Below are 71,761 nucleotides of genomic sequence, written 5' to 3'. Positions count from 1 at the left end.
GTTCGCGAGACGAAAATGATTGCAGATTGGCCGACTTCGACAGTGATCTCCGTTCTGTTCTTCACAGTTATGATAAAGACATCGTTCTAAGGTCAAAACAAGTCGAAATTTTGGGACTGCTACCGGAAGGAGACCGTAATAATTATATGGTTTCATCACTGTCAACTGGTTACAGAATGCGCCGAAACCAAACGGTTGATTATCACGTGACACTTTTGCCATATTTAGAGTTGTTTGCACAGTAAACACAGCCGCGAAAAATAGCTCGCTTGAAACTGTCTTACATATCAATTCCTTTGTAATCTAAAAATTACAAAACACCATGATAAAATCATTATCGACGATCGCGAATCTGCTTATATCAATAATGCATTACAACAAGTCGCGTAAGGCGAAATTACTATATTTAGTCAAGCTGTGGAACTCACAGAATGAAACTGAACGCACTGCATTTTTTCACAATGACCGTAGTCCGCAAGGAATAAGATGAAATTGTTTTGAAATCGATTTCGGAAATTTAATTTTGATCATAATTTTTATATTTTTAATTTTCAGAGCTCGTTTTTAATCCGAATAAAACATATTTATATGTTTTTGGAATCAGAAAATGATGAAAAATAAGATGAACGTAAATTTGGATCGTTTTATAAAAAAGAAAATTTTAATTACAAATTTCAGATTTTTAATGACCAAAGTCATTCATTAATTTTTAAGCCTCCAAGCTGAAATGCAATACCAAAGTCCGGCCTTCGTCGAAGATTGCTTTACAAAAATTTCAATCAATTTGATTCAAAAATGAGGGTGTGGGTGCCGCCTCAACTTTTACAAAAAGCCGGATATGACGTCATCAAAGACATTTATCTAAAAAATGAAAAAAACGTCTGGGGATATCATACCCAGGAACTCTCATGTAAAATTTCATAAATATCGGTCCAGTAGTTTACTCTGAATCGCTCTACACACACACACACACACACACACACACACACACACACACACACACACACACACACACACACACACACACACACACACACACACTCACACATACACCACGACCCTCGTCTCGATTCCCCCTCTATGTTAAAACATTTAGTCAAAACTTGACTAAATGTAAAAAGCTCTAAATATGTATAAAAAAAAAAATTTAAAAAAAAATCGGTTTCCTTGCCAGACTAGGAAACTCAAGGCATCTTGTCAGGGAGCCGGAGAATGAGCCGAACTCATTTTGACCTGAGTTCAGGATGGCCTGTAAGATGATCGTGCCGATTTCAACTTGTAATACAGAATACAGAATACAGAATCTTTAATTGCCCAAGGTCGGGAATTTGTGATGATGGGCTTGTGACGCCTGCCCGCATGTAGCCACCAGCACAACCTTATACTAAGGCTCTGGCCCTAGAATACGTTAAAGGATCATATATCAAAGTCGGGCCAAGGTAATGCATATACTAAGCTTCGAAAGAAACTTTATTCGCACAGGTACGCTTCAAAGAAGTTTGATTTGACATTTGACACACTTGACAATTTTGAAAATTGATATCATTAGACAAAATCTCTCTTCAGCCCCGGCTGCAAGAAACCGTTTCTAGTTCGGCTGAGGATCATGAATTGTATTAATTCTCTCCCAAATTAGAAAAGCAAGATTGGAGAACATTTTATGGTTGTATCACAGAAAACTCGGTCTTTCAGTGAATGTTCACAACGAGCATTGCTCTCTAACTCTGTGTTTAAATCATACACCAAACATACTAATTTAATAAGGAAGATTAAAGGGAGATCTATTTCTGATAATGGCAATAACTATGTTATCTTCAACACACGCATACAGGCAAACAAATAAAATCTGTCCCCGAGTTTGGTTTTCTGTAACATAAACTATAGTCAGCGATATTATTGTTTTTTGCGTACGTTCATAGTGCTAGCTAAATGTAGCAAGTCAATATAATCAGTCATGCACATTCTTTTTCTTTTTTTTATCAACGATGTCCTCCTTAACTTATTAAAGTCATTAGAATCCAAAAATCACAGTTATGTTGACCTGATGCACAGTACAGTCGATCATTATTAACTCCTTATTCCATATTATTATTTAATAGTAGTAAGGGTAAGCATGCAGCAGTAAATAATAAGCATGCAGGAGTAAATAATTATCGACCGGTGGTTGGATACAAGCTCCTGTGACCTGATGTGTATGTCTTTAATTCACTAAGATAAAAAAATTAAAAAAAAACACGCCTTTTTCTTTTTTTTCTGATTTCAGGTCCGAGGTTTATTGTCGGCTGACATCGAATTTCCTCTTTCTAAAGAAGAGGCAGACTCCACAAATCTTCAACGGTTTCAAGAACTGGCTATATCAGCGTACAGGCAAGCTGGTGACAGAAGTTTGGTAAAAAAGCAAAGACACCGGGCATTGTTAGAGGCCTATCACACGGTGCCTCGACCTCTGCTGGCAAAGCTTGAGCGGTATGTGTCGGATGACTGTCAACTGTTTGGTTACAACTGTTCCATTGCGTCACGTTTCCACCCGTCTGAAAAACCAAGACCTGTGTTTCATTTAGACAGTTTTTGGAAGTGATGTGTGTGTGTGGGTGTGTGCGTGCATGGGATATTTCTATAATGGACATGTATATGGTGATATGCTAGAGGAAATTTACAAGAAAGCAAAATAGACTGTTAAACCAGTCTAAGAACACGTTATGTTGAAGAAAGGTACTTGCACAAATTGTTTGCGCTGTTGGAACATTATCAGCACTTTATAAGAAACAATTTATATTAACCCCACAAGATCCTCGTTGTCAGATTTAATTACGAACATGTTACCTTTACAACTGATGCTCTTTGAGGGACGGAAAAGCACATCTTTTGCGCTAGAAATGTGAATTGTTATTGACGGTACAGGTCTAACTACAACTAACACAATTATTCCATATTCACGCAGATTATGTAATGAATGAATAAAAACTGAAAAAGGTGTCACCTCAATGTGTGTGTGTGTGTGTGTGTGTGTGTGTGTGTGTGTGTGGGTGTGTGCGTGCATGGGATATTTCTATAATGGACATGTATTATGGTGATATGCCAGGGGAAATTTGCAAGAAAGCAAAATAGACTGTTAAACCAGTCTAAGAACACGTTATGTTGAAGAAAGGTACTTGCACAAATTGTTTGCGCTGTTGCAACATTATCAGCACTTTATAAGAAACAATTTATATTAACCCCACAAGATCCTCGTTGTCAGATTTAATTACGAACATGTTACCTTTACAACTGATGCTCTTTGAGGGACGGAAAAACACATCTTTTGCGCTAGAAATGTGAATTGTTATTGACGGTACAGGTCTAACTACAACTAACGCAATTATTCCATATTCACGCAGATTATGTAATGAATGAATAACAAGAGGCGAAGCCTTCAAGGCTCACGCACGGTAAGAAATCGACAAACAGTAACACAAACTCAATCACTCCGTCACACATACACACACACACACACACACACACACACACACAGTAAGCATAGGTGAAACTGTGTAAGAAAGCGAGACCCTGGATCTGCCAACTAGTCTCGGCTCGCTCACAATAACAATGACCGAGACTTTCAGTAATTCCTTTGCGTGACGTCTAACCCTCTTACGTCATAATGTGACGTCTTCAAATGTTAAAGTTTCTATCACACACGTCAAACACTTTTGACCGAGACGTAATCTTCTTATGCGAGCTTTATCCATAGACTCGGAAATGTTAAAGTTTCTATCACACACACACACACACACACACACACACACACGCACAGACAGACAAAGTTTATCATCGCATAGGCTACACTTACGTGAGCCAAAAACTGAAAAAGGTGTCACCTCAATGTGTGTGTGTGTGTGTGTGTGTGTGTGTGTGTGCGTCAGTGTGTGTGTGAGAGTGCGTGCGCGCGTGCCTGCGTACATGTGTGTGTGTGGGTGTTTGTGTGTGTGTTGGTGTGTGTGTGTGTGTTTGTGTGTGTGTTGGTGTGTTTATGTGTGTGTGCGTGTATGTGTGTGTGTGTGTGTGTGTGTGTGTGTGAAAGATTATTTTTCACACTGCGCACCCGAACAAACCAATCAATATAGTCGTGATGTGAGGTATATATATAATAAAAGTCAAAGGCTGTGGCCAAGTAATCGCACGATCGACGCGTGTCACTCAAGCCGAACGTTCCCTGGGGATTAGGGATCAGCGTTTCATTCACTGAAACTATTCACGTGTGTCACGTCACACTTTCAGAGCACTCAGTTTCGCTCGTACAGTCGAACCTGTCTATAACGTCCAACTGAAGACCGACCAAAACAGGTCTTTATAGACAGACGATCGCTATTGAAAGGTGAAACGGTTTTAAAGAAGAAACACTCGCCTGGGATACTTTGCAGTGGTCGTTGTGGGCAGGTGGCCGCTTTCGAGGGGCGGTCGCGATGGCAGGATGGACTTCCATCAAAAACTGGCTATCTTACTGTCCGAGTAAACGACCATGTGCAGCACTACATATTTGTCAAGGTTTTAACATGAGCCTCCTTCCCTCCTCGGGCATTTATTTAAGATCAACGACACAAAGAAACACACACACACACACACACACACACACAAACACACATGCTCGCGCACACACGCGTACACGCACATACAGACACACACACACACACACACACACACACAAACACAAACACACACACAAGCACACACACACACTCACACTCACACTCAGACAGATAGACAAACAGAGATAGACACACGCTCTCTCTCTCTCTCTCTCTCTCTCTCTCTCTCTCTCTCTCTCTCTCTCTCTCTCTCTCTCTCTCTCTCTCTCTCTTAGTCAGTCGGCTAAGGACCGTTTTGGTTACTTTTTGGCGTCACGTTAGCAAACACATTTTTACACCCCCGGTATAGGGGTGTGTATAGGAGTCGGTCGATGTGTTTGTTTGTTTGTTTGTTTGTGTTCGCATATAGATCTCAAGAATGAACGGACCGATCGTCACCAAACTTGGTGAACAGGTTCTATACATTCCTGAGACGGTCCTTACAAAAATTGGGACCAGTCAAACACACGGTTAGGGAGTTATTGGTGGATTAAGATTCTACCAGGACTTATAGAGGGACATATTAATGGTCAAAGGGAAATAACCTTCTCAGTTGGTGGCAGTGAGAATGGTTATTTCCCTTTGACCAACGGGGGTGTTTTTCCTACCTCGGAGGAATTTCTTGTTCTGATAGATTTTAACACCACAACACTAAATCTAAAGTTTTGGGGCAATATTCCAAACCACCGGTGAGAAAAACGTTGGTTTGTGTGTATGTTTTCCTTCTTTGGCGTTACTATTCTTGTTTTGAGGGTTGGGTTCATAAAACGGACATAATACTTAAACCGCTTGACAGAAATTCTATAACTGTAAATCATTCAAAAGGGAAGGCCTTCATGTACACGTTTGTGCCACTTAAAATGACGTCATTATCTGTTTGTGTTTGTAATTATGACGTAATTCAGTATGCTAACAAAAATCATAATGAGGCAAGTAATCGGCTTTGGTTTTCAGTGTAAAACATTTGAACAGTCCCAAGAAATGAAATTCAGGGGCGGATCTGGGGGGGTGCAATGGGTGCAATTGCACCCCCCCCAGCGGGACAAAAAAAAGAAGAAAAAAAGAAAGAAGAAAAATATATCACCTGAAAATAGCACTTTACACGCTCAGATTGCACCAGATTGCACAATTTTGCTTCCTTTTTAAAAAAAAATTCCGGGGGGGCATGCCCCCGGACCCCCCTAGCATGCTCGGCGCTTCGCGCCATCGGTTCGGCGCTTAGTCGCGCCTTCGCGGATGAGATACAAAAACAAACAAAAAAAGAACTTTGCACCCCCCCCTTTCAAAACACAGATCCGCCCCTGTGAAACATACACATGTTAAATTTAAAACAATAAGGAAGGCAAATCAAAAAGAGCATCTTAATATCATTTGCCGGTTTAAACCAACTTCACACCCCAATTCAATACAACATGTGTCTCTTTGAAACCACGTACAGCTTAAATTCATATTTGTGGGAATGAGTAAGAATTATATTGAGTACATGTTTGTTTTTCAACGAGAAATATACACGTTAACGAACATACAAACCGATTTGCTGTAGATCTGTCCTCACTCAAGCATGTTCGCCCACTTTCATCCCATCTTACACGCTTCTTTGTCGATAAATAGACTGACAAGCCAAACTATTATGTTAATTGATGTGTCCTGCGTTGACATGTGAAATATCAACATTCGAAACGGTCTGTATTGTGCAAACATTCAAAAAGAGATGAAGCAGTCAATACTGTGTGGTAGCGCACGAGAGAGAGAGAGAGAGAGAGAGAGAGAGAGAGAGAGAGAGAGAGAGAGAGAGAGAGAGAGAGAGAGAGAGACAGAGAGACAGAGAGAGAGAGGTAGTGACAATCATTGAGATTGTTATGTAAATCTGTTTCAGATTTCGCAATGTGTATAAACCAAGAGAGAGATGTGTATGACCCAACAATATCTAATATTGAAACGCAACAATTACATAACAAAATGTCGTTTATCATGTCTTTGCCTTTTTAACATTGTTATTTTCTTTCAATGGATCAAACAACACTTAGGAACTAGATACAAATGGTACAATATTACAATACATATCAACCAACACTGCTGAAGACAAAAATCATTTATCTTAACGATTAATTTCAAACTTTATATAACAAATTGCATACAATAAAGAATATCATTGTCTTTGTGACAAGACAGTGAGTTTAGCGTCACTTTCAGAAGTCTCGAGCACCTACCTCATGCACCAACACCCCCCTCCCCCCCCTCCCCCCCCTTCTCCCGCCTTTACCCCGCACTTTAAAAAAACACATTTTGAAAAAATGTTTCTCAAATTTAGAGAAGAACAAACTCTGCTTTGGTGACATAAACACAAATGACTTAATTATTCTTGTATGACACATAATTATTAAATGACATGAGTGTTTTCTTCTAAAACCTTTCCATAACAGTATGGCAGCTGTGCCAGAAAAGTTGGACTAAAATGTATTCATAAATACTACAGTTAAAGCATGTACATCAACATCGTTAAACCGCTTATTCCAATGCAAGTATTCAGGCATTTTGTAATCATAACAATCATATATGCATTGAACGACATCGAGGCAATCTAAAAAAAAAGGAGGAATAATTGCAATCACACACACACACACACACACACACACACACACACACACACACACACACACACACACACACACACACACACACACACACAAACACACACACACAAACGTACACACGCAAACACACAAAGACACATACACAAACATACCGACAAAATGACAGACATACACACAGTGAGACAAACCGACACAGAAACACGCACACACTTAAGTACGCGAACAAAGACGTAGAGATGCTTATAGAGAAACACTTACGCAACCAAAAAAACACGCACACAAACAAACAGACAGACAAACTTCATTCTTGGTAGAGATATGCATTTCTTTCTGTATTGCTTTCTCTTTAAGAGCACCTACCTCGCAGAGAGAGAGAGAGAGAGAGAGAGAGAGAGAGAGAGAGAGAGAGAGAGAGAGAGTGAGAGAGACAGACAGACAGACAGACAGACAGAGACACAGAGAGAAAGAGAGAGAGAGACAGACAGATAGACAGACGGATAGACAGACAGAGGGAGAGACAAACAGACGAACACACAGACAGACATAGACAAAAACACAAACAGAGACACACAGACAGACTTCACTATTGTATGTGCAAGTAATTTTGTTAAACCACACGTTACGTTCACCACTGAACGTGTAACCATGTAAAACGTCACTATCTCTTTATATGTGTTTACTTGCATTGTAATCCTGGGGGGGGGGGGGGGGGGGGGAATAAATGTATGTAACGCGCAATACATGCCTTTTAACTTACAAGAATTGGAATTTTCATTTAAAGACTAGCATAAGAGTGTGACACGTGGTTCATTCGTTATTACCTTATTACAAAAAAGAAAAAGAGAACGGCACTGACGCTACCGGAAATAGAATTTATCTGTGAAATTCTACCATCAATTTAGTAATCGATGCGATGTAAATTATCCTAAAACTGTGGTATGATCACGACATCGTTTAGCATTTAGGATCAAATGGTGCCAATGTGTCCACAATGCACTAATCACAGACAACAGTTATACGCTTTACGTACATGTAACTCTCCAACTGACATTTTCTGCCACTTGAAACAAATGACTTTCGAAGGAAAATTAACTCCAATATATAAATATTATGTATGATTTTTAATAATTACTTGCACTTTTTGAAAATAAAGCTTTTTCTACGATAAGGTGTTTACCCCCTAAATGTATAAGTCATCCGGTAGAAAAACCGGAAGTATCGTGTACTAAGCATATGTATATGTTTAAAAAGTTAATTGTGTTAATGTAGAACATCTTGCCTATGTATATGTTTAGGTTTTGAATACTTTAGGGGGGGTGTTGCAGGTAGCTTTGTTTCCTCCTTGGGGATGAAGCTACCAGGGGAAGGGATTGTGTTGGAGGTGCGGGTAGAGGGGTAGCCCTCCCGGTGCTCCCCCTTGGACCTCCCTAGTCTAGGACCCTGGGTCTTCGCGAGGTGGCCATTGTGGCGTAATCCCTCCGGACTAGCATAACGTTTCCCTATCCCAAGACCGACCGTGCGTGGTCTATGACCACATCCTCTACGAGGTGACCCTATCAACTAGGCAGCGAAAGCCCCTAGGCGAAACACGGCGGATCTAGAGGAGAGAACCTCGATAAAAAATTTGAGCTGCCATGAAGACGGAGCATGTTGGCTGAGGACAGCGGGCAGACCTTCTGTGCCGACACCCATCTACAGGAGAAAACCAGGCATGCACGCATCAAACCCAACATGGCCATACAAACGGAATACTTTAGGGGAAAAGCATAGCCATTATTCATTCATCTTCAACTAACACCCCTAATCTCAGGGCCCATTTTGTTAGTGGGGGTAGGGTTTCAATCAGTCAAAAATCACTTTCATTCAATATTTTCTGCCATTTCAAATACATACACGTAATTGCACAATTTCTTGAATTTTAAGCTGCTTTAACTGACTATACCAAGAAAACCTGCACTTTTTGTAGAATTAGTTTTTTGTCCATGATTTATGTTTAAAAATGTCAATTCTTACGACAAAAAATGCTAACGGTTGCCTCACCAGACGACACGTACCTACGACGTGAATCGTGTCTGCCAATTAAAATGCATATATTTCGAAATAAGGGGAATCATAACATATTTCACTGTAAAGTGTCTCACTCTAATACCTTCTGGGTTCATGGTGTATTTGGTTAAGTGAATTGCAGATAAGGTTTTTTGAAAATGACAACTATACATATATTTTATCAAAACTGAAACTGGTGGAGTGAAAAACAGACCTGTTTTGAAGAAGTCGTACTAAAATCATTTATGGGCTTGAACTTCACAGTTTGCGTGTTATCTTTTAAAGAAAAACCGTTTTCATCATTAACAATGACCTAATTTACATATACATATCAGTCGGTCATAGTCGCTTTTTTTTAGAGAGGTAGTGTACAAAATGTCGTTTTGTACGTTTAAATTACATGTCCATTATTTTAGTCATATATCAATCAATAGGTAAATGCGCATACTTTTATTAAACGTTACTTTCACTTTAAGATCGCTTCTAACATTTAGTATAATTTCTGACAAATGCACGCTATGTAATAAATTGATAATATTATGGACGCCATGTGGTAAAACCGGAAGTTGAATTATTTTGCGATAGCAAAATCCTTTTACAATGATCACTTTCCTTTTATATTGAGCTGATCTTTAACGTTATGGGTAAAAATCTAACAGATTGAACCAAATTATCCTTTTTCAAGCCTGTGCATGTGTAAACTTTTTTTTGCTTCGACCCGGTTCGGTTTTCGGAGTTGATTCAGAACCATCCATTATGTATCTTATATGACTGTTGTTTTCCTCGGTAAATTAACAATTGTTGATGTAAAATAATTCTAGCTGTGAGAATAAACAATTTTCAAGATGTTTTTGATTGCGGTTTCAACCAGGCGTTCAGTTAGCTATACATATCGATTGAGAAAATGGCATTTTCTGTTTTGTCGTCCGCATGTTATACAGATGTTGTTAAAAATAAAACTGTGTATACGAATTAGGCATTTTACTTGCTGTCTGATGGCAACAATCTTTAGATTTCGTTTAAGGTATAATTTGCTTATATCCGTATGCACTTAAGCGGTACATGACGTTTTTTTGTAACCTACCCCCTGCGTCATGGCTGCATTTTTGCAGAATATGGGTCATGTTACAAAAACGCTTCTCATTCTTAGGTGGTTGGGTTTAGCCATTTGTCGTTTACCGAACTGTGGCTGCAAATAAAACGAACTTTCCAAAAAAACATAATATCTAATGTGACCACCAAAAGTAACCTTTTCACTATAGCCAGCCAGGTGACTATCTCTCTCTCTCACACACACACACACACACACTGACACGCACAATGACACACACACAAACAAACACACACACACACGCACACACTCACACACACACTCACATAATTATGAATAACCATACAAACAGCCTTTAATCTTTTTTTAAATTTTTGTCCCAAATCTGCATAGTTCCGCAAATAATTAGAGCAAGTGAGCACCGTCGGCAGCAACAAATCGAGTTGCTGATTGTTATTTCCCATGAGGGAAAAACCGCATGCGCGCAGTTAAACTTTCGCATTACCACCTTCACAGTGATGGAGAACACAATGGGTATACATCTAATTTATTTAGATCAGATCAATAGGCCCTTAAAACCATGCCGTTCTGGGAAAATTGAATACAATGAATTCAGTAACCTCTACAAACGTGGGCTTGAAGAGAGAGAGGTATTTTGAAATGGATGATTTTGTCAGAAATGGTCCAAGTCATACACGACGATACACCAAAGGGAAGGCAATTCAATGTTGAGCGTGTTCGTGACTAAGTTTTAAGTTGGTTTGTGTGTGTGTGTGTGTGTGTGTGTGTGTGTGTGTGTGTGTGTGTGTACGTGCGTGTGTGTTTGTGTATGCATGTGTGTTTGTGTGCGAGCGCGCGTGCGTGTGTCCGTGTGTGTGCCGCGTGCGCATGCGCACGCGCGTGTGTTTTGTGCGTGCGTGCGTGTGTGTGTGTGTGTGCGCATGTGTGTGCGTGTGTGAATGTGTGCGTGTGTGTGTGTGTGTGCATGCGTGCGTGTGTGTGTGTGTGTGTGTGTTGGTGCCTGCCTGCCTGTGTGTTTGCGCGTGTATGAATGATGCGTGCGTGTGTGACAGATTTTTGTTGGGATTAATTAAGTTCGTCAGAGTCAACTGTATGACAAGACACATATGCCGCCACTCCATCTGCAACATTAACTTGAGTGATTCACCCAAAAGTCCCGATTTGCCCAAGAAGCAGCTATAGCCTGGGCTGAGGCCAACGAACCAAACGTAAGTGTGTATGTGCGCTTGTGTGAGGTTGGGTGTGTGTCAAACTGTGTTGTGCAATATGGCATGAAAATCTTTTTAAATTTGTTGTTAACAATTACAGCTTTGTATTCCATGTTTATTATTTTTTACGAAGTAATTATAGTAAAATAGTCTTATGTTTCTTATTTGTTCGACCCTCTTAGGATTATGGAGTTTTATGCACTGCCTGTTATAGTTTACTAAACTTTTGTATCTTAAATAGCCCATTGCAGTTGGTGTAGGCCTTAAGCTTATTTTAATCGTTTGTCCAGTATTTAATCTAATTCTCTATTTTTGTATGAACTCAAAAGTTTAGTGTTCTTAGTATGTCTTGCAAGGCTAAGTTCTATTTAATCAGAGTATGTCTGCGTGTGCTTATACCTAGTGATATTGTAAAGCGCATTGTGCTTTTAGTTATGTGCTATAGAAATCTCCTTAATAAATAAATAAGTAGAACAAATCGCGAGGTCTGATTAGTTGAAATCACAACGAATCAGTCTCAATTTCAACCAAACCGCGGCTGACTACGGTAACATAGGCAAAAAAAATAGGGTCGGTAGGTCGGGATTTTTTTTTCTAAAAAAACCCATATTTTTAAGTTATTTTGTCAAAAAACAAAGACTTGTTTGGTGTTTTTTTAATTTAATAAAAAAAAAATTATAAAAAAATTCTCCCCAAATGCAAAAAAAAAGTCTAGGGTCGCGCGAAAAAATAGGGTCGGTCGGGATACCGTAAACAGACTATTTTTTTAGTTTTTTGCCTGACAGAATTCAAGTGGAAGGAAGCTCTTATTCCGAGTGAAACCCTGCACAAATCTGCCGTGTAAACGAAGAAAAAGAAACAGTGAGACCTGTCTATAACGACCACATAAAGGACCGACCAAAAGTGTCCGTTAAAGACAGGTGGTCGCTATGGAAATTTGAATGATGTTGCCACCCTAAAAGTGGGGTATTCATAGTTATCCGCGTTGTCGTTACCGAGAAGTGGTCGCCAGGGCGGGTGCGACCGTATCTGTAAGCCAGTAGACCAAAGGAAAAGGGAAAGTGTCCTTTATTCTGAGGTGTCCTCTTATCAGAGGGGCCTTACATTACTGGTTCTGTGGAAACCCCCTTTTAAGACCTCCAAAAATCTGAGAAAATCGTGTCTTAAAAATTAGGGAGTCTTAAAATGGAGGTAAATTAGTGAGTCTTAAAACAACAAGAAATTCCTACGAGGTAGGAAAAACACCCCCGTCAAAGGGAAATAACCTTCTCAGTTGGTGGCAGTGACTGAGTGAGAATGGTTATTTCCCTTTGACCATTAAGATGTTCCTCTATAAGTCCTTGTATAATTTTAATCCACCAATAACTCCCTAACCGTGTGTTTGACTGGTCCCAATTTTTGTAAGGACCGTCTCAGGAATGTATAGAACCTGTTCACCAAGTTTGGTGACGATCGGTCCGTTCATTCTTGAGATCTATATGCGAACACAAACAAACAAACAAACACATCGACCGAATCCTATACACACCAATAACTCCCTAACCGTGTGTTTGACTGGTCCCAATTTTTGTAAGGACCGTCTCAGGAATGTATAGAACCTGTTCACCAAGTTTGGTGACGATCGGTCCGTTCATTCTTGAGATCTATATGCGAACACAAACAAACAAACAAACAAACAAACACATCGAGCGAAACCTATACACACCCCTATACCGGGGGTGTAAAAATGTAAAAATTGGGGAGGGGGGAGGGGGGAGGGGGGTATTACAAGGGGGGTTCCACTTTACTACACAACTCCTCGTTGATCTAATCAATACATGTTACTCCAAGAAAGCAGTACTATTTGAACTGAAGATCCTTCTGGGACTGGAGCCTTACCCACTCAGCCACCCACGTTCTTCTCTGTGACGTACATATTACGGTCATCCTTCATCTCAAATCGGATGCGATTTAACTCCGCCGCCGCCGTTGCCTCCGTGTCAGCTTTCTTTGACATGATTTGTCTGCACTCGTGAAGTGCATTGACACCCGGCGGAGCCCGAGAGAGAGAGAGAGAGAAAAAAAAGGAGAGAGAGAGAGAGAGAGGAGAGAGATCTTCCAGACAGACAGACAGAAACAGAGACAGAGCCAGAGAGACCGAGAGAGAGAGACAGACTGACAGACAGACAAACAGAAAGAGAGAGACAGACTGACAGACAGACAAACAGAAAGAGAGAGACAGACTGACAGACAGACAAACAGAAAGAGAGAGACAGACTGACAGCCAGACAAACAGAAAGAGAGAGACAGAGAGAGATGGGGGCCACCCAGAGATCGAGTGTGAAACAGCGAGAGGGGGGGGGGGGGGGGGGGGCCGGGGGTCAGAAAGACTGAGAGGGGCCGGTCAGACGGAGAGAGGGAGAAAGAGAGTTCAGAGGCTAAGATCTTCCTTTTGAAAGGATTTATAGCCAGGCTTGGTCAGGATAATCTTCCAACGTGTTTTTGTTTCAAGTTTTAATCAGTGCCGCTGAGTACAATCAACGACTTGAAAACGTAAGCGAAAGACTCAGCGCACACCGGGCACACACGGCGGCCGCACGCACGCACGCCGGCACACACACCGTGGCACACACACACACACACGCACGCACGCTCTCCGAGTCAGGTGAACTGCGGCAAAAAAAAGGGTAAACAAAATAGATGACAGAAAAGAACAGCAACAATCCTGCATTCGAGCATGCGTGTTTGTGAACGTACCTGTAGTGCCAGTTATCCGGCCCGGGGGGCAGTTGTCCGGGGGGCAGATGTCCGGGGGGCAATTGTCCTCCCATGATGGGGGCAGTTGTCGGGGGGGGGGGGGGGGATGCAATTGTCCTAGTGTTGCAATTGTCCGGGGGGCAATTAGCCTGCTACCAAACACACAGCAACAAAATGCACAGTTTTTACATAAAGAAGAACGTTCGAGTGCCAAAGGATCCTGAAATAGAAAAGCAATAACACAAAGAACAGTAAATGGGAGAAAATAAATCAGAAGAGAAATGCTCAAATATGGATCAGTGTGGCCACAGAACAAGTACAACGTGAAACACACCAGATTTGTAAACCAGAAGCTAAATAAAATATAGAAGTTTTGGCTGTGGCTTCAAACGAACTGCGAATGCGATGGTCTGCAGCAAAGTAACATTTCCGGTTTCCAACATGGCGGCAAGCAACACCAGTTGAAACTTTTGTTTGGATAGAAACGTAGTTTTGTTCAATTAAGAACCATATGTGTGTTACAACAGCGCTTCAAGTAAAACTTTGCACTGTATTCTAAAGTTTCGGAACAGTTTGTTACGTGGATTTGTTTATGTGGATGGTCAAATGGGATTCTTGTGTTGATCCGCATCATGTAGCAACTTGTTCTGACTGCTGTGCCTGCTGTTGAACTTTCTTAATCTTGGAGTAATCGGATTTAGGACCTGAATCTAACAGTAATTAAACCATACAGGTTCTGTGTACACGAACAACTGATGGAGTACCTTATATTTGTTGAGAACGCCAGCGTTTTCTGAGAAAAACGTGACGTTTCAGCGAATGTAACAAGATACGGAGATCATCGTCTGCAAGTGCAAGATCTGCACGATTACCAGTTCAGCAGACTTTGTTAATGTTCCGTTAAATGTTATAATGTGTTATCTCGATCTTCCAGTGGTTCTCAAACATAAATCACAATCGCCTCTCTAGATGTAAGAATAAGAAGATGAAATAACATGCTACAGGGAAATACCAGCAAAGAAGACATCTGAATGGTTTGATGATGGAGAGGGAAAATGTACGGGATTCTGCTTTTGAAAGTGTGGATGTAGAGGACAATGGAAATGAAAGTGGTGAGTACATTTGATAGTAATCATTTTGGTATCTCTCGCTCTCTCTATATATATATATATATATATTGTTGATTGATTACGTCTGCTCTGTATGAAAATACATACATTGACTATGAGCTTGGGTTAAACAAGAGGGGCTGGCTATATTAATTATCCACGTAACTGACATCATCACAGTGATGGCGCTAGAATGTTTTCAAACCGGTACGCAAACTTTTATGATGCAAACTGTCCAGAAAAAAACGGTAATCTGGTCATTGGAACCAGTAAGAGTCCAACTCGGAGTACTAGTTTAGTTGTTTAACCAGCGAAAAAAAACGGTAGTTCAAAAATCAACCCATAGGTCATACCGGCAGCCATTTTTGTTCCGGTATTTTCTATTTTTAACCGGTAAAATACCGGTAATTACCGGTTAACGCCAATACTGCATCAGTCTCCATTTGGCACTATACTCAGAATCGCACTGTTTCAGTGACATGGATGTAGCCTGGATGCTATAGTCATGGACCTGTGTCTATTGCTTTAGATACTAAGATTTTACAAATTTGTTTTTCAACATTTTGTTCTAGTTCAACTTTAGTCTTCACAATATTTGTGGATGGAAGATGTGTTATTGTAATGTAAGCGTTAGTGTCAGTGTCACTCAGTGTAAGTGCTACTGTTACTGATGTAGTGTTAAACTGTTACTGTTAGTGTCAACCTTCAGGCAGAATCCTGAATTGAGTAATAATTAACAGCCACTGATGGAGATTGCTTGTGTTACGATTATCTAACTTAAAAGTAAGTAAACAATTTTCATGGAACTTAAGCCACAAAGATAACTGAACGTGATAAGGCCAAGAAAAAATGTCCAATGTTTCCGATTCCCAGACGAAGACTTTTTTCTCCAGACCCTAAAACTTGTTTGACCCTAAACAAAAATTAACATTGGCAAAACTCAGTTTTCCACACTGCACACTCTACCAGGACAGTAAGTCTTCTCTGACATCCCGGAGACACAGCGTGCACGATTTCCAGCCAATAATAATCTACTAAAAATTGTAGTCATAAGACTGGTTCAGTATTTTTGCACATGTACACAAAATTATCACAAATGTCCAGTTCATACCAACGCTGAGTGGACATAATTTTGTGTGTGTGGGCCTTAAAAATTAATGATTAACAAATAATTGCAGCAGACAACACGTCCCTGGATCTGTTGGAGCAGCAGCAAGCCAGGGAGCAGGCGCGTCTGCTGCAGCGCTTCCGAGAGCTGCGTCAGTGGCAGCAACAACAGCAGGAGCAGCTGATGCAGCAGCAGCACACGCAGCTAGAAATGCTGAAGGGAGAACAGCTGCGAGTGCAGACGCTGGTGGCATCACAACGTGGGGCACAGTGGGGGGAAGGAAGGGGTAAGTTGGATCGTAAAGCAGACCTGGGAACCCTTATGATTTTGCCGTAATTTGTACACATAATTGTTCAGATTACAACCAGTACAGTCAGTGGGGAAAAAAGACGACGAAAAAAATTCCAAGACTACTTTTCTTCACACGCGCATCCCGAAGCCGATCCAATATTTTGACACATGATTACAGCTTTTGCCAGAAAACATTGAAAGAAGCATTTGTTTTAAATGTATTGGTAAACTTAATTAACGGTGCGACGGACGTGTGTGAAGCCTGTTTGAATGATGAATGTTCAAATGCTGTGTGGAGTTAGTTTTTCTGAAAATACACCAAATTTGTTTGAGAGTACTCTAAGTGCAAAACAGGGGTTCCCAGGTCTGATAAAGGTCACACAATCTAAATCAAATGAGCAATAGGTCGCCATTTTAAGATCTGAGAAACAAAGGGATGTAAGCGCTCATGTGATGTGTTTACACTTACATCCTTCGTTCTTATCTCTGGAAAAGATCACAGTTGAGGATGGGAGTGGGGGGGGGGGGGGGGTTACTGGTAATTAAGAGTGTTTGTCTGAGGTGTATGATTCGAACTAAATTAGGAAAATGATGACAACAGAGGGGTGGGGTATGGGTAGGTGGCAAGATGGGGGGGGGGGGGGGGGGGGGGAGGGGAGGATTTAACCTGTTAGTGTTACTGGACTTTTGTATCTTAGATGTTGGTTCCTGGGTAAGAATACATGAGAGACAAACTCCTTTAAATGAAAGATCGAGTTTGCTTGAAGTTGAAACAAAAATGGCTGTTGTGCTGCAGTGCCCTATCTTTGCTTGTTTGTGTGTGTGTGTGAAATCTAGGTAGTTGTAGTTAAAAGATCCTGACCGAACATTTTGGTTAGGTTCTGTGTCTGTGTGTATTTCGGAATGTATGTCTGAACTTACTAAAAATTAAAAATGAACTTGAAAAAAAAATGGCTGTGTGCTGCAGTGCACTATTTTTGCTTGTTTGTGTGTGTGTGAAATCTAGGTAGTTGTAGATAAAAGATCCTGATCGTACATTTTGTTCAGGTTCTGTGTCAGTGTGTGCATTCCGGTGTGTAAGTCTGAGTGGGTGACCGAGTGGCAACGCACTTGCGCTCGGAAGCGAGAGGTTGCAAGTTTGACCCTGGGTCAGGGCGTTAGCAATTTTCTGCCCCCTTTCTTAACCTAGGTGGTGGGTTCAAGTGCTAGTCTTTCGGATGAGATGAAAAACCGAGGTCCCTTCGTGTACACTACATTGGGGTGTGCACGTTAAAGATCCCACGATTGACAAAAGGGTCTTTACTGGCAAAATTGTATAGGCATAGATAAAAAATGTCCACCAAAATACCCGTGTGACTTGGAATAATAGGCCGTGAAAAGTAGGATATGCGCCGAAATGGCTGCGATCTGCTGGTCGATGTGAATGCGTGATGTATTGTGTAAAACATTTCATCTCACACGGCATACATAGATCCCTGCGCCTTGAGTCCGAGTCTGGAGATACGGACGCGATATAAGACTTCATATAACATAACAAAGCATGCAAGTGTGTCTGTGCATTTGGACCTCTAAGTATTAATGCAGAACAATGGTGACTGTGCGTGAGAGCGAAAAATAAACAGACCAATAAATACTGTACACGTGTTTAATGAAGACTGCACAAATAACAATTTTATTATGAAGAATTATTTTCCTGCTCCCCCACAGTATCCAGACCCGGAGGTGTTGGCAAGTCGCCTCCCTTGATGACCCCTCCGCGGCGCACAGGGGCGGGAACAGAACTGGCGAAGGCCATGATGGCTCAGGCCTCCACTGACAGCGGCCTGGTCGCCTCCATGGGAGACACGCTGGATCAACAACGCAAGGTATGTGGAAGTGTGGCTACTGCGTGTGTAGGACTGTAGAGGTTGGTATGAATGGTGGGTGGTTAGGTTCGGGGAGGTTGTACATGTGTGTGTATGTGTGCATGATGGTTTGAATGGAAGAAGAACAAATTTCGATTTAGGATTTATAAATGTGCATTTGATACGAGTGGTTATGATTGTTTATGTGTATGTAAAAGTAAATGTTAGCTTGGTACAAGTGAAGATACATGTTGACTTGGCAAGAGCATTGTGTGTTAAGGTTTGGTTATCTTTTGGGGTAATACGTGGGGTGGGGAATGTTAGTAGAAATGTAGTTGGGATTTCATGGGTATTTTGTTTTTTGTTGTTGGTTCTTTTCTTACGATTTGATGTTTGTGGCTTTTCATGGCTGCTCCCACCCCCCCCCCCCCCCCCCCCACCTCCCTGTTCTTGATGCAAAAAAAAACGGTTAAAAGTTAAACTGCATCTATTTCATTGGTCAGACCTGTCCATTATCCATCATTAATCTTTCTGTCTCAGGACTGGTTACCCAAACCAGTGATGTACCCTACATCCCCATCAGCCGACGACGACAAGTACACCAACCCAGATCTCTTCAGCAACCCCGGCTCCTATGACGACGACATGGTAGCTGTGGACGATCGCCTGCAGTATTACGAAAATAGGTCAGAGGTCGGAAGCGACAATTTCTACCTGCCCCCACTGCCACCAGACCCGAAAGAATCGCAGGCTGACGTGGGGTCACAGCTGAAGACGTTGCAAGCGCTGATGGGAAGCACCGCTCCAAACTTTCTGCAGCAGGTGTATTTTAAGTGCTGTTCACATGGCAGATTTGTCATCATATTTCCCCCTTAAGTGATGCCTGTATATTTAGCTTTTTTGGTTTCTGTTCAGTTTGAAGTTGCTTCCAAGTCCCTGAGGCCATGGCGGCAAAAAGCCTGCCGTGTGAACGGTCCAAACGATTTAGTTCTGATTTTCTTCAAATTTAGCATTGACTCGAAAACTCAGTTGATTGCCACTCGACTCCTCAGGGATTTACAAATTACTTGCAGCAGAATGTTTTATCGCGCTTTCCGAGTGGGTTAGATCTAGTCAGGAAACAACGAAGGCGACTGGATGAGCCCGAATGTGCAAGTCAACTGAGAATGGTAAACAATAACACTGTTCACATGGGCAGCAATTTTCAACTAACTTGCTTCTGACAAAATTCACTTGAAAGTTTGGGTGAAAGTTGGTTGTAAGTCTCCCATGTGAACAGCACTTCAAGTTACAGAGTATTTGAGTTTGCTGTTCCGGAACAGAAGGACTGGGAGGGAGGGAGGACTAATTATTGTTGAAAGGCTTCTGAAGTTTGCATTATTTTGTTTTGACAGTAGAAGGGAAGAAAAAGGATATTTTTTTCTCTCTAGTTCTTAGGGTTGTCTTTTGCTTGTGACAATGACATGGTCCTATTTTTTCGGCCATTGTCTGGATTATCCCCACATCTTTTGTCTGGATTATCCCCACATCTTTTGTCTGGATTATCCCCACATCTTTCTTGTTCTGTCTGGGGTTGTACCCTTCTTTTTTATCCCTCAAAAGTATGAACTTTTTTATTTCCTTTGCTCTGTCTTCTTTCTCTTTTGCATTTTTTACTCTTTTCTTTTTTCTTTCCACTTCCAGTGTTGAAATCCATTTGCTGTGAGTAAGCATGACATTGACACTGTTGAAATCATTTTTAGATGCTGGGACTGTTACCGCCACAGCAGAAAGCATGACATTGACACTGTTGAAATCATGTTCAGATGCTGGGACTGTTACCGCCACAGCAGAAAGCATGACATTGACACTGTTGAAATCATTTTCAGATGCTGGGACTGTTACCGCCACAGCAGAAAGCATGACATTGACACTGTTGAAATTATTTTCAGATGCTGGGACTGTTACCGCCACAGCAGAAAGCACTGCTCTTGGAACAGCGGCAGGCGGCAGTACAGGAGTCGGCCTCCCCAAACTTCTCGCCAGTACACCCCTCCTCTCTGCATCACTCCCTCCCCTTGGCGGGAGTCCGACCAGCAACCTCAGCAGCGGCCACTCAGTCTCTCGACATTCAGTCGTCCGGTGCCGCTCGCTTACATCCGCCTCAAAACTTTTCTCAGGCCAAGGGTTTCGATTCACAGGGGCAGTTTCACAAACCCGCTCAGGAGCTGAGCTCACAAAGCGCCCATTTTTTGCTCAGTTCGCAAAGTGCTGGTTTTCCGGTCAATTCACAAAGTGCTCAGTTTTCACTCAGCTCGCAAAGTGCTCACGTTCCTGCCAGCTCGCAAGCTGGGTATTTGGCAGGAGGTCAAGGTCACAGACAGATCTCTCAGTCCCAGAATGCAGGAGCACCTGGTCTACCTCAGAACTACCCGTCTGTGCCTCTGGACGCTCAGCAGATTCAGTATTTGGAGCAGCGTCTGCAACAGCAGCAGCTTTATCTCCAGCAGCAACAGTCACAACGACTCGCTCAGCATCAACAGAGATTTGCGTCTCAGCAAAAACAGCCTCCTCAATCTCACGCACAATCTCACCAACAATCTCATCCACAATCACACACGCAGCAGCCTCAGACGTCATCCAAACATGTGCCTTTCGAACCGCACGTGAGATTGAGAGGGTCGTGGGAGGAAGTGAGAAATGACGGAGATGGTATCAGAAAGTCAAAGGAGTTCCCTTCTAGTCAACACAGAGAGGAGGAGTATGAGGAGGAGGAAGAAGGAGAGGAGGAGGAGTTGGAAGTTACAGTAAAGGTCAGTATCATGAGGGAAAAAAACGTCAATTTTTTCACTTAAGACGGTAGAGTACAATAATAATATATATAGGCAGAACATGTAGTTGAATGTTTACGGTTAGTGATATAACTGGTACAGTTGGTATGTCTATATATTCAAGTATGTAAAGTTACAACACAAGACCTACATAGTGCTATGTTTAGCAGATGTGTCAGTATCAACATTGAACATACCTAGAGTATAGAGACTTAAATACCTTGTTTAGAGACTTCATGTTGGCATGAAAGTGCGTGCAAAATGTTACATAATCAGCAGTACCTGCTGTGAGAAGATACCCTGGGATTAGTACAAAATATTCTTTCATTGAAGGTATTGTTTTGTGAAACTAGGGATCCTGATATTTATACCGGTAGATGAGACAGCAGATTCTTTTAATTGGAGGCGTTCAGACATCAGACTGTACACTACACGTTTTGTGCAAGACTAAGTGTGTCTTATACTGTGTCTTATACTGTGTATTATACTGTGTCTTATACTGTGTATTATACTGTGTCTTATACTGTGTCTGAAAATAAGAGTAGCAATGCCAAAGTCTATGCTCTGGGAAGGGGGTGTTGTTACACACTTTCGAATTAGTTTTTTTCACCTAGAAACACACTATTTTATAACTTAAGTTTGTTCTGTCTGAAAGGGAAAATGTATGAACGAACAAATAACATCTCCAAAAAATATATTTCTGAAAAATGTGACTGCAGCATGCTCCAGACAGCCCTGAGGAACGGCCGATCAAAGCGGGCCTGCAAGGGAGGATGACGTTTGAACAACTGCTGGAGGAACAACTGGCTGATGAAGAGCAGGCGCTAGCGGTATGTATGATAAATCCTGACCCTTGAACTTTTGGAAGGAAAGCTCCAGCGAATAACAAGGCACATGCGCCAGTTTAGATATAAAAAAAAAAACACCACTTTTATCATAAAGATAAAACAAAATAAAGTAACCTACTGACCCTAATTCTTTTTGTCTTACTCTTATCTTTGGAATCAAACATTTTATTTTGGGGGGCATTTGTGATCATCTGTCCATTACAGTGAAGACTGCCAACAGTTCCGGAAACTCAGGTCTTAAGACGGGGAGTGTCTTTGAATGGAGGTATAGAGGTCATGAGTAGAGAATCGGAGAAAGCTCGGTCTCATTTGAGGTACATTTATAGAGGTCATGAGTAGAGAATCGGAGAAAGCACGGTCTCATTTGAGGTACATTTATAGAGGTCATGAGTAGAGAATCGGAGAAAGCACGGTCTCAATGGAGGTACCTTTATAAAGGTCATGAGTAGAGAATCGGAGAAAGCACGGTCTCATTTGAGGTACATTTATAGAGGTCATGAGTAGAGAATCGGAGAAAGCACGGTCTCAATGGAGGTACAGTTATAGAGGTCATGAGTAGAGAATCGGAGAAAGCACGGTCTCAATGGAGGTACCTTTATAGAGGTCATGAGTAGAGAATCGGAGAAAGCACGGTCTCAATGGAGGTACAGTTATAGAGGTCATGAGTAGAGAATCGGAGAAAGCACGGTCTCAATGGAGGTACATTTATAGAGGTCATGAGTAGAGAATCGGAGAAAGCACGGTCTCAATGGAGGGAAAGTCTAGAATTGGGGGGTGGTCAAAGTCTAGAATTGGGGGGGTGGTCAAAGTCTAGAATTGGGGGGTGGTCAAAGTCTAGAATTGGGGGGTGGTCAAAGTCTAGAATTGGGGGGTGGTCAAAGTCTAGAATTGGGGGGTGGTCAAAGTCTAGAATTGGGGGGGTGGTCAAAGTCTAGAATTGGGGGGTGGTCAAAGTCTAGAATTGGGGGGTGGTCAAAGTCTAGAATTGGGGGGTGGTCAAAGTCTAGAATTGGGGGGTGGTCAAAGTCTAGAATTGGGGGGTGGTCAAAGTCTAGAATTGGGGGGTGGTCAAAGTCTAAAATTGGGGGGTGGTCAAAGACTAGAATTGGGGGGTGGTCAAAGACTCAAAATAGGGTTTCTGTTGTATTTGTTTGACCATTTGTCTTGGTGTAATTTTTTCTCTGTTCAGGGGTCATGTGAAATTTAAGTTCCTTCAAGGAACTTTACAATACTCTCGTGTATGGTCATTTGTTAGCAACTGACCGTGAATATTTAGAATGTTAATGGTTCGTATCGTATCCGGGGGAGGAATCTTTCAAGGGAGGTTCTTCTGGCTATTATGTTAAATTTATAAGCATTTTGATATTCCTTCTATGACCTGTTTTAACTATTCTTAAGCCTCAGATATCAGGTCTCTTGTGATATTTTCCCAGTTGCAAGAAGAGAGGAGGAGGCAAGGAGCACAAGAGAAATCTTCAGCTCCAACCAAACGACCTTTCCTTCGAAAAGGTCAAGGCATCGCTCGGTTCTCTCAGCCAATCAAACGACCTCCGCCGAAAAGATCCTCAGCAGGGGGAGGTCAAAGGTCTGAATCATCCCGCCCGACAGCGACCTCCAGATCACAGAGTTCAGTCAACGCTGAATCGGAGAGAACAGCAGCAACATCCAAACCTGCTGCCAAACGTCAGCCAGAGAAAAAGAGAATTAGTGGCGGAAAGAAGAAGGTGAGTGAGTGTTATTTTAATGATAGGTACATGTTGCAATGCCTGAAGCCAGAAATCTGGCATCAACAAACAAGCAAGGTTAGTTTTCGAAACGTTTAATTTTTGACAAAACAAGACATTTACAGGGAATATAAATTCTTAAAAGTTAAACGTTCCAATAACTAACCTATCTTGTTTTTTGATTCTGAATTTGTGAACGTAAGCAGTGTACCTTTTTTAGGATTTCACAGGTCTGGCAGTTCGGCAGATTTTCTTGTGGGCAGTGTGGGAGAAGCTAAAGGTTAAAATAAAGGCTCAAAGCAAGAGGGTTTTAGAATAATTTAGAGGCAGGTTTTATGCACCCATACCTAAAATACTCACAACCTGTATAACAGTCACACATGGTACAGTGATGTGAAGCACCTCTGCTGAGAGGACACCTCCCATGAAAGGACACCTGTTGAGCCATTCTCTACCATCTTGACAAAGTGTACCTGTCATGACAGGTCACCTGCAACATGGGGACACTTTTGACAGGTGATATTCATGTCATAATACCCGATTTTTCGGAGCGCTCTAGCTGGATGCTACCTGACCCTATTTAGGACCAGGGAAGACAAAGGCAGCGAGGGAGGGGAAATGGGCGCTGCCCTCATAAAGCTGACCCTAGAAGTAGAAGTAGAAAAGTTCAGATCTCAAACATCTCGCTTCCCTACAATATGGTTATGGGAATACCTTTACCTACCACTATAGTACATCATTGCATGTGCTTTATGTCACTAGATAGAAGAGGAAGAGCCGCTGCAGCCAGAAAAACTGAAACTGATCAAGAGGAGGTCGGAGACGGGGAAAAAGAGCCAACCAGCATCCAAACCCCAGACGTCACTTCAGCGAAACGGTGAACCGACTGGCTACGATGACCAGGACGAGAAGGACTCCATTGCTGATGATGCTTCCTTTGTGGCTGGCCTGAAGGAGCGAGAGAAGAAAGCACCGGTAACAAGATTTGGGTTGTGCATTTCTTTTGCTATAGATATTTCATGCAGTATACAGTGGAACCCCCCTTTTAAGACCTCCAAAAATCTGAGAAATCAGGCCTTGAAAAGAGAGTCTTAAAATGAGGGTAAATTTGCAGAGGTTACGAACAGGACTGAAATAGCAAGGTCTTGAAATAGCAAGGTCTTGAAATAGCAAGGTCAAGGTCTTGAAATAGCAAGGTCAAGGTCTTGAAATAGCAAGGTCTTGAAATAGGGGTCGGGGTCTTAAAGGGAGGTTCCACTGTATTTAGGTTGTACATTGGGGCGGTGAAAACTGCACAAATTGTCATTATTAGATCATAGAGCATGCAGAGTTTGAAGCTCTGGAAGTCCTATTGTTTTCCTCTTGATGGAAAACAGAAGAAGGCAAAGAAAAAACAAAAGAGCGATAAAAATGAAATAAAGTATTTTCACATCAGAGTATTTTTTGTTCTTTTCCTTTAGATTTAAAACCCAAATTAACCATATTTTGTATAATTAATGTGGATTTTTTTCTGAGCAAAACAGTTTACGTTCTGCTTTCTTGATGATGAGTCACTAAGGTGTAATCTGTTAACCTCTGTATTCATCGCATCTATCATTTTTGTTTTCAGCGTGAAGCAGAAGAGCTGGATGAGTTTGAGGCGCTGGAGGACATAGCGGACAACATGTCACTGGTCAGCAACTCCTCAGTGGTCAAGCGACTCATCACGCCCAACAGACAGCGGCAGAAGGTACAGCCTGGCACGATATCTTTCTCTCGTCAGTAAATGCTTCATTTTGTTCCTTAGCTTTAACAATTTTTTTTAGGTTTCGTCATTTTACACTCCGTCTGTATTCTTCTGTGCTCATTCTCTTCTTTTTCTTTCTCTGTCTTCTCTGAACTTTGAACTTCTTGTTTTTGTTTTTGCTGATGATGACGAAAGTCGAAATTATTTCGTGTTGATGTGTTCATGTTGCTGTTTTCTGGTGAGTACATTTTTATTGTTACCTTGTACATTCTTCAATTGCCGCTGTGCATAGAGAGCACTTACAGGCTGTTTGAGTTTGGTATCCCCACCGACTGTAGTTTTTCGCGCGACCCTAGACTTTTTTTGGCATTTGGGGGAGAGAAAAAAAAAGAGAAAAAAAGTCTTTGTTTTTTGGCAAAATAACTTAAAAATATGTTGTTTTTTTAGAGAAAAAAAAAAGAAAAAAAATCCCTATTTTTTTTGCCTATGTTACCGTAAACAGACTTTTTTTTGGGGGGGGGGGGGGGGGGGGGGGCCTAACCCATGTAAAAGCCCAGACCCTTAGCTGAACAGTTTTCATGGGACGGGATGTGCCTTTACGGTTGAACAACGGCAAAGTCGGTTGAACAACGGCAGTCGCATTTTTCTTGTCAGTGTGATGGAACCAGTTGAAGTCTGGCTCAGACAAAAAGAGCCACTGGGAGAGACTGTACAAACAATTGTTTGACTTGCACTTGGTTTGGTACAAATCAATGATCGCGCCAGGCGTTTATATCTTGCTTTCTAAGAAAAGAATCCAGGGAAGAATAACTCCCACACTGTACAAATTTATGTTTTATCACTTGCTTGAAGTTGATCAAGATATTGATTATCTGTGGTTTTTGTGTGTTCAGAATGCAGTGTCAGATCTCAAAACAGTGCTTGAGAAAAAGAAGAACGCGCCGTCAAGCCCTTTTGAAAGGTGAGCATTTTCTCTTCTTCTCTTGCATTCAAAAGTCAGTAGACCATGAATCAAAAAACAAGAAAGGTAGGTTGTTTTTTCAGTTGACCATGGCTTAAACAGTTACTGATGTGTTGATGTTGTTAGCAAATTGAGTTTAGGTTTTGAATTACTGGGTTGACCCCCCGATCTTTTGTTGTTAACAAGAAATCAGCTTGCATACTAAATTAACGATTTAGGTCAGTCACGATTTACCGTATTTGACGGATTACAAGACGCACCGTTTTATAAGCCGCACCCACGACTTTTAACAACAAAATTGGGACAAGCCACGTATAGGCCGCGTCACTATATTAGCCGCCGTCGAAAAAAATATAATCAGATCGTGTCAATCAATCAAAACAACGAGGCAAACGAAAGTACGGTATTTGGCGAAATCGGCTCCGAGAATAAACAAGTGAAACAAAGAAGAAAAGTGAAAAAGTTTGAAGAAAAATATCACACACACACAATTTGTAACCAACACACACATGTAGTCCCGCCCGGAATAAGCTTTTTTGGGATTTTACGACTTTTGCGCACATTTCGAGCAGACGAAAACACAACATGGCGGCTCTCGCTCCCCCAACTATCGCGAGACACAAAAAAACGAAATCTCGCGCGCGCGAGATCCTGATACATCCGGTGTTTCTCTGTACGCTATCTTGTCACGACGACTTGTTGACAAACGAAGATTTGCGAAAGAAAGAGAAAAGCGCCGAGTCTTGAGTAGAGAGCTAATAAAGTACCGGTCATCGCTAATCGAGCGAAATGAAAATCCGCGGCGACTTCCATTAGGTGAATTGGATTGGATTGGATTGGATAAGATTTACAGTCCAGTGAGGTTACCCTCATGGAAATTCGGGCTGCTTTCTCCCCGGGGAAAGCGAGCTGCCATACATACGGCGCTACCCATATTTTTTTTTTCCTGCATGCGTGTATTCAAGTTTAGGTAACGTTTTAGCCGCATCTTTTTATAAGCCGCAATGCGATTTTTTTTGAAAAAAAGTCGCGGCTTGTAGTCCGTCAAATACGGTAGGTCAGACATGATTTTAGGTCAGTCACGATTTAGGTCAGTTGCGATTTAGGTCAGTCACGATTTAGGTCAGTCACGATTTAGGTCAGTCTTGATTTAGAGCAACAACAAAACAAGTCGCGTAAGGCGAAAATACAACATTTAGTCAAGTAGCTGTCGAACTCACAGAATGAAACTGAACGCAATGCCATTTTTCAGCAAGACCGTATGCTCGTAGCATCGTCAGTCAACCGCTCATGGCAAAGGCAGTGAAATTGACAAGAAGAGCGGGGTAGTAGTTGCGCTAAGAAGGATAGCATGCTTTTCTGTACCTCTCTTTGTTGAGTCACTTGAGAAAAAGTGACTCTATGTAATCGGTCAGTGTTAGTCTGTCCGTCCGGCCGGCCGTCCGGCCGGCCGGCCGTCCGTAGACACCACCTTAACGTTGGACTTTTCTCGGAAACTATCAAAGCGATCCGGCTCATATTTTGTTTAGTCGTGACCTCCAATGACCTCTACACTTTAACGATGGTTTCGTTGACCTTTGACCTTTTTCAAGGTCACAGGTCAGCGTCAAAGGAAAAATTAGACATTTTATATCTTTGACAAAGTTCATCGGATGTGATTGAAACTTTGTAGGATTATTCTTTACATCAAAGTATTTACATCTGTAGCCTTTTACGAACGTTATCAGAAAAACAAGGGAGATAACTAGCCTTTTCTGTTTGGCAACACACAACTTAACGTTGGGCTTTTCTCGGAAACTATAAAAGTGACCGGGCTCAAATTTTATGTGAACGTGACTCCCAGTGACCTCTACACTTTGACGTCTGCTTTGGTGACCTTTGACCTTTTTCAAGGTCACAGGTATGTCTTGAAGGAAAAAAATTGAAATATCATATCTCTGAAACTATTCATCGGATTTGATTCAAACTTTATAGGATTATTCTTTACATCAAATTATTTACATCTGTATTGTGTTGTGAATAGCAATTTCTTCCTGTCCATCTGATGCCTCATATAATATTCAGAACTGCGAAAGTGACTCGATCGAGCGTTTGCTCTTCTTGTTTTAACTTTCTGAGCGTGTTTTTAATCCAAACATATCATATCTATATGTTTTTGGAATCAGGAACCGACAAGGAATAAGATGAAAGTGTTTTTAAATTGATTTCGACAATTTAATTTTGATAATAATCCAAGCGGAGCGCGGGCAAAGCCCGCGCGTAGCGAGGTAGTTTTTTTTTTCATCTCCCAGCACTGAAAATTTTTTTGCCAAGTGGTGTCTGTCTGTGAACATTGTTCTAGAATTCATCTTTTAGCACAATATTAGCGACACTGTTTGGACAATTCTATTAAAATTAGGCGTACAAACTGATTTTGTTTCGGGGAATCCTCTCAGAGGATCAGAATTTTCATATAATATCATCGGAAGCTGTTACAACGGGAAAATGTGAAACTTTTGTCACTTTTTAACATGGAATTTCATCTTTGAGCGTTTCAAGCGGACTTTAATAAAATAGTTATTTGCGAATTAAGCAGCGGAAGACACTCACCGGTTCAACATGTGTATGGTCATTAAACCTCAAAACATTTCAGTAAGTGGTTTAGACAAACACCTCCGACATGTGAGGGTGACTGGTTTGTAGCTGAAGAGTTTTTTTCTAAAGTGTGTTCTAAATACAAATGACATACTGGTAATGATGTAATGAGTTGTTCTAATCTTGTTCTTGGAACTCTTGCTGTTCCAAGCTTGTTCTTAGCAAGTCTTGGTGACGAGAACAAAGACTATCAATGAAATCTTTAGAAATAACCTCTGACAACGACGACGATGACGACGACGACGACGATAACAACAACAACAACAAATGACATCGACGACGACGACGACAACAACAACAACAACAACAACTACAACAACAACAACATAAACAACAACACGAGAACAACAACAATCACGACAACGAACATGACAACAACAACACCAACAACTACGACGACAACTACAACAACTGGGTTATGATGACATCACCAATGATTTAACCCCTTGACTGCCGCGATTTTTTTCATTTGCTGCATTCTATATGCCAGGGACGAAAGTCATAACACAGTATACTGTTACTAAAAGTGCTATAATTTTTTTATTTTTTGAATTAGAGATGTCAAATTGTACACAAATGTTCATCAGATATGTAACTTTTAGAAAATAAAATCAAATAAAATAAACACATCACTAAAAGTGTGATTCTGCTTGAAAGCGTGTGCATTGTGTAAAAAAAAAAAAAAAAAAAATTAAAAAATAAATAAATAAATAAAAAAATAAAATGGGAGGTTTACATTAGCTGTTTACTCACCAAGTCACTGCCAGAACACAAACTTTGTGTGGAAGCACTCGGACAGACACAAGCCTGGTATAAAATCCCCATCACTGGATGGCAGTGATGCACCTTCCACATTTCACTACCACCGAGGTCCGCCATCTTTGATCTTTGTTTTGGTATTTCCGAGAAATCTAGTTCAATTCGCGGAAATATCAACTGAAACCAGATTATTAAAGGTTTGCAACTCCTCCCCAACTGTTCTTCCAACACTGGGAGCACTTGCCTCCCTTTAACCGTGTTTGTGCTTCTCATAAACCAACGACGCGCTGAGCACGAATGTGACTCGTAGCTGGGCGTCTGGGATATCAAGTGTACCTACGAGTGACACTCGTAGCAGGCAGTCAAGGGGTTAAAGGCCGTTAAAAAATCGTTAAATCCTATTTCTTCACTGATTCTTATGAAATTTTAAAGGTAGGTTTGTTGTCCCCAACTTATTTTCACTCCATACTTTTCCAGAAGAAAAACATAATTTTGGCAGTTAAAAACCGTTAAATTTCAATTCTTCACCGATATTTATGAAATTTTGTGGGTAGGTTCGTTGTCCCCAACTGATTTTCACTCTATACTTTTCCAGAAGAAAGACATAATTTTGGCAGTTAAAAAACGTTAAATTTCAATTCTTCACCTATCTTTATGAAATTTAGTGGGTGGGTCCGTTGTCCCAAACTGAATTTTAAGACATACTTTTCCAGACAAAAAACCTTATTTTTGGCAGTTAAAAACCGTTAAATCTCAATTCTTCATCGATATTTATGAAATTTTGTGGGTAGGTTCGTTGTCCCCAACTGATTTTCACTCCATACTTTTCCAGAAGAAAAACATAATTTTGGCAGTTAAAAACCGTTACATTTAAATTTTCACCTATCTTTATGAAATTTAGTGGGTGGGTCCGTTGTCCCAAACTGAATTTCAAGACAAACTATTCCAGTCAAGAAAACTTATTTTTGGCAGTTAAAAACCGTTAAGTCTCAATTCTACACCGATATTTATGACATTTTGTGGGTAGGTTTGTTGTCAGATTTGACATGATGGCAGAATTGAAAGTGTGAGATATCCTGATGTTTCACAATTTATGCTGCATAATTCAGCCCCATAGGCGCTTGAATTTTAGGTGGAGTTGGGTTTTTTTTCAGCCCAAACCAGTAACCCCCACATGGTTTTCATGTCCCTTTCTGAGAGACTTCAAGAAGTTTCAATTTGACGTCATGATTAGCCTGCCGCATTAGCAAGTATGAAAACACGTCATCGATGACACATTTTAAGACAGAGAGAGAGAGAGAGAGAGAGAGAGAGAGAGAGAGAGAGAGAGAGAGAGAGAGAGAGAGAGAGAGAGAGAGAGAGAGAGAGAGAGAGAGAGAGAGAGAGAGAGAGAGAGAGAGAGAGAGAGAGAGAGAGAGAGAGAGAGAGAGAGAGAGAGAGAGAGAGAGAGAGAGAGAGAGAGAGAGAGAGAGAGAGAGAGAGAGAGAGAGAGAGAGAGAGAGAGAGAGAGAGAGAGAGAGAGAGAGAGAGAGAGAGAGAGAGAGAGAGAGAGAGAGAGAGAGAGAGAGAGAGAGAGAGAGAGAGAGAGAGAGAGAGAGAGAGAGAGAGAGAGAGAGAGAGAGAGAGAGAGAGAGAGAGAGAGAGAGAGAGAGAGAGAGAGAGAGAGAGAGAGAGAGAGAGAGAGAGAGAGAGAGAGAGAGAGAGAGAGAGAGAGAGAGAGAGAGAGAGAGAGAGAGAGAGAGAGAGAGAGAATCATGTACACACAGATGGACGACTTCGCTTGGGGTATGTACTGCCCGGCAGTACACATCTACTTTATTTTTATATATTTAATTTTCAGAGCTTGTTTTTAATCCAAATATAACATATTTATATGTTTTTGGAATCAGAATATGATGGAGAATAAGATGAACGTAAATTTGGATCGTTTTATAAATTTTAATTTTTTTTTACAATTTTCAGATTTTTAATGACCAACGTCATTAATTAATTTTTAAGCCACCAAGCTGAAATGCAATACCGAAGTCCGGGCTTCGTCGAAGATTACTTGACCAAAATTTCAACCAATTTGGTTAAAAAATGAGAGCGTGACAGTGCCGCCTCAACTTTCACGAAAAGCCGGATATGACGTCATCAAAGACATTTATCAAAAAAATGAAAAAAACGTTCTAGGGGATTTCATACCCAGGAACTCTCATGTCAAATTTCATAAAGATCGGTCCTGTAGTTTAGTCTGAATCGCTCTACACACACACACACACACACAGACACACGCACATACACCACGACCCTTGTCTCGATTCCCCCCTCGATGTTGAAACATTTAGTCATAACTTGACTAAATGTAAAAAGGAATGCTCTCAGATTTCAAGCGCATATAATTATATAAATGTTCACTGCTGTGTTTTAGATGTATAATACACGCCATAATTTCCTGTCTTGCTTTATTCAACTGATGAAAACCTGCATATGAAATGAGAAAATTTTAACCCTGAGAGAGTTTTTTTTTCCCACACTTGATTTGATGCTTGTAACTCTTCTTTGTTATTTTCTTATTTCAAATGTTTCTTTAGGAAAGGTTATCCCTTCCCTTCATTTCCCTGGGCGCAGTTTTTAGTACAGTGGAACTTTTAGGACCTCTACAAAATCTGAGAAAATCAGGTCTTAAAAAGGAGGGAGTCTTAAAATGGGGGTAAATTAACAGATGTTAATTGTTATGAAAAGAAATCTGAAAAATCAAGGTCTTAAAATGGGGGGTCTTAAAATGGGGGGTCTTAATATGGGGGATCTTAATATGGGGGGTCTTAATATGGGGGTTCCACTGTATCTCCAATGGACAACCAAGTAATTGCATCACATTCATGATCTCTATTCTTTTCCCTGTCCAGAAATACAGCGATCCGCAGCTTGCTGTCTGTCAACGTTCCGTGCCCGCCTGTCAGCCGATCGCAGGAACTCAACAAGCAGACGCAGGGACCTTCCAGTGAAAACGATGACACGCTCGTTGACGATGACACCGACGTTGACCTTGACCTTGAAGCAGAAGGCGGCAGGAATGCTGGTGATGCAGGGAGCAGAGAGAAGGAAAGGGAGAGTGGCCATACATTGTTTGATGACAGAACTGCCACAGAAAGGGAGTTTGGTGCTGTGAAAAACGTCTTTCCCGAAAACGGATTGCGGCAGTGTCAGACTGTCAGTGGTTTTGAGTTTTCAAAACAGTTTTCGCTTTTCGATCAGCACAGACACGAATCTGACGCTGATGAATATGTGCCTCCGTCGCCGACAAAATCGGTGACTCGTAAAGTGGCAACGCTGCAGTCACGGCTAAACGCTGCCAACGACACTGCAGCACTTTTACAGAAATTGACGGCACAGGCAGGGGTCCTGTCGTCAGGGTATGGTCAGTCAGACCATGGCGAGAAAAACGTGGGAGAGAATGTGTACAGGGAGGAGAACGGCGGGGACAATTCTCTCTTGTCAACATCCGTGTCAAGGCCTCAACCTTTTGTGATAGGAGGAAAGAAAGGCGAAGAGTCTGGTAACGTGTTTGGCAGTGACGGTCGCAAAGATGAACGACTATCAGATGATGATGATTCTGATGAGGCTACCATTGAAGAGAATGATGACAAAAGCTCATCAAGTGAAGAGCAGGGCTTGGACGAGGGGAGGGATCAGCAACGCCATCCTGACAGCAGTGACAATGAGAGGGGAACAGCGAGGGATCAGCAACGCCATCCTGACAGCAGTGACAATGACTATGGTGCGTCTAATGGCGATGGCAACAAGAATAACAACAGGTTTGATTTCGACGACGAAGACGAATGGACGAGCGGTGGGCCTCAAGCATTCAGCTCCCAGTCGTCTGGCCAGCAGGGTAAGGTGGAACTGGCTGCATGTGTGATACAGTGGAACCCCTCATTTAAGGCCCCCTAAATTAAGACTTCCTCCCTGTTAACCTTGTTTTCTCATATTTTATAATAATAATAATAATAATGGACATTTATTAATCGCCCCTTCTCACAAGAGCTCACGGCGATTTACATATTAATTTCTGCCGTGTGAGATGGAATTTTTTACACAATACATCACGCATTCACATCGGCCAGTAAATCTCAAGCCATTACGGCGAATATTTACTTTTTACGGCCTGTTATTCCAAGTCACATAGGTATTTGGTGGACAATTTTTGACTCACATGCGAAGCAAAAGTGAGTCTATGTACTCACCCGAGTCGTCCGTCCGTCCGTCCGTCCGGACGTCCGGACGTCCGGACGTCCGTCCGTCCGGAAAACTTTAACGTTGGATATTTCTTGGACACTATTCAGTCTATCAGTACCAAATTTGGCAAGATGGTGTATGATGACAAGGCCCCAAAAAACATACATAGCATCTTGACCTTGCTTCAAGGTCAAGGTCGCAGGGGCCATAAATGTTGCCTAAAAAACAGCTATTTTTCACATTTTTCACATTTTCTCTGAAGTTTTTGAGATTGAATACCTCACCTATATATGATATATAGGGCAAAGTAAGCCCCATCTTTTGATACCAGTTTGGTTTACCTTGCTTCAAGGTCAAGGTCACAGGAGCTCTTCAAAGTTGGATTGTATACATATTTTGAAGTGACCTTGACCCTGAACTATGGAAGATAACTGTTTCAAACTTAAAAATTATGTGGGGCACATGTTATGCTTTCATCATGAGACACATTTGGTCACATTTGATCAAGGTCAAGGTCACTTTGACCCTTATGAAATGTGACCAAAATAAGGTAGTGAACCACTAAAAGTGACCATATCTCATGGTAGAAAGAGCCAATAAGCACCATTGTACTTCCTATGTCTTGAATTAACAGCTTTGTGTTGCATGACCTTGGATGACCTTGACCTTGGGTCAATGTCACATGTATTTTGGTAGGAAAAATGTGTAAAGCAGTTCTTAGTGTATGATGTCATTGCTAGGTTTAGGTCAAGCATGTGAGTCGTATGGGCTTTGCCCTTCTTGTTATCTATGCCTATACAATTTTGCCAGGAAAGACCCTTTTGTCAATCGTGGGATCTTTAACGTGCACACCCCAATGTAGTGTACACGAAGGGACCTTGGTTTTTCGTCTCATCCGAAAGACTCTGTTCATAAGCTGTGTAAATGTTCCTCCATTGCATCGCGCCCCCTAATTGGCGTAGAGGCGCGTCCCCCGGGTGGTGGATGGGGGAGCCTTCTCTACTAACTTCTGAGAGAAGGTCGCATCACTCTCGATGCCGTGAACCTAATTAGGATCTTTTTCTTGTTTCTTTATTTCTGCCTCCCCAAAGTCCTTTTACTTTCCTTTTCTCACCCTTAAAATTCTTCACTTATTACCCTTGTTAAGTGGTTCTTGTATAGAATATAGTCAATGTTTGTAAAGATTTTAGTCAAGCAGTATGTAAGAAATGTTTAGTCCTTTGTGCTGGAAACTTGCATTCTCCCAGTAAGGTCATATATTGTACTACGTTGCAAGCCCCTGGAGCAATTTTTTGATTAGTGCTTTTGTGAACAAGAAACACTTAACAAGTGGCTCTATCCCATCTCCCCCCTTTCCCCTATCCCATCTCCCCCCTTTCCCTTGTCGCGATATAACCTTCGTGGTTGAAAACGACGTTAAACACCAAATAAAGAAAGAAAGAAAGTAGCTCCATTGTGAGATTCCCTCCCTTTAAGACCTAATTCTCTTTCATTTTTGGAGGTCTCACAAGGGGGGTTCCACTGTATTGTTGGATTTTGTTGCTGAAGATACGTCGATAGAACAAAAGAGAAGAAAATAAAAATAAAAGAAGATATGCTTTCATGGCACTGAAGGTACTGTCCACATTCAACAACTAACCAGAGGGAGAAAGAGTGTGTTTGTGTTCACGGAACAGAAAAACTGAGAAAACAGGGTAAAGGGCGGAAGTCTTGTACATGCAGTTATATGAGGCTCTTTTTAACAGAGGTTTCATTGTATCAATAAAAATAATAAAAATAATAAAAATACTATGACCAGAGGAAGAGAGAAGAGAGAGTGTTTGTGTTTATGTTAGTGTGTACCATGTTCACAGAACAGCACATCTGAAAAAAACTGTGTCTTAACTCATTGTCTCCCAGGTACGGATATATCCGTACCCACTAAAATGGCTCTATCTGACCAGGTACGGATATATCGGTCAGACTGTTAGCTTCAGTCGCTTCCTGTAAGGTCCATCTAACGCCTGCATTCCAGCGTGTTGATACACAGTTACTACACAGTTACTACACAGTTACTACACAGTTACTACAAGTCTGAGTGACCTGCTGCAGCACAGCTGGTCTCGGCTAAAAAAAAACTTGGTCAACATAGGTGGAGTAGAAAGTGTTAAACTTAAAGGGGAAGAGATTTCACTGTAATAACAATAACTTTATTTTTTTAATCTTACGATCAGATTCTGCTGGAGCAGGGGACTCGACACCTCCGACGTCCAAACTGATGTCACGGCTGTTCCCTAAGCTGAATCCCAAACCCACAGCTACCCAACAGCAGGTCAGTGTCAGTTAGGGTGTGAGTTGTCAGTTTGAGTTCCAAATGGACTTTTTGTAATGTTTATCATCATGTATGCAGATGAGACAATGACAAAAGGTGACGTTTTCATGTCAGTATGTCCCAAATGACATCACCAGTACATTTTTCATTCTATCTAATCTGTTTTCGTTCTATTTTTTCTAATAACATGCGTTAACAATTGATTGCCAACTGGAATGGAAGAGCACAAAAAGTGTAACTTGATATGTAGTTTCTCTAGAGGGAAAAACATCTTCCACTTTCATGTCAGTGTGTCCCATGCAACATACATTTGCCAAACAGCTATGAGTAAGTAGATTATTTGTTAGTGGTATGGAACATACTGATCAACAATCAAAGTCAGTTTTCACATTCATTTTCTACCTACAGGCAAATCCAGCTAACTCACAAACGGTTAAGTAAAAAATTCGCTTAGCACACAAAGAAATTCTGGTCCGGAATTATCCCTCTTTATCTATGTGTACAAAGTACCCTGAGCTCGAAATGGGATTTCTCTTACGTAAGTCGAAAGACGGATAGCACACAACAGAAAGTCAGTCCCAAAGACAAAGTTTACTCTCGAAACACGAAACTTGGCGTCTCACACTAGCGCATTGTGTAACCTTATTCCCTTCTTCTCTACACGGACGCCACACCGACTGGTCAGTCGGCACGCAATAAAGTAGGAGTAAGGAGAATTATCCAACTCCAAGAAAACATTCTGAAAAAGGTGGGGAAGTGGTAACAAGGCAGTGAACGCACTCACCATGCACTGACATCATACGAAAGCAGCCACACAAACACAGCACAGAGGCAGAGGCAGGTGTGCAGATGCTTTGTGAGAATAAGCGTTGAAAACCAGTTTGATTAAAAAAATAAAAAAACAGCAGATAGAGCCGCATGTCATAATCATTCTTCTTGTCTGCATGCCGATCTTGTGGCAGTGACTTTTCACTCTTCAGTCGGACTGTACACAAACCGCTCTCACTCTCCCTCACTGACTACCCTAAGCCCTGACAACTGATCCTTGGAAATTGTTTGGAAGAGTACACCTCTCTATTTCTCTCCAATGCTCTTCCTGCTGACTTCAGTGACACCGGACACCCCACTGAGTTTAGCCAGCTACCCCCCCCCCCCCCCTCTCTCTCTCCCCCCAGCCATGTACTGTTTGGTGCTGTGGCCAGAGAGGTGTCACCGGCTAATTGAGGCCAGCTGCACTGTTCACTCAGAGCAAAACTAGTTGACTGTGTCTAACTTTTGACAAAGCAACACAACTGAAGGGTTCACAGATTAGGTAACCGACTCACTGGTCAAGGCTGCAGGGAAACAAGAGTATCTTGTCAATGAAAGAGGTTACACAGATACGCGATGCTGAGAACGGTGGCCGATTTTTCACTCTCTTTCTCGGAGGGCCTTCATCATTGCAGGGACTGCTGTAAAGAAATGCTTGCTCAGAAACTAACTCTTTTTGCATTGAAACATGCACCAGAACTGGTGGACACCATCGACAATGTCAAACATGAAATCGAAGCAGTTTGCTTGAGGAAACGGTCGTCAGCAACTCAAACTTCTCTGTTTTCTTTTTTTAAGAAAATCTAAGGTGACTTTCTTTGTGGCCCCGCCCCCTCCCTCTGTAAGGACCCCCCTCCATAAGGACCGATTTTGTCAACATTTTCAAGGTCGCTAGAGAGGGGTTCCACTGTACTATGACCAAGTCGAAATTTCGGATAGGACACAATAACAATTCGGTCCCTTCAATTTCATCTTATCCGGATTTGCCTGTATTTCTTATTTGTTTATTCTTTTGGCAATGGTGAAATGTCAGCAATCGTGTGTCATTCGGGACAGTAGACATGACACCTGACCTTTTGTCACTGTCTCAGATGCATCATAATTGAACATTATTAAAATGAATTGATGATTAATCTTTTACCGTGCTGTTGTCACATCGGTAATTTGCTTTCTGGATATTTTGATTGCATCATGTGAAAATAAAGTCATTGGAATGATCCTGTACTTTTTTTTTTTTAAAGTGTAAGTGTTTAGTATCACTTAATGATGCCACCTTCTGATAGAAATGTCAAACTTACTCTCACTTTTGGCGAGGGATTTTTCCCATAGTCAACTTTGTGCAGACTCTCCTCGGTGGCCTAAGACTCTCGTGTGCAGCACGATAAAGAACCCAAGTTCACAGCGAAAGTCTCAGGGCTTGGAAACATGAATATAATACGCATGCAGGATAAAAAAGAAAAAATGGGAAGCATCGTATACTGCATGGCAGCTCGCTTTCCCCAGGGAGAAAGCAGCCCGAATTTCCATGAGGGTAACCTCACAGGACTATATCAATCTTATCATTATCCTTTTCCTTTTGCAGCATCAACAGAAGATGCAGATGGCGTCTTCAACAAGCGTGGGAGATGGCATCCAGTCCAAAGTCCTGAGAGAGAAGCTGGCAGAGTTGGAAACTGAGATTGAGAAATTCCGCACGGAGAATGCAGCGCTGGATAAACTGAGACGCGATCGAGAGGAGGTGAGTTTTTGTTTGTGTATTTAGGTTTTTTACATTTAGTCAAGTTTTGACTAAATGTTTTAACGTAGAGGGGGGAATCGAGATGAGGGTCGTGATGTATGTGTGTATGTGTGTGTGTGTGTGTGTGTGTGTGTGTGTGTGTGTAGAGCGATTCAGAGAAAACTACTGGACCGATCTTCATAAAACTTGACATGAGAGATCCTGAGTATGGTATCTCCAGACGTTTTTTTTCATTATTTTGATAAATAGCTTTGATGACGTCATATCTGGATATGACGTCATAAAAGACATTTATCAAAATAATGAAAAAAAACGTCTGGGGATTTCATACCCAGGAACTCTCATGTCAAATTTCATAAAGATCGGTCCAGTAGTTTAGTCTGAATCGCTCTACACACACACACTGACACACACACACACACACACACACACACGCACGCACGCACATACACCACGACCCTCGTCTCGATTCCCCCTCTACGTTAAAACATTTAGTCAAAACTTGACTAAATGTAAAAACAGCCACAAAAACCTACACTTCCAGTTCTTCTCTAATCTTTGTATTCATCATCTTCATCTTCTTCGGCGTCGGGTACCAGCAGCCTATCTGGGGCACTTGTATTGCTGGTCAGTCCTGCGTAATAGCTGTAGAACTGCTGGGGTATGACCCCAAGCCGGCACAACTCCAGCAGATCTCGCGTTTTTGCTTCTGAGATTGGAAGTTTGTCAACATAGAGGTTGGTCAAGTGCACGACACCCGGAGAACGTCCTCGGCGACTGCCTGTGCCTGTGACTTTAACCGTTTCAAAGTCACCAACAAAGTCGTACTTATAGCTCAACACTTCCTGATCCGTTTTTAGGTAACGCAGCCACCTGATGTTAAGCCATTGCACACGGTTTCCTTTTAGGTTAACCTTTGTGTTGCGCAATGACGAGGCAGCTGCGGACTTGAAGTCAATGATGTCAGGGTGACTCAGAGGCACAAGGTCTGTGAAAGGGTCCGTCTTTCCGGCCATTTGCACCACTGTGTCCCACTGGTGAGGCACAACTGTGAAAGGGTCCATCTTTCCGGCCATTTGCACCACTGTGTCCCGCTGGTGAGGCACAACTGTGAAAGGGTCCGTCTTTCTGGCCATTTGCACCACTGTGTCCCGCTGGTGAGGCACAACTGTGAAAGGGTCCGTCTTTCTGGCCATTTGCACCACTGTGTCCCACTGGTGAGACACGTACACTGATGTACACTGATGTACACTGATGTACACTGATGTACACTGATGTACACTGTTTGGCCTTTTCTACTCTTTGATGTATTGTGTCCGACTCCATCTGGGTGTGGCCCCTTATTAGAAACTTCTGGTCAATAATGTTGATGGGCAAGTTCTGCACTGCATGAAGGAGTGCAGCAGACACGTATTGGTTCCGATGTTGTCCACCACAGCAGTCAGAATAAAAAATAACGTGCTTGACCAGCCTGGAAAGGGTCGCAGATACATGAAGAGACAAGTGGCAATCTCACACGCGCCTTTTCTACCTTCTGTTTCATTCCACAGGAAGCATGTTGCCCTGCTGTCACCAAGACTGAAAAATGATACTGTAAGTTATAAACACGATTATCAAGACAATTTTCCAGTCTTTTAATTTGTTCTGTTGTGTGAAATGCTACAGGGACTGAACAAGCTTAAGGAGGAGATAGCACGTTTCGAGCAAGAGAAGAGCGATGAGTTGAGACGCCTGGAAGAATTCAAAGCACAGGAAACTAAAAAGCTGAAGTAAGTTTTACCAGCAGAGGCCACAGTAAAGTACCTCATGGCACGAAGCACAGAATACTTATGTGCTTTCTGCGCTTTACAAAAGAAACCGAAGAGTTCAAAGTGCGGTTATTTAAAAAAAAACTCATCTAAGTTTTACAGTTTTACAAGCATAGGTGACAATAAAGTCTCAGTCTTAAGAAAATGTTCCCGGTATGCTGTTGGGAAGATTGCCCATTATTTGGACAGCAAACTTTCATTAGCATTGTGTGAGTAGAAAAAACAAACTAGAATCAACAGTTCATGATTTTGTGTGCGTTCAAGACTGTGCTTGCTAAAATGTATCAGAAAGCAGAAGTTTATTAGCTGCATGAGAATGTGCATGTACGTACTTTGTGTTTCTGTCTCTGTTATTTTGATTGTAAATGGTGTTTTTGATGCTGTCCTCAGACATGAGCGCAAGCTGTTTGAGACGTACCAGAAACAGGTGCGATCCATGCCGGACAAGAAAGACAGGGAAGAAATTGAAACCTTGAAAAGACAGGTAAGTTCGTCATCTCTACAGAAAACATAATTTTCATTTTATTTAATGAAATACATGCTTTTGAAAGAATTTAAAAAAAAAATTGTGTTGACCTCGGTTGCATGCATATTTTTTGCCCGCTTTATTTATTTGTTTTTTCTTCTTTTCTTTTAAAATAATTGTTCTTTGCCTCAACAGGGGCAATAACCATCCCAAGAAAAGGAAGAGTAGGATGGAGAAAGAACCATGAATAGTGAATTAACATGTACATGTACTTTGTCTATTAAAACACAAGAATAGTTTGTTTATGAAACGTTTAATTTTTGACAAAACAAAGCATTCACATGTACGACGACCCATGGTCTTCATAGGGGACAGACAAACGAACAATTAATATGAGATGAACAACACTTATCTGATAATGGGTTTCTAATCTCGGGCAAGGCGGTGCTGTCGCTGAAAGGAATAACAAAATGAGTTTCTTTGAAATTGAAATTGCTTTGTCCTTGTCTCTGTTTTAGCAAATGACTTGATACAAATTTGGTCTAATTGTTTTTTCACAGCTGACTGATCTTCAAGATGAGATGAAGCGTAAAGAGAGTCGCTGGACATCGACCCAAACCCGGCTGAAGACGCGCATCACTGAACTGGAAGGGGAGAATGCTGAGATGCGCGAAGAGATGAAAATGATGGAGCGTAAACGGTTGGAATGGATGCAGACACGCGGTGCACACAAACCAACACAACCCCAGGTAAGGTTTTTAAAAGTCGGCAATAGTGTATACCATCACACATTTCTCCAGGCCTTTACATGGGACAATAGTGTATACCATCACACATTTCTCCAGGCCTTTACATGGGACAATAGTGTATACCATCACACATTTCTCCAGTCCTTTACATGGGACAATAGTGTATACCATCACACATTTCTCCAGGCCTTTACATGGGACAATAGTGTATACCATCACACATTTCTCCAGGCCTTTACATGGGACAATAGTGTATACCATCACACATTTCTCCAGTCCTTTACATGGGACAATAGTGTATACCATCACACATTTCTCCAGGCCTTTACATGGGACAATAGTGTATACCATCACACATTTCTCCAGTCCTTTACATGGGACAATAGTGTATACCATCACACATTTCTCCAGGCCTTTACATGGGACAATAGTGTATACCATCACACATTTCTCCAGGCCTTTACATGGGACAATAGTGTATACCATCACACATTTCTCCAGGCCTTTACATGGGACTAAAGCATTCTTCCACTTGGACACATACCAACATTCCACAGCCTTGCTGCTTCTTGTGCAGTGGGGAAAAACCAACCCACCTCTGCACACAATGCATACGGGCTGCATATTTTTGTCATGTGTCAAATTGAAAGAGTGCACTTCTTCCAGCTTAGAAGCCTGGGAGGATCTATCATCAGTTCTTCTTGTCGTTCGCTGTTGCTGTCAACATTTCATTTTTGCCATTTGCGTGGATCTATAGTTGGTTAAGGTGCGCCTGTTGGCCCAGATCCTCCGACTTCAGCCCAGTTTCTTTCAGAGTTACCCTGCCCTTATAGTTCCTGGCTCAAAAACCTAACCCTGGGAACACATCTTGGATTTCTTACCGGGGGGTCCCACCCCAGGGCTAGAGCTTTCAATGCGGCTCTTACTCGCATGGTGTAATCGTCATCGGACACGTAGGGCATTTTATAAGGTAGTCAATGCCATCTGCCAACCCACCCCGTCCTGGTAGAGACACCGCTAGTTGGTCCGGGACTGCTTATTCTATATTCGCAGCTGGCCCCCATATCTTGGGGCTGTTTCCCTATCCGCCACCTGGGGACCCGCCGGGTTGAGGATAGTCGGCCCGCTACTGAATTGGAAGTAGTCTGTTCATGATTTACAAGATGGTCTTGTTGGCAAGTACCTTGAGCAATGCTGAGAATTGATGAGAATAGAAAGGAGATGAACAGGGAAGATTAAGAGTGACAAGTGTTCTTATCATGGATGGATGGATGGATGGATGGATGGATGGATGGATGGATGGATGGATGGATGGATAAGATTTACAGTCCAGTGAGGTTACCCTCATGGAAATTCGGGCTGCTTTCTCCCCGGGGAAAGCGAGCTGCCATACATACGGCGCTACCCATATTTTTTTTTCCTGCATGCGTGTATTCATGTTTCCTGTAAGCAGTAAAGAAGGAACTTTTACACATTGATGATAGGGGTGATGTGACCAAGAATTTTGCTGTGTCATTATGGCACAGCAAGGTTTTTCTGCGTTGAACATTTCTGAACTTATGTGAGGACCTCAGAAAATGATAAGCTGAGTTTAACCTCAGAAAATGATAAGCTGAGTTTGACCTCAGAAAATGATAAGCTGAGTGTGACCTCAGAAAATGATAAGCTGAGTTTGACCTCAGAAAATGATAAGCTGAGTTTGACCTCAGAAAATGATAAGCTGAGTTTGACCTCAGAAAATGATAAGCTGAGTTTGACCTCAGAAAATGATAAGCTGAGTTTGACCTCAGAAAATGATAAGCTGAGTTTGACCTCAGAAAATGATAAGCTGAGTTTGACCTCAGAAAATGATAAGCTGAGTTTAAGTACAGTGGATTTTCCCTTTTAAGACCTCCCATTTTAAGACCCTGCTTTCTCAGACACTGTGTTGATAACCTGTGTGAATGTACCTTCGTTTTAACACTCCCTTTCTTTAAAGACCTGATTTTGTGAGATGTTTGGAGGTCTTAAAGTGGGGGGGGGGGGGGTTTCCACAGTAGTAGTATGATTGCATCCAATGCTGACGCTCGCTCTTTATTCCACAGCAGACGACCACGACCACGAAGGCAACCCCGCGTAGCAGCACCCCCACTAGTGAAACGCGTGCCATCAACAACGGCATCAACTCCAACCACATCACATCCGTTGCCAATGGCGGTCGCATCAGGCCCCCTCCCAATCATTCCGGAGCCGTTACTATGACAACGCACATGAACGGAGCAGGGGCCGCAGGGACGGCGGGGTCAAGGGGCGGAGGTCACAGCGGGTCTGGTGGAGAGTCCATGCCACGGGATCAGCCTGCCACGCCATCCATGATAGAAGGGTGAGAGACTGTCTGATGTTATTGACAGGCGGCTGCTTTACTCACAAGAGTTCTTTTTTTAGTTTTGTTTTGACAAGCTTTATGTGAATGGCATACTGGTTGTGGATACGACCTAGTGGGTTCTTTATGAAGCATCCTGGCTCTTAGTATGCTTTGTGCAAAAACAACAAAAAAGAATAATGACAGCAGCAGCAGTAGCAGCAACACCCCCACCCCCACCCCCCCCCCCAGCATTCTGCTTTACCTCTACAATGGAACCTCCCTTTTGAGACCTTCACAAATCTGAGAAAATGGGGTCGTTAAAAGGAGGGTGGCTTGAAATGGGGGTCATTTTACAGAGGTTATGAACAGAAAGTCAGAAAATGAGGTCTTTAAAATGAGGTCTTTAAAATGAGGTCTTTAAAATGAGGTCTTTAAAATGAGGTCTTTAAAATAAGGTCTTTAAAATGAGGTCTTTAAAATAAGGTCTTTAAAATGAGGTCTTTAAAATGAGGTCTTTAAAATGAGGTCTTTAAAATGAGGTCTTTAAAATGAGGTCTTTAAAATGAGGTCTTTAAAATGAGGTCTTTAAAATAAGGTCTTTAAAATGAGGTCTTTAAAATAAGGTCTTTAATATGAGGTCTTTAAAATGAGGTCTTTAAAATGAGGTCTTTAAAATGAGGTCTTTAAAATAAGGTCTTTAAAATGAGGTCTTTAAAATAAGGTCTTTAAAATGAGGTCTTTAAAATAAGGTCTTTAAAATGAGGTCTTTAAAATAAGGTCTTTAAAATAAGGTCTTTAAAATGAGGTCTTTAAAATGAGGTCTTTAAAATGAGGGAGTCTATGGGGGGTCTTAAAAGGGGGTCCCACTGTAGTTTCAACAATGCACACTTTGAACAGGATCACCCTACACTACATTGTATGAAATATCCTTTGTACTCTTTTTTTTTTAACATCATTTTTCTGTTGCTACCAGGGTGTCGCCAGCAGCAATGGCTGATGGAGGGGACGGCAGTGCTAGCTTCATGGCAGAACCCTCCACCGCTCGGCCGGCACTGGATCGGCCCACTGTCGACAAGGGCAACGGACAGTACGAGGAAACTCAATATTCCGATGGCAAGGTCAGTGCGGGAGTGATACATTTTCACTTTTACACCCCCGGTATAGGGGTGTGTATAGGATTCGGTCGATGTGTTTGTTTGTTTGTGTGTTTGTGTTCGCATATAGATCTCAAGAATGAACGGACCGATCGTCACCAAACTTGGTGAACAGGTTCTATACATTCCTGAGACGGTCCTTACAAAAATTGGGACCAGTCAAACACACGGTTAGGGAGTTATTGGTGGATTAAGATTCTACAAGGACTTATAGAGGGACATATTAATGGTCAAAGGGAAATAACCATCTCAGTTGGTGGCAGTGAGAATGGTAAGGACGGGGGTGTTTTTCCTACCTCGGAGGAATTTCTTGTTTTTTTCATTTTTGTTCTCATTACTTTATTGTCCCATCGCTGGGAAATTCGGGTCGCTTCCTCCCAGTGGAAAGCTAGCAGTAACAGAGTCACGCTACCCAGGTGTATACGTGTTTAGGTGTAATCAGCCACCTGCACTTAAGTGGTGACACAGGGGTGGAACATGGATACCGTCTCTGAGTCTGCACATAAAGTTGACCGGCCCGGCCCGGATTGGAACCTGCAACTCTAGGATCGCAGGTCCAGTGCTCTACCAACTGAGCTACCGGGCCCCCCACAGTAGACTAGGGCAACGGACAGTACAAATTGTTATTCTCTCAGGTACCAGGAGACTGATTCTGCATAGCCCTCACTTACTCTATTACACATGTCTTATTCATTTTGAGCGCTAACGGTAGCTCAGGTAGCGCCGGGTAGCTCAGTTGGTAGAGCACTGGACTTGTGATCGGAAGGTCGCAGGTTCGAATTCGGGCCGGGACGGACACGGGTCAACTTTATGTGCAGACCCAGAGACGGAAGCCATGTCCCACCCCCGTGTCATCACAATGGCACGTAAAAGACCGTAAGTGCAGGTGGCTGAATACACCTAAACACGCAGATACCTGGGTAGCGCGACTCCGTTGCTGCTAGCTTTCCACTGGGAGGAAGCGACCCGAATTTCCCAGCGAAGGGACAATAAAGTAATGAAAATGAAAATGAAAATCAAAAACTTTGTTTATGGGAGCGATATGGTTGTGAAGAATGAGGCAAGGTATAACAATAAAGAAAACACAACAGAAAGCAGTGTGTCGGTTTTTCTTGTCCAATAGTTTGTCAGGCTTTACCTGACTTCCTCAGGGTGAGTTTTGGTAAAGTGCTGTCTCTGTTTTGAGAACGATAAAGTTCAGAAAGTGAGTTTCGGGTAATGAGAATGGATTTTAAAGTAAAAGCAAGATTACTTACTCCAGAAGAACAAAACAATGGGAGAAAACAGGGTCTTGGAACAGGAGAAAACAGGGTCTTGGAACAGGAGAAAACAGGGTCTTGGAACAGGAGAAAACAGGGTCTTGGAACAGGAGAAAACAGGGTCTTGGAACAGGAGAGGAACTTGTCATCCAAGGTGTGTTGAAACAAGAGGTGTGATGGTATTTTGGTCATCACTTCTTTCTGATGATTGTGGGGCTGAAGGTTTGTTTTTTCTATCCTTCTAACTGATAAGGCAAAAAAAAAAAAAGGTCTGTTTACAGTAACATAGGCCCAAAAAAATAGGGTCGGTAGGTCGGGATTTTATTTTATTTTATTTTATTTTTTTTTTTCCCCAAAAAAAATATTTTTACGTTATTTTGCAAAAAAAACCCAAAAGATTTTTTTTTTCCCCAAATGCCAAAAAAAGTCTAGGGTCGCGCGAAAAAAAAAGGGTCGGTCGGGTTACCGTAAACAGACTATTTTTTTTTTTGGCCTAAGTAAAATTAGACAGAAAGGTGTAAGGAGAGGAAGAACTTGTGGCTCAGAGCTATCTTTTCCCTGCAGTAATCAGCATGTTAGCAAGGGTTGAAAACATTTGTGCTCCTGCACAAAAACAGGAATATTGTCTTTATCTAGCTTGCATGTGGAAACAATGTTTGAAGGTCTTATATTGTTTTGTATTTTTTTTTTACAATCAGGTGGAGAGACTTTACACAAACGGATCAAGGGAGGTCCTTTTCGCGAACGGCACACGGAAAGAAATTTCTTCAGATGGCCAGTACTTCATTGTATCTTTCTTCAACGGTGACATCAAACAGGTCTTTCCTGACCAACATGTGGTAGGCTCCAGAGTCCTTGTGTTTCTTTAATGGGTTTAATGTACAGTTGAAGAAACTGTAAAAACGTTGTCATTTGTTTCTAAGATTTCCGTTGGGATGGATTTTGGTGGGATTGGACTGGGTGTGGGATCCTGTGTGTGTGTATGTGTGTGTGTGTGTGTACCTCCAAAAACCTGAAAAAAATCTGGTCTTGATAAGGAGGGAGTTTTATCGTGTATGTAAGGCTTCTTTTTAAGCCTACTGTCTATATGATACTTACCGAGACAGTACTATTCTTGCACATTATCTATTATAGGCCGAAAAAATTGGACAAAACGCTGAGTGGGTACAATTATCTCCCATAACCATGCGCCACCGTGGATCCCAAGCACTGTCCGAGTGCTTCCCCCTTACAGGATGTAGGTGGCGCGTCCTCTTTCTTTATGAGCTGCAGACCCTCAAAAAGCCCATAACATATCAAGAGGGGAGGCGGGAGGGAAACTCTAATAGTACTGTCTCGGTAAGTATCATATAGACAGTAGGCTTAAAAAGAAGCCTTACAGTCAATATAACACTTACCTCGACAGTACTATTCTTGCACAGAATACCAGAGTGGTGTGAGGGTGATATGTAGAGTATTAAACTCCTTAATCAAAATCACTTAAATCCAAGGATTAAGATACCCAGGCAATTTTCGAACAGTACTACCGTAAAAGAAAATATACCCAAGAAACATACCTTAGACTGACGTGACCATGCTAGCAACCACTGCTGTGTGGTGAACTCAATGTCAAAGTCCAGGCCACTCAAAGCTTGAATACCACTGAGTCTACGGCAAGTGGCTAAAGCGATGAGGAACAATTAGTCTTAAAAATCAGCAACTTGATACTGATGCCTGCCAGGGGTTCAAACTCATTGCTACGCAGGAGTTTGAGGACCAGAAAGACATCCCCCTTGGGAAATGAAACCCGAGGTTTAGACACCGCTGCATTGCTAATACCCGAAAGGACATTAGCGATGAGGGAGGACCTGATCAAGTGTTCAGTTCTGCGACCAGTAGCGGCCGCAATCGTGGAAGCGATGGCAGATCTGTATCCAAGAAGAGTCTTAGAAGAAAGACTCTTCTTTTGATACACTTCCACCAGGAAGTTGGCCAAGTCCTGTGTTGAGGGATAAAGCGGCTTTATCCCCTTGGACAAGGCGAAGGTGGCCCAAGCTCTCCAGCGTAAGTCGTAGAGCTGATTAGTTGATCGCCTCTTAGCGTTCAAGGAAAACTCTACTGAACTCTTGTGCAATCCTAGTGCAAGCAGTTTGGAGCGCACAAGAGCCATGCGGTCAAGCACAGACTCTCTGGACGTGGATGAGGGAGGCATGATCGAGGCTGGAGCAGACCTCCCCCGTCCAGATCCAGAGGTAGAGGGTCTACGTGGGTGAGACCGCGAAGATCTGGAAACCACGGAGCTGTTGGCCAGTAAGGCGCGACCAAAATCAGTCTTGGTCGTTCCTGCAGATATTTTGCCAGCACCCTCGGAATCAGAGATGTCGGGGGATAGGCGTAAGCATCGAGGAGCCTCCACAAGAGAGTGAATGCGTCCAAGTGGAACGCATTCATGTCTCGAAAGGGGCTGACGTACCTGGGAAGCCGAGCGCTGAATCGAGTTACGAACAGATCGATCAGAGGACGGTCCCACCTTGCCCACAGACGCTGTAGAACGTTGTGAGCGATGGTCCATTCTGTGGAGAGAACCTGATCGCCCCGACTGAGAATGTCGGCCAGGGCGTTCAGTTTCCCCGGAACGAACTGGACTGACATCCGGACCTGATTGGTCTGGCACCAGAGCAGAATCTCCTCCGCCAACAGGGAGAGGGACCGAGAATTGGTGCCCCCCTGGTGGCGAAGGTAAGCTAAGCATGTGGTGTTGTTGTCCCCGTTGAAAATCAGAGGGGCCAAGGACAGGCCGAATGGGAGGGCCCGAAACTCGAACACCGTGCCCTCCCAAACGAACCGGAGCAGATGTCGGTACCCCGGGGCCACCAGGATGTGGAAGTAAGCATCCTGGAGGTCCCAGACATGGCCCAATCGTTTGGCCGGATGGCCAACCGGACCGACGAAGGGGTTTCCATCTTGAACTTGCACCTGTGAAGGTACAAGTTCAAGGTGGAGAGGTCCAACACCGGCCTGAACCGGCCGTCCTTTTTGGGGACGGTGAACAGGCGGGAGCAGAACCCCAGAGAAGGCTGAGAAAGGGGGTAGACCGCCTTCTTCTCGACCAACGAGTTCACCTCGTCCTGAAGAGCCTGCCATCTGGCAGGCTCTCGAGGAGGGGGGAACGTCCAAGGTAGAGCGGACAATGGAGGTTGTGACGACAGCGGTAGAGAAAACCCCGACCACACCACCCTCAAGAAAAACTGGTTGGAGACCAGTCTGCCCCACATGCCGCGGGCCCGAAAAAAGGGAACCGACGGACGAAAGAGGGGCAACTTGAGGGGGCGTCAACGTAGGGCCGGGACTCACTGAAAATTCTACTGGCGGGCAGGCGCAGGCTTGCGACCACCCCCCCTGGTGGTGCTGCTTCCCCTTACCTGTCTGAGCACCCTTCGTCTAGCTTGGGAACGCAACAGGCGCCTAAGAGGAGGAAGAAGGAGGCAGTGAAACTGGCTTCTTCTTCTTCTTCTGAGGCTGGGAGCTGGAGGTGACTGTAGCACTTCTCTTACTCCCCGCCGCCGTCGCCGAAGCAGCGAGGCCAACCATCAGAGAATCAGTGTTCCTCTGGCGTGTGGACTCCACCACAGAACGAACAGTGTCCGGATGAAAGAGGGAAGAAGGCTGAGGAAACGTGTTCCTCAGACTCTTCCTCATATCCGGAGGCACTATAGAAGTAGGCAGAAAATGATCACGGAACAGGGCCAATAAAGTGGACCCGTGTTCCAATGGCCAATTCTGCCGCAGACGTCACGCACGATCGCACGGCATGCAAAGCCCGATCCACTCGAACCGTGTCAAGGACCCGAGTGGAATCGGACTCTGCCCGATCGGGAGGGTCCAACAGTGTGGACAGCGTGCTCATCCATGTCAAGGCCTGTGATTGGGCCTCGACTGTGGAAGAAACGGTGGCCTCAAGATTGTGGAACGAAGCAGAGCTCAGTTCCACCTTCTTGACCGAAGGCACCTCCCCAACGAACACATCACCGTCAGCCCCACCCTAAACACTCGAAGTCTGGAAAGGGAGAGTTCGAGAGTCAAAGGGAAAAGGGAGGGACGAAACAGATTGGACACGAGGAAACAGTGGAGGTGCGCCTCCCGAAGGAAAGCATGGCACTGAACCCGCGTCCTCCCGAGGAACATAGGTCGCGTTTGCACGTGAATCTGTACTCCTCAGGCGATGTGCTGCCGCTTCCACCGTGGCACTTAGACTAGGGTGGAACGCGAATTGCCGGCGGCCGGATCGTTCATAAAACGAGCCGCCGGCAGACGCGGCGTGAGCCTCCCGCGCCCGGGCCGAAGCGGACTCAAAGGACGAGAGGGCGTCTCAGGGAAGGACGTCCTGAAACTGTTCAAACGTCCTTCTAGCTGTGCGAGGACGAGCCTCCTGCCTCTCGTCCTCAGACCCCGGGTCCACGTCCTGTGTGTCAACACTAGACGACAGACGCTTAAGAGAGGCATCCGTGACGTCAAGACGCCGCGTGATGTCTGTCATGTACTGTTGGAAAGTACGAAGCATAGCTTCGGAAGTTCCATCAGAAACCGGCAAGGGTAGAGGTTCAGTGTTAACCTCAGGGCGACCCTGATCCTCCTCCCTATCGTCCTCCGACTCACTCTCCTCTTCACTTCCCGACAACTCCTCAAAAGCAGGAGTGTAGGGAGCTTGAGGGGGAAGAGCCGAAAGCGATGAAGCAGGCTGTGAAGAAACGCCCACAGAAGCAAGAGGCCGCGAAGACCCCTGCCCCAAAGACGAAACGTCTCCAGCAGCCGAAGGGGGAGAAAAACAACAACCCTGCGACTGTTGGGTCAGCCCAGCCAACGAACCCCCGCCATTTATAGACTGAACAGGAACCCATCGGGTCTGATCAGAAAAGAAATGGTCCGGTCCGGTCGGGGGTGCCGATCCGGTCCGGTAGGGTGGTCCGGTCCGGTGCCGTACCATCCGGAGGTCCCGTTCAGCACCGAACCATCGTACCCACAGAAGTGTTCGGGTGGTTAGGTCCGGACGTGGACATACCGTACCATCCGGACCCGTAGGTCCGGTGGTCCGGTATGGTCCGGTTCGGTGCCAGACCATCCAGACCAACAGAGGTGGTCGGGTGGTCCCGCACCGGACCATCCGGACCCGTAGGTCCGGACCCGTAGGTCCGGTACCATCCGGAGGTCCTGTTCGGCACCGAACCATCCGTACGCACAGAAGTGTTCGGGTGGTTCGGTCCGGGCGTGGACGTACCGTACCATCCGGACCCGTAGGTCCGGTTCGGTGCCAGACCATCCGGACCAACAGAGGTGGTCGGGTGGTCCGGACCGGTCCGGTAGGGTGGTCCGGTGTTCCGGTCCGGTGTTCCGGTCCGGTCCCGTACCATCCGGAGGTCCCGTTCGGTACCGAACCATCCGTACCCACAGAAGTGTTCGGGTGGCTCGGTCCGGACGTGGACACACCGTACCATCCGGACCCGTAAGTCCGGTATGGTCCGGTTCGGTGCCAGACCATCCGGACCAACAGAGGTGGTCGGGTGGTCCGGTCCGGACCGGACCACCGGACCATCCGGACCCGTAGGTCCGGTCCGGTCCCGCACCATCCGGAGGTCCCGTTCGGCACCGAACCACCCGTACCCACAGAAGTGTTCGGGTGGCTCGGTCCGGACGTGGACATACCGTACCATCCGGACCCGTAGGTCCGGTTCGGTGCCAGACCATCCGGACCAACAGAGGTGGTCGGGTGGTCCGGACCGATCCGGTAGGGTGGTCCGGTGTTCCGGTCCTGTGGTCCGGTCCCATACCATCCGGAGGTCCCGTACGGCACCGAACCATCCGTACCCACTGAAGTGTTCGGTCCGGACGTGGACCTACCGTACCATCCGGACCCGTAGGTCCGGTGGTCCGGTATGGTCCGGTTCGGTGACAGACCATCCGGACCAACAGAGGTGGTCGGGTGGTCCGGTACCGGACCATCCGAACCCGTAGATTCGGTCCGGTCCCGTACCATCCGGAGGTCCCGTTCGGTACCGAACCATCCGTACCCACAGAAGTGTTCGGGTGGCTCGGTCCGGACGTGGACATACCGTACCATCCGGACCCGTAGGTCCGGCATGGTCCGGTTCGGTGCCAGACCACCCGGACCAACAGAGGTGGTCGAGTGGTCCGGTCCCGACCGGACCACTGGTCCGGTACCGTACCCTCCGGACCCGTAGGTCCGGTGTGTTCCGGTTCGGTGCCAGACCACCCAGACCAACAGAGGTGGTCGGGTGGTCCGGTCCCGACCGAACCACTAGTCCCGTACCGTACCATCCGGACCCGTAGGTCCGGGGGGTCCGGCAAGGGCCAGAGGTACTGTCCCGCACCGGACCCTAAGGTCCGGTACGGTCCCGTACCATGGGTCCCGTCCGGACCAAACCCGGAGGTCAAGTCCAGTCGGGACCCGTGGGTCCGGTTCGATCCCGACCCGTAAGCCTGGAACGTTCCGGACCCTTGGTCCGGACCATCCGTCACCCGAACACCAGACGCTAAGGAATGGCGTGGGGTCAAGACGGTCCGGTCGGAGGTGTCGGTCTGAGCAACAGAAACAATGTTCCCGTCGCCCTGACCATTCGACAGAAGTACCACGTTCTGTCGAACACCTCCACGTCCAGTAACTAGTCGGCCGGAGCGTTTCAAGAGGGACAGCCACCAGTCACACGGACGTCAGAGGGAACCGTAGTAGCAGTGGTCGTAGGCACGAAGCCTGAAACCCCTGCCCCCACAGGACCGCCCTGAACGGGGTCAATTCGCATCCCAACCCCAGCGGGGAGGGAATTCAGAGACCCCGTCATCTCCTCCGATCTCCCCCCCCAGGAGGCCGAAACTACTGTCAAAACAGCAGCAGACGACCCAGCGAGGGAGTTCAGAGGAGGACCCGTGTCCCTCCTGGCTTCCACAGCGGTGGAAACCGAGGAGGGCACAGGAGAGGCACCGGAAAAGGAAGATTTTAATGCCAACTGCACCCGGTGTTCCCAGGCGGTCACCCATCCAAGTACTAACCGGGCCCGACGTTGCTTAACTTCGGTGGTCGGACGAGAACCGGTGTTTTCAACGTGGTATGGCCGTTGGCTGTCAAAACCTGAGTCTCTCCAGTAGCCCCTAGATCGGATTCACCAACCCCCAAAGAGGGTTGGGAATCGACCTGCCCCCGGATTCGAGCCAGGGGGGAGAAGGAAACCTTCCCCCCAGGCTTGAAACCGGGAGGAGCTGAAGCCTGAGACTGAGGGCCGGACAACGGCGTCGAAGGGGGGGGAAGCCTGTTCCACTGAAGGAGAAGGAGAAAGAAGCTTTTTCTTTCCCCTCGACCTTCCCCGAACCTTCGACGGCGCAGCCCCGCCCGAAGTCCCAGGCTCAAGCCCAGCCTGTTTGAGCAAGCTCGCATTGAGCTTGCTCAAACAGGCTTTCTCCGCCCTCCCTCGCCGCAAACGCAAAGCGTTTGGGGAGGGAGAGTCGGAGCGCCGAAAGATCCCCTTCTCCGTGCGTAAAACATGACGCTGGGCGCCCGGAGAAGGGTTGCCCCCGGCAGACTCTGGTTCCGTAGAACCAGAGCCCAAAACAGGACGAGACATCCTACCTCGCCCTGTACGTACCCTTAAAGACCGAGAATTAACAAAATTCAAAGAAAATTTAGGTCAATACTCAAGTGAATGCGGCGAAACGAGAAGCAGACGACCGGTCACCACGAAGTAGGACGGGAGGCACGCCGAGTCCGCCACACAAAAACGGAGGCACAAGTTGAAGGAAACACAACGTAGCCTCAAGCCAGAAGTGGAATAACACACAATAATCCAACAGGTGATAGTCCACACAGAAAAGGAGCCTCTTAGTCCAAAATAATCCGGGAGCGTAGCAGAAACACAGCCGGTCTGACACGCGCGAAAAAAGAAAGAGAACGCGCCACCTACATCCTGTAAGGGGGAAGCACTCGGACAGTGCTTGGGATCCACGGTGGCGCATGGTTATGGGAGATAATTGTACCCACTCAGCGTTTTGTCCAATTTTTTCGGCCTATAATAGATAATGTGCAAGAATAGTACTGTCGAGGTAAGTGTTATATTGACGATAACTTTACAGAGGTTATGAATAGAAAAGACAATCTGATTTATACCTTTGTACTGATAGGCTTCCTCTACTATAGTTTTGTTTTGATCTTTCACAGGTTTATTACTATGCAGAATCACAAACAACACACACCACCTATCCTGATAAACTGGAGGTTCTGCAGTTTCCCAAGTAAGTGTTTTTTCTTGGTAGATGAAGTGTTTTTCGTGGTAAGAAAGTCAGAGTTCAGACCTGAAAAAGGTTTGTGTATGAAGAAAAAAGTGTGTGTGTGTTTGTATGTGTGTAGATTTGTGTGTATGTGGGTGAGTGTATGCATGTGAGAGTGTGTACGTGTGTGTGTGTATCAGTGTGTGTGTGTATGAGTCAGTGTGTGTGTATGAGTCAGTGTGTGTGTGCATTTGTGAGTGCATGTATGCTTGCGAGTGTGCGTGTATGTGTGCGCACATATCATAATCATAGTGGATCTCGTTTGCTTATTAGATGTATCTGTGACTTGCTTCAGCAACCAGATAGAGAAGCATTACCCAGATGGAACACAAGAGATCACCTTCCCCAACCAGACGGTCAAGTACCTGTTCCCAAATGGCACAGAGGAGAGCATATTTCCTGACGGCACAATTTTGAGGATAGACAAGAATGGGGAGAAAATACTGGAGTTTCCCAACGGACAGCGGGAAATTCATACACAGCAGCATAAGGTTTGCTTCGTTCAGATTGTAGATAAAGCAATGATTATTTTTTCTTTCTTTGATTTTGATGTTCAGATGTGAGTGGTGCTTTGTGGGAGAAGGGAGGTAATTCTTGCTATTGCGTAGCATTCGTTTGGTAGGAGGTTTATCTTGTTCTCTTGAAAGTTGAAAATAATTGGATTTTGAAAGGAATCGGGGGACAACCTCTAGCATTGGTGTCCTTTGATGTGCATGTGAATTTGTTTATCTGTCCTTCCACGACTGCTATAAAAGGCCTGAGCGTACAAACAATTCATCAGCTTTCAAATGTACTGTGCCAGTGTTTTGACAGGGCTGAACATAGGCAGTGTAAGTTTTCACCACATGTCCATAATTTGCCTTTGATTTCAAAGAAGACATGAACTTGAGTCTACTGTTGCCAGCTGGGAGATGTAATAATCTTGAAAAAGGAGGAGGGAGACGGTGGGTGGGTGGGGGGGAGAGCGTGCTGCTCAGCTTTTTCATGCATACTTGGTCTCTTGCTCGCGTGTACACACGAAGGGGGGTAAAGTACTGGCAGGTCTGCAGATAACTTGACCTGGGTAATCGGAGAAATCTCCACCCTTTTCCCATCAGGCGCAGCCGGGATTCGAACCCCGAACCTTCCTCATTGAAGGCTGACGTCCTAACCACTAGCCTATAGTGCATGTCACCCAAGTAACCCCTTTATGATGTGATTTCAGAGGCGAGAGTATCCGGATGGCACAGTGAAGACCCTGCACAACGACGGGCGCCAAGAAACACGCTATTCAACAGGCCGCATTCGCCTCAAAGACAAGGATGGAAATGTGCTGCTGGACCGAATGTACTGAGCCAGTCATTTTACCTGTTCTTACCTCTAATCATTTCATCATCAAGGCTTCATATTCAAAATTAAAAGGAACTGAGAACTGCTGTCGTCACAATATGAACAGTACTGAGACGTTTTTGTCTTTGAATGCATTGTGTACTTTCGGTAAGATTTCTGTTCTACAAGAAATGTTTGTCAGAGCTGGGAGTTTAAAATGTACCAAGAGTGTCAGTATTACTAGGTACAGGCTACTGGCTTATTTCTGACAAAATCAAAGAAACACAATTCTTTTTTTGCTGCAAATTCAAGGTTTTTGTGTCACAGAGTTCAATTCTACTGTCCCCAGCTGTTGTGCTGTACCAGGATGGTAATCATTTTGATGGGATGCATGAAAAATGGACACAAAACTGTGCTGTGCCACATGATGACATTTGGGTTGTTGACAAAAGTATGCTTGTGAATTTGTTCCATCTCAGTGGTGAGAAAAATAGTGTTGACTGTTTTACAGTACTTATCCCCTTGCATGGTCCAATACCTCAGCTTGCAGTTCATGTACTCAGCAGCAAGTGGCAGAAAAGGCCAGTTATATATCCAGGATCAACTTTGGTATGACACTTTTGAGGAGGTTTTTTTTCTTCTCATTTTACTTGTGCCTTACTGCACCATTTATGTGCAGGAGGGGCTTTAATCAGCTTGACAAATGTTGGTGCTGTGTAGGTTGAACTTGTTTTGCTAGTTCAGAGTTTGGGAAATGGGGGTGTAGAACAAGAATTGATTTTTATTTGGGTGTCACGGTAACCGTTGACCTGCTTCTTGTTTTTGTGAATTTGATGATCTAGCTGGTTTTTACATTTAGTCAAGTTTTGACTAAATGTTTTAACGTAGAGGGGGGAATCGAGACGAGGGTCGTGGTGTATGTGCGTGTGTGTGTGTAGAGCGATTCAGACTAAACTACTGGACCGATCTTTATGAAATTTGACATGAGAGTTCCTGGGTATGAAATCCCCGAACGTTTTTTTCATTTTTTTGATAAATGTCTTTGATGACGTCATATCCGGCTTTTCGTGAAAGTTGAGGCGGCACTGTCACGCCCTCATTTTTCAACCAAATTGGTTGAAATTTTGGTCAGGTAATGTTCGACGAAGGCCGAACTTCGGTATTGAATTTCAGCGTGGTGGCTTAAAAATTAATTAATGACTTTGGTCATTAAAAATCTGAAAATTGTAAAAAAACCAAATTTTTTTATAAAACGATCCAAATTTACGTTCATCTTATTCTCCATCATTTGCTGATTCCAAAAACATATAAATATGTTATATTTGGATTAACAACAAGCTCTGAAAATTAAATATACAGTATAAGAATTATTATCAAAAAAAATTTTCGAAATCAATTTAAAAACACTTTCATCTTATTCCTTGTCGGTTCCTGATTCCAAAAACATATAGATATGATATGTTTGGATTAAAAACACGCTCAGAAAGTTAAAACGAAGAGAGGTACAGAAAAGCGTGATATCCTTCCCAGCGCAACTACTACCCCGCTCTTCTTGTCAATTTCACTGCCTATGCCGTGAGCGGTGGACTGACGATGCTACGAGTATACGGTCTTGCTGCGTTGCATTGCGTTTAGTTTCATTCTGTGAGTTCGACAGCTACTTGACTAAATGTTGTATTTTCGCCTTACGAGACTTGTTATAGATTGTAATAACTAAATATGTTTACTTTACCCCCCCCCCCCGCCCCTCCCTCTTCTGGCTGATAATCTTACCTTTGTATTACCAATATTGTTAATTGAATCATGAAGCAAGCATGCCCTAACCATTGAAGATTTGATCTACAATTTATTTTTTGTGTTCGCAGTTTCATGGGAAGACGCATTTGTTGAAAGGCATTGTTACTGTTAGTCTTAGTACATTTCTTTGAGAGACAGGGTATTTTTACTTGCTGGGGTAGATCTGTGTCTTGCATTGAATCTGTGCACGTCTGTACTTATGAATTCTGTACTTATGAAATCTGTACATGTGTACTTATAAAAGATCTGAATTGTCAATTGTGTTTTGGTTGACATTTTTATCTAAGAAGTATAAAGTTATACTTCTGTACTTAATTGATTGGAATGGGCATAAAAGAGCGTCCAGCAGCTAGGAATGTTCAACAGTCTGAAATTTTGCACCATTTGTATATTTTTCCTTGTACAATGTTAATTTATTTTGTTACTTGCATGTATGAGTTACTTTAAATATTGATATTAAATGTAACACACTGATCTTGCTTTGAGAATGTATGTGGAGAAGCTATGATACTGTGTGAAATGCTGTGGTATAGAAATGCAACTGGAAAAATCCAGCACAGCAATTACAGGTAAAATTTTACTCATAACGCCAAGGTATATTAACCTCCATCAATATATTTTCAGTTTCTGATAAAATAAAAAATAAAAACTGGAGATCCACTACGTGCATGGACAATAATTATTGACTCATCTTCTACCAGACTTTTTTTCTTTCAAAACCTAGGGTCCCTGATGGGAGCTTTTATCAGTGTTAGCTGAGGGTTTAAAAGCTGTAATGGAGTACCGCTAAAACTAACTGGATTACAAACAAGTCGCGTAAGGCGAAAATACAACACTTAGTCAAGCTCAGTCGAACTCACAGAATGAAACTGAACGCACTGCATTTTTTCCGCAAGACCGTACACTCGTAGCATCGTCTGTCCACCGCAAAGGCAGTAAAATTAACAATCCAGAAAAGCGCGGTAGCGGTTGCGCTGAGGAGGATAGCACGCTTTTCTATATCTCTATTCTTTTTAACTCTCTGAATGTGTTTTTAATCCAAACATATCATATCTATATGTTTTTGGAATCAGGAACGGACAAGGAATAAGATGAAATTGTTTTTAAATCGATTTCGGAAATTTAATTTTAATCATAATTTTTATATTTTTAATTTTCAGTTTTTGAGTCACTTGAGAAAAAGTGACTATGTAATCGGTCAGTGTTAGTCTGTCCGGCCGGCCGTCCGTAGACACCACCTTAACGTTGGACTTTTCTCGGAAACTATCAAAGCGATCGGGCTCATATTTTGTTTAGTCGTGACCTCCAATGACCTCTACACTTTAACGATGGTTTCGTTGACCTTTGACCTTTTTCAAGGTCACAGGTCAGCGTCAAAGGAAAAATTAGACGTTTTATATCTTTGACAAAGTTCATCGGATGTGATTGAAACTTTGTAGGATTATTCTTTACATCAAAGTATTTACATCTGTAGCCTTTTACGAACGTTATCAGAAAAACAAGGGAGATAACTAGCCTTTTCTGTTCGGCAACACACAACTTAACGTTGGGCTTTTCTCGGAAACTATAAAAGTGACCGGGCTCAAATTTTATGTGAACGTGACTCATTGTGTTGTGAATAGCAATTTCTTCCTGTCCATCTGATGCCTCATATAATATTCAGAACTGCGAAAGTGACTCGATCGAGCGTTTGCCTTCAATCAATCAATACGAGGCTTATATCGCGCGTATTCCGTGGGTACAGTTCTAAGCGCAGGGATTTTATTTTATTTTAAATTTTTTTTTATTCAAGGCGCAGGGATTTATTTATTACGTGCGAGATGGATTTTTTTTTTTACACAATACATCACGCATTCACATCGGCCAGCAGATCGCAGCCATTTCGGCACATATCCTACTTTTCAAGGCCTATTTTTCCAAGTCACACGGGTATTTTGGTGGACATTTTTATGTATGCCAATACAATTTTGCCAGGAAAGACCCTTTTGTCAATCGTGGGATCTTTAACGTGCACACCCCAATGTAGTGTACAAGGGACCTCGGTTTTTCATCTCATCCGAAAGACTAGCACTTGAACCCACCACCTAGGTTAGGAAAGGGGGGAGATAATTGCTAACGCCCTGACCCAGGGTCGAACTCGCAACCTCTCGCAAGTGCGTTACCACTCGGCCACCCAGTCAATAACTCACGCCTTGTGAGTGAATACTCTTGCTATTATTGATGCAAACTTTCCACAAGTGCTCCTTGTCTGTGTTTTCAGGCACACTTGCTAGTGACTGGCGTGTCACATGGGAAAGTTTGCCATACTAAAAACAAGAGTACTCTCCTTTTTACAACTCCTACATATTTGCAAACATCGTCTATTTGACAACACTCAACCACTGAACCATACCACATCAGTCTCGTGATCAAACCAGATGAACACAGGGGTGAGGTCACCAAGACTTTATTTCAAACTTAGTTTACAGCCTTCACAAATCTCCAGCATACTGTGCTTGAAATATCGTTTCCCTCAAGTTCACAGGCTGCAACATTATTACTAGAGGAGTCAATCTGACCCGTGTGCACCATATTCACCGACGCATGGCCAAGCAAATCAAACAACCACACGATGAACAACATAAGGCAAAAAAATAATGGATTTAGAGCATTGTCATACAACTATTCAACTGCCATCCATTCCCAACCCCCTTTCCCAGAGAAGTCCTTAAATTAACATAAAAATGCGTTGTAAAACAGGTTAATAGAGCAGTTCTATGACATACGAAGGTAGCTGTAGCCAGTCAAATGTCTTGAGTTCAACACATGTGATGAAAAAGGCAGCAAACACAGTCCAGGGTCCATTTTGGTTTCCCTGTCGTTTCTGTTTTCTGGAGCTGCCTTGATATTTCATAGTTTGTGTGTGTAGAGTCAGCCCCACCAGATTGTGAAGATCCCGATGAATTTGAAAGCACAGAAATCGGTCCAAACATGACAACACATTATCAGTGTGAGTGAGGCAAACCCATGCCGGTCTACACCAACAAGTTCAGTGCAAGAGAGCTAAGGGTCCTAGGGTTTAGATGTCTTCATCGTCATCTGGCAATGCAACTTCTTGGGCCACCTGCAAAACAACATGAATGGTAAATTATGACTTGTTAAATGGCATCAATGCAGAAGGTATCAGAGCAGGGATCTGAAAAGCAAACCATTCTTGACCGTGAAAACAATGAATGATTGTGTTGATGAACTTGCCAATATGATTAATAATTATTCTTCCTTGATTCAGATATGGAATGCCTATTCAATTCACTGGAATTTTGGCATTAACAAATGTGCACTAAAATATGATCGCAGCCTAAAAATCAGTCCTATGGTTTGTGAAATCTTGTGATGGCTTAAGTACACAAGGATTAATAAACATTAAAAATCCTGAACAGTACAAAATCAGGATCAAAATATATATATGCATATCACTTCTTATATTTCTGAAGCCAAAGAGCCTTTGCATCCAAACTAAATGAAAAGCTTAGAAAACGAAAACGGAACAGATTTGTGCAGAGCCAACACACACCTTGAGCTCTTCCTCGTATTTCTTGGCCAGGTTGGGGTCCATGGCGACCTCTGGGGGGACGAGGGCGGGCATCTCCACGAACTCCAGGTTGGCGTCACCCACCAGCTTGCGTGCCAGCCACAGGAACGGCTTCTCAAAGTTGTAGTTGCTCTTGGCACTGATGTCATAGTACTGCACACACACCAGACAGACCAAATGTTAGCACAGTGTTATGGCTCGGAACACGCAAAGAAATTTGTGCAGATGAATGCTTACGTACAAAAAATCATCCGATTTACCCCTGGTCTACAAATTAATACAGTGAAACATGCGGATGTAACACTGAACAAAAATAATATCAATCATAATGTCATTCAAATTAAAAAAGACAATGGCAATGTGAATTAAGGGCAAAGGTAGCAAAAAATATGTTTCTTCACAAAGCCTTTCAATAGTTTTTCCCCTAAAGATTCTTTAGGAGAGAGCAAAAATAAGTTGCTATCCTTTCTCCACAAAAAGGGTTATGAACATGAGAACGCAAAACACGGTTTAAAAAAAAAATATATTGATTTTGAACCAAAATGATGCGCCATCTCTGGCCTAAAGACAAGCAAAGGGTTCACTGGAACAGTGTGCCACTTCTGATGCATGCTATAAACTGGAATGTTGTTGCAGGGTTTAGCCTGGAAGAAAAAGACAATGGGACATTTGTCCCCTTCAACCAAATTCTGATGGGACATTACATAGTCAAAGGCAAAACGCACAAAGCAGACTGGGCGATCCGAAAATAGAAGCAAAGAAGTTGCTTGGCTTGGTGCACGTTTTTGCTTAGGTCTTTCCGAACACTGTACTCTCGTGAAAAGTGTGCATGGCGTGGCGCAGTGGTACTTAATCTCAGTGCGCCCTTTGACGCACTCAAGGGAACTCCAATGGGACATTTGGAGATGTTATGCGCAAGGCACACCAGCAGATGAAACCCTGTTGTTGACACACTGCCATACTGTTATGCTTGGATGCACCATGTTGGAGCTTTTTGGAAAGATCAAACTTACCTGCAGGTTCTTTTTTCTGTGAAAGACAATGGCTTTGGCCTTGACCTTCCTGTCTTTGATGTCGACCTTATTGCCGCACAGCACAATGGGAATGTTCTCACACACTCGTACCAAGTCACGATGCCAGTTGGGAACGTTCTTGTATGTTACTCTGGAGGTTACGTCAAACATGATGATGGCACAGTGTCCTGCAGACAAACAAAAACATGTCTGGTATAAGTCACGTCATGAATACTAACACAAGAGGTTCCTCATAGCTCCATTGAAACTGGGCACCAACATTTGGAAGGCAAACACTCCCAAAAGTAGAACACAGTACTGTGACAATTAGCAACAGAAATAGTATCCAAACTATCTCTAATTAGCTACAGAAATAGTATCCAAACTATCTCTAAAACTACAACATGCCAATTACATGCTGAATAGTCACGTCAACATTCAAATATTTCATTTCAGCATACAAATGCCAGCCTGGTGAATGTCACTTGAAGTAAACAGCAACAATAATTTTAACTCAGCTGCCAACTATTAAAATTTGACACACTCAAATCAATCAATGCAAATAACTTATTTCTTGACAGGTTAGCTTGGAAGGAGAAAGCAACTCACCCTGAATGTAGTAGCCATCTCTGAGTCCTCCGAACTTTTCCTGTCCAGCTGTGTCCCAGACGTTGAACTTGATCTCTCCTCTGTTGGTGTGGAAACATAGAGGATGCACCTCCACCCCCAGTGTGGCTGAAACAAGAAAGCAATGTATCACTTAGCTATCAAAAAGCAGCATTAGAATGATGCACAAAATTACAGTTCTGACAACATGCTTTACTTTATTTGGCGTTTAACGTCGTTTTCAACCATTCAAGGCTATATCGCGACGGTTCTGACAACATGCTTGGATTTCATCAGCTGCAACCTCGGAATATTACGGAATTCTGACTCTTTCCTGTTTGTTCACACACACACACACACACACAAAACAAGAAGGGCAAAGCCCATACGACTCATGCTTGACCTTGACCTGACAAACCTAGCAATGACATCATACACTAAGAACTGCTTTACACATTTTTCCTACCAAAATACATGTGACTTCATGCAACACAAAGCTGTTAATTCAAGACATAGGAAGTACAATGGTGCTTATTGGCTCTTTCTACCATGAGATATGGTCACTTTTAGTGGTTCACTACCTTATTTTGGTCACATTTCATAAGGGTCAAAGTGACCTTGACCATATGTGACCAAATGTGTCTCATGATGAAAGCATAACATGTGCCCCACATAATTTTTAAGTTTGAAACAGTTATCTTCCATAGTTCAGGGTCAAAGTCACTTCAAAATATGTATACAATCCAACTTTAAAGGACCCTTGCGACCTTGACGCAAGGTCAACCAAACTGGTGTCCAAAGATAGGGCTTACATTGCCCTGTATAGCATACATAGCTAAGGTTGCCATTCTCGATAACTTCAGAAAAAAATGCGAAAATGTGAAAAATGGTCGTTTTTAAGACAACAATTACGGCCCCTGTGACCTTGAACTTGAATTGTTTATTTGTTGCTTAACGTCCAGCCGACTACGCAGAGCCATATCAGGACGAGGAAGGGGGGATGAAGGGGGCCACTTGTCAAGCGATTCCTGTTTACAAATGCACTAACCCATTACTTGTGTCCCAGCAGGCTTTAGTAAAACTAAATTAATACCTACTGGAAGATTACCAGTTTCCAGTATGTTAAAATAGGCTTAACCTATCTACTGCTGGACTTACATCAGAACACTAACAGATTAAACTATACATGAATCGCAAGACAAGCGGCAAGAGAAGAGATTTTTGGAAAAAATACAGGTGAATGAGCAAGAAGGCAGAAAAAAGAAAAGAATTCATGAAGAAAAAGAGAGCATGACAGGAAAGAGGAACCAAAAATCTACCTAACAGCAAACTAGAAAGCTCCTGCGGTTCCAAAAACAGGAGGGGCCTTTAATTTCATAACCGCAGTGCCCCACTGCGGGACCTTGAACTTGAAGTGAGGTCAAGTTGCCGCACATGTTTTTTGAGATCTTGTAACCATACACCATCAGGCCACATCAGGTGTTGATAGACTTAATAATGTCCAAGAAATATCCAACGTTAAAGTTTTCCAAACGGACGGACGACTCGGGTGAGTATATAGACTCACTTTTGCTTCGCATGCGAGTCAAAAAACCACCCACAGTACAACAGTGAGCAAGACCAAAAGTATGCCTAAAGACACCCCCCCCCCCCCAAGGAAACAAAGCACCTGGCATCAAGTTATGCCAAACATAACCAGTCTCAATATATTTCACAATGTTTGGTACAGCTGCTTTTACACTAACTCTATGTTACCTACCAATACTGACTAACAGTAGACTAAAATGTCTCTGCCTAAAGCTACATTCTATCCTTTACAGCATGAAAAGCATACATGTACGGACATCATGGTACCTAAAATGCACATCCCATTTAATATTGAAGGCACCAGGAGCAAGTTATTTACGTAATTAAACACAACTTCTAAGGGTTTAGCCATGACTCCCCGCTACTATGGCAGGCATGAGCAAGATCGGTCGCCCACTCGCCACAGGCAACCAGAAATGAGTGTGGGCGAGTAGAAAGTCTTAAAATGATCGCCCACATGGCGAGTGAAAATTTTGGGTCTGTGGTATCATTTTCCGAGCGACGATTGTCCGTTGTGAAGCCCGTTGTCAACGACTGCTAAAATTAGATGTGATCGGAGCTCCAATACAAGCTGATCGGGAAATTCTCTTTAGTGACCATGAATCAATCAGAATGACCAAAACCGTATTTCGGGGATCAGGACTTTCCGTTGATGCGATTTTAACCAATTAGAATTGTCGACGCAGCACGCGTGTCTCTGCAGCCTAGGCAGATCCGAAGCTGTAAACATGTGGAAATACTTGGACAACTGCCAGCCCCCCCCCCCCCCCCAAAAACCAACCCCAGAGGGAACCGAGTCCAAGAAACTGAAAAAGTACAACTCCGGACAGAGGAAGCGTTCCTTCCAGGCAGACTGGACCAAATCCGACTGTGGTGAGCAGAGAGACAGAAACCGCCAGTTATATCCCTTGCTAATGCTATACACAGTCTTCTGATGCTGCTTTTCAATTCATCATTTCAGAAGTTATATTCTAAAATTACTGTTGAATCATAGCTTGAATTAAAAGAGAAATATGTTTAAATTAAGTGTGTTTCACTTGCAAACTTTCTAAAGGACTCAATGTATCAGAAGGTAAATACCACTGGTTCACAGATCAGGAATGCACATTTTTTTCTACCACACAGACCTGTGCACACTCAAAACGCTCATCAGTAGTAAGCTGTAACGACAGTTCAAGACTTAATTCTGCTCACAAAGCACACAAACTGGATTTTACGATCTCCAGGTTGTCTTGAGAATAACTGGACTTCCAGCACTGTTGTGCTGTTTTCTTCTTCTTTGGTGACAGAGCTGGTGTCTCCTCTTCACTATCTTTTGTTTGTTTGTTTGTTTGTTTGCTTAACGCCCAGTCCACCACGAAGGGTTATACTTATAGTCAGGTCGGTGCTGCTTTGACATTTAACGTTTGCCACACACAAGACAGAAGTCGCAGCACAGGCTTCATGTCTCACACAGTCACACTATTCTGACACCGGACCAACCAGTCCTAGCACTAAACCCATAATGCCAGACGCCAGGCGGAGCAGCCACTAGATTGCCAATTTTAAAGTATTTGGTATGACCCGGCTGGGGTTCAAACCCACGACTTCCCGCTCACTGGGCGGACGCCTTACCACCAGACCACCGTGATGCGGTCTCTTCACTATCTGAATCTCGCACTCTTTTTTTCTTTTTCATGTTTCACTTTAATCACAAGTTGCCACGCAGACGCTGGACGAACTACCGGCAAGTCTAAGAACAAAAACTCAATGCTGAGAACACGCGCTCTTCCGGTAAACCGGAAAACGTCTTTTCAGCGCAACGGCCAACTAATTGGTCAAAACATTTTAAAACAGAAAAAAAGGAAAACAAAAAAAGATGTTTTATTTTTTTTATTTTTTTTTAGTAAAACATCGGAAATTCGGAATTTTAATTACAAATCCGTAGCACCGTATTCTGCATATAAAAATCGGAGAAATTACGGAGAAAACGTAGATGTGCACAGGTCTGACCACACCACTGAAGGTCTCTGAATCCCTGCAAGAGGGGTATATAAAGTTGTGGGAGAGCAGAGTTCTCAAATAGATAGCAACTAAGATGCCACATTCGCCAGGATGACATGACATAGCTGCTCCCTACATGTCACCCAATTTGGTCACTTTGGCATGGTGAAAGGTAGTTGACCTGTTCACAGAGCCAGTGTAAACAAAAAACCAAAAAAAGTATTTAAAAAAATCCAAAATTCTTCCTGGGACGGAAGAAATCCCACCCCTGCTTTCACCATGTTTGAATGGGTGGAATCGTTATGTTCTTTGGTAACTCATTTTTGTGGGCGAGTGAAATTGTTTGTAGGCTAGTCAATTTTGAAATTCACTAGCCTACAAGGCAAGTGAACATTTTGGAACTTGCTCATGCCTGCTATGCATTTATGCAACAACCTAAATACTCCCATCTAAACAGTAAGTCACTTCAGGGGTCGACACTAACTTATTTGGCCTGGGGCCACACTGGCCCCAGAGATGGAAATTGCTGGGGCGGAAAACAAAAATCTGGGGCCCACTCTCAGTATTCACGTGCGGCAATGCATTCAGTTGTCTGTTTTTCTTCATCGTACTCCGTCGCGATATAACCTTCGTGGTTGAAAACGACGTTAAACACCAAATAAAGTAAGAATTCATCATACTGAAGCCAGGGAAATTTTTTCAACCATTTGACATTGAAATTACGACAGCGCTTTGCGCTTTTGGCTGCATCGGTCTCCTTTTTTCATTTCTCTCCACCCTGTTCTTCATCTTCATGTCTTTTTACACCAGGGATGTGTCGCCACATTTTGCGTTTGGCATTTGAAGGCGATACTTATCTCTCACGCTAAAGAGCGCAATCTGGGAGTTATTTCCCTTGCGGCATTGTCCTTCGACGATTTCAATGTTGTTTTTTTCTTGACTGCGGCATTGATCGTAACGCAAATTTCAGTGACGACTTTGACTGGCGATTTTTAGTGATTGGCTCTGGCATTGTTGGAATTTATCCCGGGGCGGAGTGGGCCCCAAGCTTCGGCAATGTTTGGGGCGGAACACAAAACTCTGGGGCGTTCCGCCCCCCGCCCCCGCTAGTGTCGAACCCTGCACTTGACTCTCAAACACAAAACAAGGTAACATTTGGAGTAAATGACAAATGTCTGGGTGAGAAGTTCCTTCAAGGAAGTACACTTACCAACATATTTCTTCTCGAACTCTCCTGTCTTGTGACGTTTGACGAATGTTGTTTTGCCCACACCACCATCTCCGACAAGAACCAACTGAAACAAAAGGTATTAGTTGTACATATTAAAGAAAATGTAAATGTAATTCTATACAATGCCTTATAAAAACTAATTCTTTCTTTTCACAGACCTGGGAACCCCTGTTTTGCATTCTCAAAGAAACTTGGCAAATTTTCAGAAAAATGAGTGTACTCTACACATCATTCAAACATCCCAAATACTGGATAGGTTTAAGTTCAGGCATGGGAACAGGAGTTTTTTTTGGCATTTTCCACACCTAAAACGTGCACCAGGAGACACCATAACTTTACAAAACAGTGCACTTGAAGCTGCAGTGTTTTTGGCATTTTCCACACCTAAAACGTGCACCAGGAGACACCATAACTTTACAAAACAGTGCACTTGAAGCTGAGTTTTTTTGGCATTTTCCACACCTAAAACGTGCACCAGGAGACACCATAACTTTACAAAACAGTGCACTTGAAGCTGCAGTGTTTTTGGCATTTTCCACACCTAAAACGTGCACCAGGAGACACCATAACTTTACAAAACAGTGCACTTGAAGCTGAGTTTTTTTGGCATTTTCCACACCTAAAACGTGCACCAGGAGACACCATAACTTTACAAAACAGTGCACTTGAAGCTGCAGTAATTTCTCACCAATGTGTTCAAAATGTCCTATTGATTTGATGCTGAAGAAGGTATGAATTTGTAGCAACATCCCTGTTAAATGTTAAGAAATCAAGAAAATTGAAAGACAACACACCTTAAAAGTGGGAACTGCGGTTGCAGCCATCGTCTGGTTTACTGAAACAAACAAATTATCCATGTTACTCATCCATCCCATGTGATTGTGAAGTGGGGACTTGAATGAATTTTAACACAACCCATGAACAAAACTGCCACGATTGTATTTGGAAGACATTTAGGCTGAACATCTGCCCTGAAGATTTGCGGAACGGAACCAAACTTCACCCAGAAGCATCTTTCTTTCTTTATTTGGTGTTTTACGTCGTTTTCAACCACGAAGGTTATATCGCGACGGGGAAAGGGGGGAGATGGGATAGAGCCACTAATCAATTGTTTCTTGTTCACAAAAGCACTCAGGCCTTAAAAAAAAAAAAAAGGTGTGGTTACGGTAACCCGACCTACCCTATTTTTAGGGGCCGACTCAACTTTTTATTACATTAAAAAAAAAAAAAAAGTGCAGAAAACGCAATGAAAGCGAAAGCGCTCAAGTCGCACACTTATTTCCCTGTCAAGTAGGTTTTATTTGTACACATTAGAAAAAAAAGTTTAAAAAAAAAAATGATTGCCTACCTTCCTACCCTATTTTTTTTGGGCTATTTTACCTTAACCACACCTTTTTTTTTTGGCCTCATCAAAAATTTGCTCCAGGGGCTTGCAACGTAGTACAATGTATTACCTTACTGGGAGAATGCAAGTTTCCAGTACAAAGGACTTAACATTTCTTACATACTGCTTGACTAAAATCTTTACAAAAATTGACTATATTCTATACAAGAAACACTTAACAAAGGTAAAAGGAGAAACAGAATCCTTTCTTTATTTGGTGTTTAACGTCGTTTTCAACCACGAAGGTTATATCGCGACGGGGAAAGGGGGGGCAGATGGGATAGAGCCACTTGTTAATTGTTTCTTGTTCACAAAAGCACTAATAAAAAAATTGCTCAAGGGGCTTGCAACGTAGTACAATATATTACCTTACTGGGAGAATGCAAGTTTCCAGTACAAAGGACTTAACATTTCTTACATACTGCTTAACTAAAATCTTTACAAAAATTGACTATATTCAATACAAGAAACTCTTAACAAGGGTAAAAAGAGAAACAGAATCCGTTAGCCGCCTCTTACGACATGCACCCAGAAGCATCTATTTTATAACCCATATACCACGGGTCAGATCACAGATTCTGCATCGAGCACCATAGGCTATGAGGTCTCAAACTTAACTTTAAAATAAACCAATAGATACAGCTCCAGAATTAATCTTCTTGGTAATTAGTAATAAGCAATTGTTCAGCTTTTAGTTTTATAAATACCAGTTATCACCTCCGAACATTCGAAGCAAAGTTGCACCAGACATCTTCACATTTGAACTACTGATCACAGTGAACACTGAAATGGCAAGCTCACCATGGGGAAAGTTATACTTATACTAGTTATTGTGATCAATTTTTCCCTCCCAGGGTCAAATGCAACATTTTACACCACTGCTTAGTAATATCTAAAAGTGGACAAACTGGATTCTCCTAGATCAAACTGCTGTGAGCTGCTTTAAACTGGCACAATGTAGGAACCATCCGAGATAATGAAATGAGATAATGAAATGAAAATGAACTCGGGCTAGTGCAGCAGTTACAACTTTGAGCATATCAATGATTGACCTGTAGCACCACAGGTCCGTATTTTTAACTCATCACAAACCACGTTTCATGGAAAAAGCATGAAGCTGAGGTGTGCCACAGTGCCTAGGCGGAGTAGGCCTACATAGTCATTGATTCAGTGAATAGATCATAACAGTGGACACATACATGCAATTTCAAATGTAAACCATACTCAAAGTCAAAGATAAAACAGACAAAACGAACTAAGATACCAAATTTGATGCCAGTGCGTAAGCGATCGGTACACGAGCCTTGCTTCCGCAGTTTCTGTCCAGTTATCGATTTCGAGTCATAATGAGTCAATGACAAGAACAAACTTTCACTTTCAGTTTGCGCTTGTCCCCGTGCTGGCGTAGGTGAACGTAGTTCGTTTGATGGTAATCACAAACCCATTGACATATGTCGTTTGTTAATTATACACTGGTCTACACATTTCCACGGGGGGGTGGGGGGGGGGACAACAAAAATTTAAATGTTATATAATACTTATAAAGTCTACGAACTGATGTCTAGACAGAGAGAAAGAGAACACGCCAGAAAATACTTCCGACAGATTTTGTTACAAACATCTAACCCAACAGACAATAGCTTCGCTTTGTCTCCAGTTTTGCAGCAAAATCACAGACACATACATCCTCTTGTACCATTTCACTTCAAGACAAAGGATTGAAATTATTGTTGTCCTCAGTGCTACAATGACGCACTAGTTTGGCAGTTTGGACAGTGGTTTCTGAAACAGCCATGCCAAAAATAATATCTGACACGACTCAATATTGACCATCTGATCTAAACTAACATCACAAATCATAAGTCAAAGGTTTGATTGATCAGATTAAACTCGATTTGTACCTCTCACTCCACCTGAAGAAAAATGGCGCAGAAAATTCTCAGGCAGTTCGTACCGGTTTTGGCGCGTACCCTTCCAATGAAGACATTGACTTCCGTTGAGTTGTATTTTAGTTTGTAAGAGTAATTTCCCTTGTCGAGT

At 43.1% G+C, this 71,761-nt stretch overlaps 3 protein-coding genes and 1 non-coding gene across 8 annotated transcripts in view; 2 read left to right on the top strand and 2 right to left on the bottom strand.

Moving 5' to 3' along the window:
* Positions 1 to 2,976, top strand: part of LOC138975101 (carbohydrate sulfotransferase 11-like) — a 55,150-nt gene extending 52,174 nt beyond the window's left edge. For all 3 annotated transcript variants that reach the window (XM_070347750.1, XM_070347751.1, XM_070347752.1), the window contains exon 6: positions 2,264 to 2,976. In XM_070347750.1, coding sequence (XP_070203851.1) covers positions 2,264 to 2,578 — 315 coding nt within the window. In that variant the 3' untranslated portion in view covers positions 2,579 to 2,976. The remainder of the gene's footprint in view (positions 1 to 2,263) is intronic.
* An 11,717-nt stretch (positions 2,977 to 14,693) lies between these two features.
* Positions 14,694 to 57,760, top strand: LOC138975102 (centromere protein J-like). Of its 2 annotated transcripts, none has more exons than XM_070347755.1 (22): positions 14,694 to 15,372; positions 16,548 to 16,763; positions 18,476 to 18,633; positions 19,153 to 19,434; positions 20,544 to 21,404; positions 22,142 to 22,252; positions 23,704 to 23,994; positions 24,757 to 24,969; positions 25,604 to 25,723; positions 26,614 to 26,681; positions 32,963 to 33,948; positions 36,506 to 36,603; positions 38,996 to 39,151; positions 40,817 to 40,920; positions 41,350 to 41,443; positions 41,986 to 42,174; positions 44,262 to 44,536; positions 45,492 to 45,636; positions 47,630 to 47,770; positions 55,132 to 55,205; positions 55,537 to 55,732; positions 56,446 to 57,760. In XM_070347755.1, the coding sequence occupies exons 1-22, from the start codon at positions 15,300 to 15,302 to the stop codon at positions 56,572 to 56,574; spliced, it is 4,980 nt and encodes a 1,659-aa protein (XP_070203856.1). In that variant the 5' UTR covers positions 14,694 to 15,299; the 3' UTR covers positions 56,575 to 57,760. The 2 variants fall into 2 exon arrangements, with proteins under 2 accessions (XP_070203856.1, XP_070203855.1); XM_070347754.1 differs by having other exon boundaries at positions 44,259 to 44,536; positions 56,446 to 57,759.
* Positions 53,924 to 54,042, bottom strand: LOC138977575 (5S ribosomal RNA). The gene has a single exon (XR_011459373.1). It is a non-coding gene; the product is annotated as a 5S ribosomal RNA (ribosomal RNA).
* Positions 57,761 to 60,776: 3,016 nt separating the features above from the next.
* LOC138975111 (GTP-binding nuclear protein Ran) lies at positions 60,777 to 71,750 on the bottom strand. Of its 2 annotated transcripts, none has more exons than XM_070347769.1 (7): positions 71,623 to 71,750; positions 69,132 to 69,172; positions 68,317 to 68,401; positions 63,540 to 63,665; positions 62,931 to 63,118; positions 61,900 to 62,070; positions 60,777 to 61,449 (listed from the first exon to the last, which is right to left on the bottom strand). In XM_070347769.1, the coding sequence occupies exons 2-7, from the start codon at positions 69,159 to 69,161 to the stop codon at positions 61,405 to 61,407; spliced, it is 645 nt and encodes a 214-aa protein (XP_070203870.1). In that variant the 5' UTR covers positions 69,162 to 69,172; positions 71,623 to 71,750; the 3' UTR covers positions 60,777 to 61,404. The 2 variants fall into 2 exon arrangements, with proteins under 2 accessions (XP_070203870.1, XP_070203869.1); XM_070347768.1 differs by lacking the exon at positions 71,623 to 71,750 and adding an exon at positions 70,439 to 70,487.
* Positions 71,751 to 71,761: the final 11 nt, after the last annotated feature.

The sequence above is a fragment of the Littorina saxatilis genome, linkage group LG9 (genome assembly GCF_037325665.1).
Source record: "Littorina saxatilis isolate snail1 linkage group LG9, US_GU_Lsax_2.0, whole genome shotgun sequence".
In the NCBI taxonomy this organism is placed as follows: domain Eukaryota; kingdom Metazoa; phylum Mollusca; class Gastropoda; order Littorinimorpha; family Littorinidae; genus Littorina; species Littorina saxatilis.
Note: the sequence above shows the minus strand (reverse complement) of the source record. Positions and strands in the feature narration are given on the sequence as shown.

What these genes read in the sequence shown, in the direction of transcription:
- LOC138975111 (XM_070347768.1), bottom strand. Translation starts at nt 70,472, where the DNA reads ATGTCTGGTGCAACTTTGCTTCGAATGTTCGGAG. An exon ending in GTTCGAGAAGAAATATGTTG is followed by an intron (nt 63,666 to 68,316) that starts GTAAGTGTACTT and finishes TTCTTGTTTCAG; the next exon opens with CCACACTGGGGGTGGAGGTG. An exon ending in AGATGGCTACTACATTCAGG is followed by an intron (nt 63,119 to 63,539) that starts GTGAGTTGCTTT and finishes GTTTGTCTGCAG; the next exon opens with GACACTGTGCCATCATCATG.
- LOC138975102 (XM_070347754.1), top strand. Translation starts at nt 15,300, where the DNA reads ATGATGGAGAGGGAAAATGTACGGGATTCTGCTTTTGAAAGTGTGGAT. An exon ending in CGCTGGATCAACAACGCAAG is followed by an intron (nt 18,634 to 19,152) that starts GTATGTGGAAGT and finishes TTTCTGTCTCAG; the next exon opens with GACTGGTTACCCAAACCAGT. An exon ending in TCTTTCCTGACCAACATGTG is followed by an intron (nt 47,771 to 55,131) that starts GTAGGCTCCAGA and finishes GATCTTTCACAG; the next exon opens with GTTTATTACTATGCAGAATC.